Source organism: Crocodylus siamensis, chromosome 12 (assembly GCF_052110815.1).
Source record: "Crocodylus siamensis isolate JL-2025a chromosome 12, ASM5211081v1, whole genome shotgun sequence".
Lineage (NCBI taxonomy): Eukaryota > Metazoa > Chordata > Crocodylia > Crocodylidae > Crocodylus > Crocodylus siamensis.
The window spans coordinates 18963130-19033751 of NC_143406.1; the positions used below are offsets into that span (position 1 = coordinate 18963130).

Below are 70622 nucleotides of genomic sequence, written 5' to 3' on the forward strand. Positions count from 1 at the left end.
TGAGGACACAAGTTCTATAGCCTTTTGTGGTTCAGTCAGCCTCTCATAGTTGTTAGGAGATGGAAGGGACCTTACAGATAATTGGGTCCAGCCCCCCTGCACATAGGCAGGAAAGACTGCTGGGGTCAGATGACCCCAGAAAGATGGGCATCAAGACACGTTTTGAAGATCACCAGGGTGGGTGACTGTACCACCTCTGGGGGCATCCTGTTCTAAACCCTTGGCATTCGACTTGTAAATAAGTTTTTCCTTATGTCTAGTCTGAAGCAATCTTCAATCAGTTTGTGCCCATTATTTCTTGTCCTCCCCTGGGGGGCCTTGGTGAATAGATGCTCCTCCAGGCCATGATGTATGCCCCTGATATACTTATAGGCTGCCACCAAGTCCCCTCTGAGTCTTCATTTCAGTCTCCAGACTGAACAGTCCCAAGTCTTTCAGCCTCTGCCCATATGACCTGGTCTCTAGACCTCTAATGATGCACGTGGCCCTCCTTTGGACTCTCTCAGGCTCCCTTCACTTTAAACCGGGGCGGCGGTAATTATTTCAGGCAGAGGGCTGCTTACCAAGTTTTGGCAAACCATCGAGGGCCGCATGGGTAGTCCTGTCCCTTGACAGGTGCCCCATCCCCTGGTCACAATCTTGAGACCGGAAGTCCTAGCCCCTGACCTTTTCCACCCTCCCCTTGGCCCACCAGAAGTACTCCTTTCAGCAAGGGTTTGTCATCTCCGAACCAGAAAAATACCAAATCATATTCTAAAAATCAAATATTTATTACAACATTCATTAATTTGCTTAAAAAAATTATTTGTGTCTTGATTTACATGTGTTTGTTGAGTGTACATAGAGGGGATTGCACAATAGCTTAAAATGAAGACTTACCCTTGTATACTGGGGGAGGGTGGGTAGAGGTTTGTGGAGTGTGGGTGTCTGTGTGGGGTTTGTGAGGGTAATGGATAGGTGTGTGGGGTGTGTGTGTGTGTTTGGATATAGGGTTTGTGGGGGGCTGTGTGTGCGGGGGAAGGGTGGCTGGGGAAGGTTGTGGCATGTGTGGAGGGGGAGGTTTTGCCCACAACCCACTGTGGCAGGCAGAGCCCCCCCCCACCAGCACTCCTTCAAGACTGGGCTCTGTGCTTCTGCCACTGGGGCACTGGTGTAACCCTGTGCTCCTGCTCACAGATAGTTCCTTCTCTATCTGCCACTGCTGCCCTTCTGCTGCTTCTCTGTCCTTACCCTGCTTGCCGCTCTGGCACCATGTCCCAGCTACATGACCAAGACCGTGGGACACAGCAGGACTCAGAGCTGGACTGGACCGGCCAGCACTACATGGGGCCAGCTATGAATTGCAGAGGCTGGGTCAGCTGCTGCTGTGTCCGGCAGCCCAACACTGCAGCTGGGAACCGCATGGTGCTGGAGTGACCGGTGGGGGTGGAGGGGAGTGGTGGCAGTGGCAGGGAAATGGCTGCAACATGGGGGGATGAGTGGGAGTGAGTGGGGAGCCAGAGCTCAGCAACAGGTGGGGCAGCATTGGCAGGGTCCAGAGCGGGCAGTGGGAGTGAGGGGCACAGGCTGCCAGGGGCTCTGGAGATGGGCCGGGCTGTGCCAGCAGGGAGAGGGGCTAGCCGGCCTAGCTCCAGAGTCCCTGCCGGCCTGGGCCCCATGCTTCTACCACCCCACTCTGGGTCCCTGCTGGCCCTGGCCCCAGTGCATTGGCACAGGCTGCATGCATGCACTCCATGCTCCCTCTCGCTGCCCCTTCCCCCACACCTGCTTCTGCTTTCCTGCCCATAGCTACTGCTGCTCCAGCACTATGTGGTTCCTGACTACAGCATCAGAACTGCAGCAGCCAGCCCAACCCTGAGGACTGGCGTGATCACCCGTGGTCCTCCCCTCCTCCTGCTTCTTATCTGATTTTCCCTCTGGCACAGGAAGACAGGAACGGCCCCACGGGCCCAGGCCAGAACCCTCTCCTTCGAATGGGGCTTCTGGCTGCAGGGGCAGGGGAGCAGGGGGGCAGGGCCTTGCTTCTGCTGCCACTTGATCTTGCCAGTAGCTTCCCCTGGGTGCTATTGCCCCTGGCTCCTGTCATCTTTGACAGGCAGCCAGGGACTGATAAATATTACTTTTCTAAATTTTTTAGGGTCCCTGCAGGCCAGATGCAGCCTGCAGGCTGTATCTGGCCACCCCTGCTCTAAAACTTAGTTTTCCTGTCTTTAAATACAGTGCAAAATGCAAGTGATAGTTGACCAATTACTACTAGATTAGGTGTTTTCCAATTTTAATTTACCATTTTTAGTTGTTTGGTAATTGCACGTATAGTGAATTAAGTGCTTCTTTGTTTTCCTTTTTTTTTATTAGTGTTTCATGTTAAGGTTGATCTTTCATACTGTAAATTCTGTAATTTCCAAAACTATCTGAAAATGAGCAAAGACACAAGGATATGACACAAGGATGACAGCCACAGGCATAGTGCAAAATACATGTGTGTATGTAAGCATATATGCCAAGGGGCCATATATTGACTTGAAAAATATTTGCTGTAGGTGTCTGAAACATGCCATCTGTGCATCTCTCTCCTGGTTCCTGCTTAGGTATGCGAGTGACATCAGAAAAGTGTTCTACGAAATGGGAATTAATAAGTTCTTGCTAGACCCTTTACCACTAGAGATGGTATATGGCAAAAAGAGTTTTCCCTCTGTCTGTGACTCATGTACCTCCTCATTCTGAGATTGCAGGCAGTAATTAGGTCTGATCTTGATACATGACTTCCCTGTTTAAGTTGATGCTGGGTGCTTGATATAAGCACTTCTCCTTCAATGACCTCTCAATGACAATGGCATCATCAACATTCCCTCAGAATGTCCTGCAAAGAAAGCTAATAAAAGAGGCTCTCTAATGAGCAGCTTGTGTCCTTTGTCTTTCCAAGAGGAAGAGCACAGCCTCTTACAGCAATTATAAAGTGCGTCATGAAGAAGTTGGGCATCTTGCCACAGCTTATTGCCTTCTTTTGCATTTGTCACCTAGAAACTCTCCTCTGTTGGAATGTCAAAGACATTTTCATCAGGAACAAGGCACACGTCATCAGGCAAAGCAAAGAAGCGATTCATCCTGAATAAGGGTGTGTCACGGAGTGGGGCGCAGGAGCAGCCGTGATGCCACTAGCGCCCCCTGCCCTGCCCAATTAGGGCAATCCAGCACCCTCTTTTCTCGCCCGCCACGTCTTGTTGGTATATGGTTCTATAAGGGAGGCTGCCACTTATTGCCCTGAACACTGTCCTATGCTTGTACTATTCCCTGTTCTGCATGGGGTGACCTGGTGCACCCCCAGCCCTATAGGCTATGCGTGCCTCCTACCTCCCCTTTAGTACGCCCCAAGCCTCACTGCTCTTCCGGACGTTATCAGGTCCTTTTCCTTTTCCGCGCCCTGCCCGGCACCCCCTGGCTTGTCACGCAACCAGGGCCCCTTGTCTGGTGCCTCTGGGCTTGTCACGCAACCAGGGCCCCTTGTCTGGTGCCTCTGGGCTTGTCACACAACCAGCGCCCCTTGTCTGGTGCCCCTGGGCTTGTCACACAACCAGCGCCCCTTGTCTGGTGCCCCTGGGCTTGTCACACAACCAGCGCCCCTATATCTATTAGCCCTCTCAGGCTTACTGATCGTACTCTTGCCAGTTGGGCTCAGGCGGCTTGAGCCTTACCTGGCCCCTTGGCCCCTTCGGGGTCCCCACTACTGTGGCGCCCCTCCAGGACCCTTTCCAGTCCGCACCCCTGCTGGGGTTTCTATCAATTCCCAATGGGGCTCAGGCGGCCTAAGCCTTACCTGGCCCCTTTGGCCCTTTGGAGTCCCCACCACTGTGGAGCCCCTCAGGGACCCTTTTCCAGTCCTACCCCTGGTTGGGGCTCAGGTGGCCGTGGCCGTGCCTGGCCCCCTGGAACACCGTCAGGGTCTTTCGCCTTACTGGGGCTTCTCCGTGTATCGCCCCACAGGGCCGGGGTCAACACCCCTCAACACCGCGCCCCACTGGCACAAACAGCTGTGCCCACCTGGCATTGCTCACTGTGCCCCACTGGGCACCAGGAACCCCCAGATTACTGGGGAGCTCCCATGAGGCCTCCTCACACCCCTACAGCCTCACTCGGTCCTCCGGTATAACAGTAACTAGACAGAACCATAAGCCAAACGGCTGAAACACAACAATAAGCCTCCTGGCTACAACGTAAGATCTAAGCCCACCTGGCTCTCTCACAAAGGCCTCCCAGTCAGGGTCCTCTCCACCCTCACCATGCTGTAGCCGCTTGGGTGGTCAGGCTGCAACAATCAGTTCTGCTCTGCTCAGCTCTCCTGCAGAGCTCCTGCACCTCAGGCTGCCAGAAGGAAACTGCTGCTAGGCTTCGGCCTGGGCTGTTTATAAAGGCCTGGCCCTGCCCCCTTCTTGTCACATGACCAACCCGGTTGCCCCAGCAACCGGCACCTGAGCTGCCCCTGGAGATTGGCAGCTGGCCTTCTCCCTTCTTAGGAACAGGGCACCTGAGTGCCCCTGTGACAGGGTGCAAAACACAAATTTGTGAATGAAAATTAGAGGATGGTTTTTAACAGACTTTTAAAACTTGTCCAAAACTATGATTCTGAAATCAGCCCTTAATAAATTGCTTGAGCTTATTTTACTTACACGACATCAGTGTGAGACGATAGCACAATGGGAGTTTGAGTAGATGACTTTTCTTGGGGAATAATGGGGCTGGACTGGCCATATTATCATACTCTATTAATAACAGTATCAACCGAGAGAAACATTTATGAATGAGTGCTCAGCCTGTACTGGTGACCAGGATGGCTCATGTGATGCCTGGGGCCTCACGTGTTGTATGGCTTGTTGAAGGATTAGCCCTGCCCCTCAACTCGCCTGCCACAACTTTGATGTTAAACTATCAAGAGAGGGCGTTCAGTGAAGGTCTTCCTGGGAGGGCCTCCCGACAAACGGCAGTACAAACGATTGTTTGGTGTGCTGTTCCATGGGACTCCACCTCCCCTACACCCCGTCCACTCGCCAACCGGATGTGTGTTCATAGAGTGGGGATTTTGGACCTGTAGAGTTTCCCACAGCTTGCTTTGGGTGGAGTCCCCCATCAGTGTGGATGAAGATGGTTCTCCTGCCTCTGGCCTCGAAGCCTTCTCTAGGCTCTTTGCTTTCCCTTTTTCCTTTTTTTTTTTTTTTTTTAGAAGAAATACTCCCCTGGGGAGGAGAGGGCTGTGAAGATGCCTCCTTGACCCCAGCCTCCTCCAGGGGGCTCAAATGCCTCCTCTGCCCTGTTTTCTACAGGGAGCTCAGATGCTTCCCTTAGCTTGCTTTCTGCGGGGAGCTGGAAGGCTTCCCCTGCTCTGCCTCCTGGAGGGGGTTCAGAAGTTCCCTTGTGTGGTGTGAGGGAGCCACACAGGCTGTGCCGCTCCTCTTGTATGCTGGAGCCTCAGCAGCTCTAGTGTGCTGCCCACTAGCGCTCTCTCTCTCCGGCTCCCTCCCCGCCCTGGTTCTGGCGCAGCTTTTAAACTTTCCCATGGCGGCCTATGTGGCTGCCGCAATTGGTCCGACTGTTCCCTGCGCAGGAAACAACTGATTAAACAGCCGGTGTAACGCCGGCTCATGCAGCTGCAGCTACAGTCCTGGCTCCTGTGCTGGCAGCCTGGCAGGGGGTAAGTCACCCCTGCCGGTGGTCTGTTTCAGGGGTTTGGGGCCCCTGGGGGGTACCCTCTCCCCTTCAGGAGCCTGTGGTGGCACCTCGCTGCCACAGCTCGTAATCTATCATTTATTAATAGTGACAAGGAAATTGCAGAAATGATAGAAAATCCAAGATTGATGATCCATTATGGAAATTATTTTGCCCCTCTTCCAAAACAACTTGTAATCCCTTCAGTTAAATACAGACAGTCAAAAAACCCGAGGCTGAATTGATTCAATCTTTGGAGGTTAGTCTAAGCTGTGCAGATTGAACCAATAAGCAAGTGAAGAGACATTCAATTTGATTCTCGAAATTCAGCCACATGCCTGCAGTGGTTCAGGCCAGAAGCCAGGGAGTGCTAGAGCATGCGTCCTTGCTCAGCTGGAGCAGACAGCTTGGGCTAAAGCTAGCCCACCTACCTTGTGAGGGGGGGGTGTGTGACAAAGGGTCTGACTCATGGTCAGTCACCATACTGGCCACCCCTCTGTCTAGGGCAGTCTCCCCTGCCTTACCTGCCACAACTTGTTGGGATAAACCTGATGTAATAAGTGGGAGGCTGCCCATTTTAATGCCCTGATGCCAAGGGGTTTACATGCCACTCCAACCTTCCCTTACTGTGCCCCATGCCCTGCAGATGACATCCACAGTGCCTCACCATGACCTGTTCTCCAGGGTCTCACCTGGTCTCACTCTCCCCTGGAGTTTGCCATCACTGTGTTGCCACACTATGCACCAAACTACCCATTATGACTTCCCTGGCCCCTTATGGGCCGCTCTCAGCCTTCGGCTCTGCTTTCCCAGGTATCCTCAGTTGTGCACTGCATGGTCTCAGTGATTGAGTAATCAGTCTAAACCTATAACTGTACAGAAGTTCCATGCACACACACCAATCTAAAAGTTGCAGAACCTGGTTTAAGATAAACCTGGATCTATGTAGTTAGTATCAAACTTAAATGATTTAGGTCAAACTGGTGCATGGAATTTCTGTACACTTTTCCTGCACAGCCTGGGGCTAGGAAAACTCAGCCACTGGCCGCAGCCTCAGGGCTGCTCTCCCTACTCCCCACACCAGTCTATTTTTTGTCTCCCCCCTTGACTAGCTAACCCTCTCAACCTCCCACCTGCAAGCTTTTATCAGTGTTTGCTGCTGCCAGAGCCCCAGTGGGGGAAGGGACAGGAGGGATGGGGGTGTAGGTTTGCTGGGGGGAGGGGCCTACCCCTCATGGGTTATGCCTGCCCCCACTATCCCACCTTCTGGTCATGCCTGCTCCCCTAACCCACCTGTAGCAGGGCACTGAGGTGCCTGCTACTTGTGAACTAGTAATGAAGAGGTACAGGTACAGGTTGCTATGGCAACCGGTGGGAGTCAGCTGACTGGAAGGGGCAGGGTTTGGCTCCTATGTAACTCCCAGGCTGAGGCCAGGCAGGCAGTTCCCTGCCAGCGGCCATGGGGGAAGGAGCTCTCCCAGAGCAAGCAGAGGGGAGAGGCCAAACTGCAGGTACAGCTCCGAGACTGGGGGAAGGACAGAGCACCCCTGATGTGGCAAGAATAATGTTATAGCTGAGCAGCTTGAATTTGTTACAGCCCAGGGGCTTGTTTTATTTCTTGTTGTATAAAATACCGGAGGTTTGGGAGAGGCTATTAGGGGTTGGAGGAGGCCTCATAGGGGCCCTTTAGCAGTGTGGGAACCCCAGCCCCAGAGAAGGGGCAGCAAGTAGCCCCGGAGAGGGGGTGCAAACCCCAGCTCCAGCGAGGCGCGATCTTAAAAGCCAGGAAGTTCTGGTACGCCTGTGGTGCAGCTTTATTTTTGTATTTTTTTGTGGCCTGGGAGGCTGCAGGCTCAGGGTCATCCCCTGGTTTTGGGCCTGTGGCCCTCCGGCTGTGGGGTTGGTGCCCGGGCCTCTGGACCAGGCTCCGGATTGGAGCAGGAAAAGGCCTTAAGACCATGGAAAAGCCTAGAGCCTCGGTGTCAAACCCTGTTTAGTGGGTTTAGATGGGGAGGCCTAGCTAGAAAAAATCAGGGGTCAGTTCCACATACGGAAAGCCCCCAACATACCCAATACAATAGGCAGGCTCCCGCTTGCAAGAACATCATCCTAATTTCCATCAAGTCATGGCAGACGAGTGTAGGGTGGGACATAAGAACCCCAAAGAAGGATCCAAGGGCACCCCAAGCAAGGCGCGGAGGACTAGGAAGATGGCGTTGGGAAGGGTGACCTGTGGGTTGTGCCTTTTCCCCCCAACCCTTGTAGGTCATGCCTGCCTCTTCTACTCTACCCACAGGATGTGCTTTCCCTCCCAACACCACCCACAGGTCACATCTGATCCCCCCACCCCTCACAGGTCATGCCTGACCAAGCCCCACTGGTTGCGCCTCCCCAAAGGCAGATTAAGAGTTTTTGGCAAGCGAAACTCGGTGGCATTTGAACCCCAACCCTCACACCCAGCTCAGCATTTATCAGACCAGTTCTAATCTGGATTTACAAAGGCATCTCGGGCCGTACATTCCCCGGTCCCACTATGGGAGGCCTATGTAAACTTAATTGGCTAAAACTTGGTTGCCAGGTTAGGGAATGCTGAGGCAATAGACCGAGTCAGAGGGGGTATGGGCAACATTTAAACAATGGTACAGGGTTCATCACAGCGTCCAGCCTGTTGGAGCCCTGTCCACAAGTGTTGTCATACTTTTCCCGAGATGATTGGTGGAAGTCCTCTCCACAACAGGTTATGAACACTCCAATAATTGCCTTAAGTCTGTTAAAAGACTATAGTAAGATCTGAAAAAGTCATGCCAAGCTGAGGCTTGTTCACAGCAAGTAAAAATCCAAAACCCTGATGCTGCAATCTATTGTTTCTGAAGACACCAAGAGATATCCCATCAAGTATATCTGCTGTCCATAGGAATGTCAAGCTGGCGCCCAAGTAGCTGTTTCCTGAGTATCAATCAAGTTCTTGAGATGTTCCAATCAGATAACCCCTTGTCAATAGAAAGGACAATTTGATTTACACTATTGAGAATGCTTGAAAGAAGCTGAACTGGGGGTATAAAAATCTGTAAAAGAAGCAGCAGTGTGTGTGCTGACACCACTCGCTTTCTTCTGGAGAGGCTGCAGGAGGAAGATCATCTCCCTTCAAGGATCGTGCTAAAAACTTTGACCTGTCAGCTCTGCAACCTGAGTGCCTTGGACTGGTGAGATCCCAGCTCTCTCTCTCTTTTCTCTTCTCTCTCTCTAAGCACAGATTTCTGAACTTGAACTTTATTAGTTAAGCTTGAGCTAAGTTTCCCCAAATACTTAGTGAAACCAGGGTATACTGTGACTGTTTGTGTTTGTTTTTCCTTTGCACGTCTATCACTACTAGTGTCAATATATATTTAATCTACTTAGCAATAAATAACTTTTATAGTCAAACTGGTGGTAATTCGGTATATTTTTCCTTCTTTACTTCTCCTTCCCCACTTGCTCTGCAGCAACGCCCCTCTTACCTAAGCTAACGATCCCTGTGAAGCCCAGAAATACTGTGGGGTCTGCTCATCAAGAGGCTAAAAGATTAGGACGTGCTGAGTTTGAAACACATAAGGGGATCAGCTTGTACAGGCCGATTGACCCAGGTTGGCTCAGACGTGCCCTAATGAACTGAATGCTGGCCCATGAGGGTGTCATCTGGACGCCCGGCCGGATTCAGAGGTATTCTGTTTAACTGTGTTCTTGTGTCTGACTGTAGTTACTCTTGCTCTGATGAACTGATTCTTGGTATATGAGGGTGTCAGCCTGTCCATGCTGATCAACCCGGCCAGGTCAGGTGTGTCACGTTAATCTGTGTGTGTTTGTGTGTATGACTGATTTAGGGACTGGAGGAACCCAGCCCCACTGAACTGAGTCCTTCAAGATGGCTCCACTGGGGGTGAGGGCTTGCAGGGGGAGAGATACAGCTCTGTATAGAAACACAAGTAACACAAGCAGCACATTCATTGAATTACCAAGACCCTAGTCCTAATAAATGAGCACACCCCAAAGTAGCGGGCAAATCTGGTAACACTCCCACCTCCTTGCTCCTACTGGCAGCAGAAGACTAATGGCTGCCCAGAAAGAGGACATGTCTGTGTTTGGGGGGCAGGGGAACTTGCAGCTCTAGCTCTCCCTCTACCCCCTGTAGACCCTCTCCCACCCCTGCCAGAAGATCTGGTATCTGCCTTTCCAACATGCCTATTAACCTTTCTTGTACTGGAAAATTTGTGTGTGTGTGCACGTGCGCGTGTGTGTACAGCTGTAATATCTCTTCTTCTGTGTCTTTCTTCTTCTTCTTTGTTGTGTTTACTGTAATGTGTGTAACTAAAATAATATCTCCTCTTCTCTGATATATGACTGTCTGACTTCTTCTGTGTTGTGTTTAATAACATCTCTTCTTCTACGATGTATGTATCTGATTTCTTCTGTGTGGTGTTTAGTTGGTGTGTGTGTAACTAAAAAAATATTTCTTCTTCTATGGTGTATGGCTCTGTCTGACTTCTTCTGTGTTGTGTGTACTGTATGTGTGTGTGTAATTAAAATAATATCTCGTCTTCTTCTATGATGTATGTGTTTGACTTCTGTGTTGTGTTTAGTCTGTAAATGTACGTAACTATATAATATCTCTTCTTCTCTGTATATGTGTGAGAGTGTGTGTAATGTATGCACTTTCCTGCACAGTGATGGATCACACTGCCAGGGAAAACACAGCTTTCTTTTTAAAAGTGTGTGTGTGTGTGTCGGGGGGGGGGGAGGGCAGAAACAAAGCAAGAACAAATAAAAAGTTTTTTGGGGAAGAATAAGTTGAAAGAAATGGTTGGATAGGGATAAGTAGAGGGATTCTAGTTAGTAAGCTGTATCCAATTCTTTCCAAGAAGAGAAAGTACAAGGAGACTGATGAGGTAGGAATCCAAGCCAGTCCAGTACCTTTCAGAAGCTGTTGCTCAGGCAGAAACAGCTCACAAAAGGGACAGATAGGCTGCAGACAGAGGCTTATATGCTGTTTCTACATCCCTCCCCCCAGAGCACTGTGATTAGAAGGGGACTCAGGGAAAGATCACAGTCACTGACCAGCTACAGATGTCAGTCTTTCCCGCTCTGCTCCGAATCGATTCAGAGGGGTATTTTTTCCTCCTAATTCAATTCAGATTTGGTGATTCAGCCTCCGAATCAGGCTGAATTTTCTCTGAATTGAATTGGTGACGGAAGCTTTGCATACCCCTAATAAGCAGGTACTGTAATGTGGCACACATGCTGTGTGCTGTACACCTAAGAGCAGCTTGGTGCATGTTTGGTTGCACACAGCAGCCATAATACTCCGCCTGAATCCTGCACCACAGTTATTTAAGTTGTAATGCATGAAGCTAAGTTCCCCTCCCCAGTGCTGTGTTGAAAGGCTTTACTGTGTGCAGCACAAGCAGCTGAGGCTGGACCTCTGACAACAGGTCCTGAACCTCTTTGCAGATGTTTTATTTCGCTGATCATGGTCGCTGGGATTCAGGTTTGTATCCAGTTGCAGCTGCCTGAACATGGCTACTTTGTAGTGTTGCTCCCGCCCTGTTTAAGGAAACTCCCTCTGAGTGATCCCTGCTGAGATGGTGCACAATGCTCGGGCTTTATTTTTCCCACATGAAGCATGATGAATTGGCCCTTGCTCCCCTTGTTCATTCAGCATCTGAGGATTAACAACCAGAACTTTCATATGTTTCAACATGAAGGAGTGCAAGTCTGGCATGACTTGTGCCTGGAAACATTACACAGCAGCAGCATGTGGGATGCAGGGTCCATGTTACCAAGCATCTGCTGGAGGGTAGAGACCAGGGCCCAGTCTCCAGACTTTGAACAAAGCCATTTTGGTCTTGTGGAAATGAGACTTGTTCCACCCAAAGTTTTGTGGAGTTGGCTTCAAAACCGTAATTCATTTTTTATAAGTGCAATGGATGCCATGTGTAGAAGGAGTGAGTAAGGAGGGAAGCCTGATCACAGTAAAGAAAGGAATGCCCCCACTTTGTCCAAGCATCCCATAGTCTGCTTTTACTCAGGCTAGTCATGGTCAGATCTGAAAGCAGCAGTGATGTTCAGGAGTATTACAGATAACTGAGGAAAACATCTTGCCTTACAGCTTAATGTCTCCAGAGTATAAGAGAGGGCCATATTTAAGGATTTTCCTTACAGTGCTATTATGTCTTATCACATGCTTCATGGAATGATTGCTTTTTTTTTGTTTTTTACTGAAACACATTTCTGTAGCAGGCTCATCACTGCAGTGCCTAGGCATAAGAGTTTAGAGCGCCCTCTTCAATACTGTTTCTTCAGATAGCACGGTTAGGGACTGGGCACCCTGTCCACATTAACAGGATTAAGGGAATAATGTTTGTCTGACATTAAGAATTGTGTGAATCTGTTGACCAAATTGACCCTCCCTCCCTCCCTGTCTTTCTCAGATTTGGGCACAGGCTGTTAGCAGAGAGGGCTGCTGTTGATGGCTGGTTTTTCTCCCCATTTTTGATTCTGTGGAGGGTGCTGGATTTCCTCCCATTTGCACTGGTGGGGTTGCATTTCTAACATGTGACTACAGAGTCTGGAGCCATGGCAAGGCATGTTGTGAGTTGTATAAGTTCAAATAAGTAAACTCTTCAGTCTATCTCTGGTCTATCTCTGGTCTGTTCCTTAGCAGTGGTTCTTGGTACGTTCTACGGTGTGATAATGGTGCCTTGGCCCCAGCAGGTGGCACCCAGCAACCTCCAGAACCAGCCCTGAGCTTGCAGAAGCCCCACTCTTGCCTCAGTTGCTGCAGGTTTTGAATTCTGGAAACAAGAGGCCACAAACAAGCTCCCAGCTCAGACACTTTGAACACTGGTTGAGTCAAATAGGATTATAGAGCTCTTAATCTGAAATAAACATGCCCACACAGTTGCTCAGATACAGGTGAAATCACGTGTCCACAGGAAGCAGCTCATCAGACAAAGTGCCTGTAGCTTTAGCCAGTGCCTGAAACTGCAGAAAGATGGAAAGCCCTGTCTCCTTCACCCTACCCATGTTCCTCCCTCACTTCTTAGAGAATCCGGCAAGGTCCTGCTCCTCCTTTTTCCTAGTGCTTTCCTGACAGACTTGCAGTGGTGTGGGGGAACCTTTTTCACAGGAGTTGCCTCCCTGGATCCAGCTCAGAGCCCTATCTCTGATAGCAGCCAGGACCAAGTACTTCAGAGGACAGTAATATATTGGCTCTTCTGACCTTGCAGCCTATGAATCTCTGAGCCATTATCTCACTCTGTGCTCTGCCAAGAACGGGGCAAGCTTACAGTTCTGTTATAGCTATTGGTCCTGTATTCACGTAAGGAAGCACAAGTATCTGGTAATGTCTGTAAGATTCATAGATGCTAGAGTTGGAAGGGACCTCAACAGATCATCGAGTCTGACCCCCTGCCTAGGCAGGAAAGGGTGCTGGGGTCAGATGACCCCAGCCAGATATCTATCCAGCCTTCTCTTAAAGACCCCCAGGTAGGGGAGAGCACCACCTCCCTTGGAAGCCTATTCCAATTTTTGGCCACCCTTATTGTGAAGAAATTTTTCTTGATATATAGCCTAAATCTACTCTCTGTCAGTTTGTGACCATTGTTCCTTGTTACCCCAAGAGGTGCCCTGGTGAACAGAGCATCTCTGATCCCTTGCTATGTTTCCCTGATGTATTTGTAGGTGGCCACAAGATCACCTCTCAGCCTTCTCTTGCAGAGGCTGAAGAGGCCCAGGTCCCTCAGTCTCTCATAGGGCTGGTCCTGTAAGCCTCTAACCATATGAGTGACCCTCCTCTGGATCCTCTCAAGTCTATCAACATCCTTCTTGAAGTATGGCGCCCAAAACAGGATGCGGTACTCAAACTGCAGTCTGACCAATGCCGCACAGAGGGGAAGTATCACCTCCTTGGATCTATTTGTCATGCATCTGATGAAGATGTCTGAAGCCAAGAGTTGAGGGTAGTGTTGCACTTCAGATGTGGCAGGGTGAACAGTTCTGTTTATATCACAAAGGACAATACTCCATAGTCTATGTCCTTCGTTCCTAAGCCAGGGGTCATGACCCCAAGTGGGGTCATGGCTTGGTCTCCTCATTGAAATCACAAGCCTTGTGGAAATCCAATTATAGTGTTTGGCTCAATCCAAGAATGGAGGAGCAGAGTCCCTGCAACAGATGATGGGGCAGTAGACACAGGTTCAGTGCCTGATAAGGCCCTGCTTCTTGTGGTGGGGTCAGCCAGGGGTGACTGGTGCCAGTGTCCTGGACTGCATGGCTATTTTTGCACTGACCTCCTTTCCTTTTACTAGCAGCTGGTACCCTTGGTTATGGGTTTCCCCACCTACCCATCACACTTCCCTACTTCAGCGTGATGTTCAAGTGTTGGCTGCACTCACCACAAATGTTTCAGACCAGCTTTCCTTTGAAGAGCTAGGCTAGATGCCACTCTCCACAGCCTGTCTCAAGCTCCATGGTCCACCTTGGCATGATGTGGTTCTGTAAGGTACCAGGGTGAGCACAGAGTGTTGGCCTTATGCTGTATACCTGTGAACAGCCCTCTGCCAATCCTATACCATAGCTCTGTCATGTACTAGTGTACCCCCCTGACCTGGTTGTGATCTTGTTAAAATTGTAGGCAGTCACCTCCTTATTTCATAACGTGTCCATATGTGGACTTTGCAGCCTCCAGTTACCTGCACGTAAGAGCTGTAAAGCTGGGTAGCAGAGCTAAATAGCAGCTTTAAAGGGGAGCATGGGAGATAGATCAGGAATTCAGTGACTGTTGTGGGCAGGGAATGAAAGATAACACTGGCTTGTTTGATCTTCCCTGCAATGTCCTTTCCCCTAATCTCTCTTCCAGCCTAGTTGCCCTGCTATTACTTGGGGTGCTGAGTACAGTTCTAAGGGAGGACTTGAAGGCAGTCAGTGCACTACCAGGAGCAGGGTTTGCACAAGAATGGAGGCTGGAAATAGGCCTATATTTGGAGCTGCTTCCTAAGAATTCTCTGTTACCAGTGATGGAGGATCTCACACACAACTTTTGGGCTCAACTGTCATGATGATTCTGCTGGAGCCTAACTTGGGGTTCAAATTTGGCATTTCTCTCATTCTCTTGGGCTGAGGCAAGGGTTTCTCTGTCTGCCTGTCGGGTATCCAAAATAGACTGTGCTCTGCTTCTAGCATTATTCCTCACCTTTATGTCAGAGCTCCCTGAGCACTGGCTGGCTGTTTTGTCTGCTTCTTGTACTTTTGAGTTTGTTTGTTTGTTTGGGGGGTTTTTGCATTCTTTGACTCCCAGAGAGGTTCTGCCTTCTGATTGGGAGCACTTGTTCTTTCCTGTCTTGTTGAGAAGATGCTGTTTTCAGCCTGCGTAGAAACATGAAGCAGCATTCCCTGGCAGGGGCATTTGCTACATCGGTACAACAAGGAAGCAAGTTGGCATCTGGCAGTTCCTCAAGCTTTGTGATAAGGTATAAAATGAAAGTAAATAAATGAATAAAGGCCTTGTAGGACCCAAACTTTTCTTAATCAGGAAGAGTGTGTAATCAGGTAAGCTTCCCCTTGGCAGTGATTGCCATACTAGCCAAACACTCCGTCATAGAATAAAAATTATGCTCTGCCTTTAAATAATCAATCCAAGTATATTGAGATGGACACAGTGTCTCCGTAACTCCCGACCAAAGCTTTTATCTTCCTGTGAAAATTGCTGCGTTCATGTGATATTCCAGCCTCATGAAGAAATGACTGCAGCAAACTGAGATCACCTGCATGTCTTTGTACATCGCATTAAATATACATATTTAGGTACATCTGAAAGTGCTGTGTGTGCCCTGGACTCTTCCTTTCTTGGTCAGAAGTGCTTATAAACCAGTGTGCAGCACTCAGAGCTGTAAGTGGCAATCCTAGTCTCAGGCTTTAGGGAATGTGTATGATATAGGTTAGGGGAATGCAGCCTCAGTTCTAGTATTTCCTACCTTTTAAGAACAGAGCCAGGCAAGAGGGGACATTCTTCCCATGGAGAATGAAACTGCTTGTGGACTGCCCATTTGTTTGTTTTTAATAAAATAGTGGTGACTCGTCAGCTTCGTACCAGTGGTATTGTGGAGAAGGCAGGGTCGTGACCATTCCATGCATTACCTCTGCCCCAAGTGACACTTTATAAAAATGCAGAACGGATGTGAAGTAAAAGAACTGGGGTAAGCATCTTCCCCCATGACTGCATAGTTTAACTCAGTGAATTAGACCACCCTCTTCCTTAATGGTTTTGTGTGTTTGGTTTAAACCTTTTTTGAGTTGCCTGAGTATTTTCTGTCCTGGCAGACAGATCCTATCTATCCTATCTTGTTCAGGAACAAGAAAATCCATGGCACAACCCATGTTGAGAGGTGGATTGCAGCACTGAAGTTAGCATCTGTGCACATTCATCTTCTGTCCATGGTAAGGAAGAGAAAGAAATCTAGTGACCATTAGGAGGCCTCCTATATTAGGAGTGGCTCTTGTCCAAACTCTTGAGATGCTACAGGACTGCACTGTATTTGCTCTCTCATATCAGTGGTGGAGGGATAACAACCTGATTGTTCTGAAACAGCCCTAGCCATCCAAAGCTCTTCAGCATCAGCAGCAAAAGCAGGCTGGAAATGCATAAGGTGGAACCCAGAAACTTGAGCAGAGGGGGAAAAAGCATGCCAGGAAAGGATATCTCTGGGAAAATGCTTAAGACCGCAAGCTTCGCACAGCCCTACCCAGCCGGGCAGGGCTTGGGGCCTGAGGCCTCAGTGGGGAGCAGGATGGGGATGTGGGTGGCTTGTCTGGGGGAGGGTGAGGGCTGCTGTGCTCCGTATAGGTGAGGAGATCCCCGTGCAGATCTCTGATCCCCGTCATGCCAGGTTGCAGGACAGGGAAGCAGCACGGAGTGGCGAGCACGTCTAGTGGTCCCTAATGCGCAACTTGGCTCTACAGGGAACAGGAACCAGTACTGCCCTGCCACATGACCTGGATCCACAGAGAGCAGAGATCCATGCCGGGGCCTCCTCACTGCTGCTGTCCGCCCTGTGCAGCTCTGGATCCCTGCTCCCTGAAGAGCTAGGTCATGCAGCAGGGACCAGCACTGCTCTGCCAAGCAACCTGGTTCCTCAGGGAGCAGAGATTTGTGCTGGGGTCTCCTCAGGGCCACTGCCCACTCCGTGCAGCCCTGCGTCACTGGGGCAGTGTGGAGCAGGCAGCGGCAGCAAGGAGAGCCCCGCAGCTCTGAAACTCCGAAATTTTCCGAAACATTTCAGATGCCTGTTTCATTTCAGAGATGTTTCTGAGCTTTCCATTTCAATTCAGATTCAGTGTTTCAGGCACTGAAATGACCCAAAACACCTCTGAAATGAAATGGCTGCTGAAATTGCACACAGCCCTAACACTTACAGTTGCTACTCTTCAGTCTGGGGACAGCAAAGGCTCTGCATAGCTGAACTGTGTTCAGAGTGCTACAGATATTCTGGATGTGCACAGGTGCATGTATGTTTAGGTGAGCTGTTGCATACATCTAATAGTTTTTAATCAGTGAGCTGAGGCCTAGAAGATTGTTACATGTGTAACCCTTCTGCTGAGCACCTGTCAGCAGCAACAAGGGCTGGGTTCAATTTTGGGGATACTAAATTTATTTAGTGCCTGGAAAACACTAAATAGATTACTAGTGTAACCTGGGTACACTCAAAGGTGTGCCCTATTTTCAATTGGATGGAATAGGTAGGCAGGAAGGGGGTGCTGTGAGAAGGATGCCAGAATTTCGAGCGGATCCCTCTTTCCACTATAGAGTTAGCCCAAGTCAAAGTTTTTAACTATATACAATGTATTGAGTTACCAACATATATATATAAAACTCTTTAAGATAGATATAATTACAGGTATAAATACAAATATACATATAAAGGTCTGTTAGCTGGAGGAAGTTGGCCCTAGGGAGGTCATTTCGGGTAAGTACCTGTGCCTCAGACCCAGAAGAGGGGTGGATCCCAGGACAGTCAATCCAGCAAGTTTATACCACAAGTGGGTTAGCTAATAAAGACATCCCTACAGAGCCCATTACATAGAATTAATACACCCAACTATTTATAACATCAACAATAACAACAGATACCGAATAGGAAACATAACTGTTGCAAAAGATTGCGGTTTGTTTCTTGGAGGCTCGCAAAGAATCTCAGACACACAGTCATTTAGCAGCACAAAAGGTGTATTTGCAAGTAGGGTCAGAGCAGAGTCAAAAGCTCAGATTACGCTGAATCCACCAAGGAATTTTTGCAGGCTGTATTTATCTTTTTCCTCCTGGGCACGTGTGCAGAAACAGGAACTCTTACAGCTCACTTCCATTTCATACAAGCATACATGTGGTTACATCACTACATCCATCAAATGTACATTATAATTAACTACTTAAGTATGCAGGGCAGAGAGGTAAATATGCATCAGCTAATTGAGCATGCTCAGAGACTATTATAGGTCACCAAGAGTTTAACCCCACCCCCCTTTCAAGGACACAGTCAGTTGAATTCCAGCTTCTGTAATCTGCATGAGAAAGGCTAGGGAGAAGCTGGGGGAGAGTCTGCGATTTAGTATGAGAAGAGCTGTGGCAAGGCTGGGCAAGGAGAAAAGTCCTTGGCAGTGTTTCTTCCTTATCAGGTGCAAGATGCAAGCTGTGCATTTCTAACAATACTCCATTTCTAACATAACTATACCAGATATTAGATGCACCCTATGTGAGTTCCAACAACTTGGTCTCTCAAACGGGATAGGGTCTTCTCCCTCTAGGCCCACTCCCCCCAGGGTCCCTTGCCTGGGGGCGCCTCCCCAGCAGGACCAGGGTTCCCAGTAACTCATGGTCCTTCCTCTGGGGCTGTTGATCTGGCCTCTGGGTCCCCACACCGTCTCAGGCCTCCTGGAGCCATCGGCCTTGAGTTGAGGGTTCTTCCCTCTGGGCCCTGTGCCCTGCATTGGGCACCCAGGGAGCTCCTATGGGAGCTGAGCCCACAGTAGCTCTGGTTCCCCAGCCTCATGCCAGAGGTCTTTCCCCTTTCTGGGCCCTGGGCACCTGGGCTCTTTTAGTTAAATGCTGAGCCACACTGTGGGGCTCTGGTTATCCGGCCTAGAGCTGGGGCTAACTTGAGAAGCCTTGAGCTGCTCTCAGGGTCAGCTCTCCATATGCCAATCTGCACACCATGCAGGGCTCAAGCAGCCTCAAGCTGCTCCCAGGGCCAGCTCTCTGTGTGCTGATCTGCACACAGACTGCCCAGCTGCTTGCTGGGTTCACAGGCTTAAGTTGCCTTGAGCTGCTCCTAAAACTTGATCCCCATGTGCCGATTTACATACCGCTGAAGCTTAAGTAGGGTCCCGAGGATGGTCGTCTCCAGAACTCCTCTCTCCTCATCATGCCTCATTGTCTCTCCCCAGCCTGCTGAGCACGGTCCCCTTTTATACTCTTCCGGTGCTCCGCCCCTGAAGTTCTCCGACCTGGCGGTGCAGTTCTGATTCAGGTACAGCTGCTCCTTGCCCCGTCTCTTCAGAAAAGGGTGGGGCGTTTGTTCCCTTGTGCTGCCTCTGGATTGAAGGGTGGGCTCCACCAATCAAACAGCAGACCTTGATCCTGGGACTCAACCCAAGCTCCAAAAAGGTAGGCCTGCTACAACTAGGGTGTCCAATAAAACCAACAATTCTTTTTCTCACAAAGCTGTGTAAACACAAAAGGCAGATTTATTACAAAGCATAAAGAAAAAACAAAAGTAATCACTAACTGTATTTTTAAAACACTACAAACTACAAAACAAACTCTATAGATGGTGCTCTTTATTGGGGGGGGGGGTCTTTACCCATGCCCAGGTAGTCTGGGACTCGAGACTCCCCAAAGGGTAGCTCTGGGCGCCAGCACCCCTATACCTGCCCTTCAGCAATGGGCTGGAAAAGGGGGCCCACACCAGAGAGTCCAATGAGCTGCTTCATGGGTCCACTGGGCCACAACAAGCTGCTAGAGAGCATAGGTCCTTCTATATTGCAAAGGACCCCTTGTTGCTCTCTGCGAAACTGTAGTGCTGATCCTCACTTCCACATGGTGGATTTGAGGGGTGAACAGCAGTTTTTATCAGCGTATCACACCCCAAAGTTTTTAGTCCTAATCCCAGCTCTGCTGGGGCAGGAAACTCCAAGAGAACTTGGAAAAAAGCCAGCCAAACAGGAAAAGGGCATGACCAGCAACCAGTGCTAAATATGCTACATTGGTCAGGGCACAGAGCCACAAAATCAACATGTGCCAGGCCCAAACGTGCTGAACCCAGACATACAACAAAAAAATGTACAGCAGAGCTCTGCAATACAGCTGTGTTGAGACACAAGTGCAGTAAAACAATAAAAAGGGGACTCCGGCCTGTCTTGCACTCAGGCTCGAATACACAACAAAAGATCACCAGGCCTACTTGGCCTGGACATATAGTCTCAGCCACACTGCTAGGCTGAGACCTAACAGCTAGGAAATAGCAAAAGGGTGCCCATGCTTATTTTGGCTGGGGCTTGAACTAGGACTAGCACCCAACCACAGTACTTGGTTCAGGCATAAACTGCAAAAGGGACAAAAGAAGGCCCAGGCCTATTTCACTGGGCCTGGACTGGGCAGCAAAAAGCTGACCAGGCTTATACAGCACTGAGACCTGAATAAGCCACAAGAAGTGCCAAGGTTTCACCCTAGCCCAAGTCTTCCAGCCAACATATAGCTGGGATTCAACCCCACACTGGTGGGCTGTAAAACAGCAAAATGGGCCCAGGCTTATGGCTGCAGCCTGGACATACAGTCTCAGCTATACCATCGTGCAGACACTATAATCCCTGACACAGTGACTACCAGGACCAGAGCTGCCTCCAGCAGGGTGCAGGGCCTGGGGCCAATCAGCCCATGTGGGGCCCCACCCCTGCTGCAATCCCACGGGCCCCAGACCCAAAGAAGCTGCCACTGCCATTGTCAGCAGCGGCAGAGGTGGGGTAGCGAGTGGCTCGACACGGAGCCACCACTCCACCCAGCTCTGTGCCACTGCTGCTCCGCCCGGCTCCATGGGATCCCTCCAAAGCACGGGGTCTGGGGCAGTTACCCCAATTTGTCCCCCTAGGGATGGCCCTGGTCAGGATCCTGTTCCTGGTCAGTCTCCATTAGGGAATGATACTCTCATGGCATCATCCCATTCAAGGCCTGCAGAGCCAGTAGCTGTCAGGACCCTGTTCCTGGGCAGCCTGCATTAGGGAAAGTTACACTCATGGCATCCTCCCAATCAGGGCCAGACCACTATTTTTTGGGGCCCCCTGCAGGATATAGTTTTGGGGGCCCTGATCCACTGAAAAATCAAAATTGCGGTATACACTCATTGAAATAAAATACGTAGGGCCAGACTGTGCACATGAAGGCTGAGCTGCAGGGGGCTTGGGGTGGGGGCAACACATGCTGAGGACGCCTGGGTTCCCTCCGCGGCACCAGTAATAGGGCCAGGAGTGGAACCAGCAACTCTTCCCCGCTCAGCCAGGAAACGGCTCTCTGCCTGCATTGATCCCTTTAAACATGGCACAGGTGGCGGGGGTGGGGTGGGGGCAGCAAGCAGGGCACAGCACCTTGGTGGTGGGACCCCCTGTGGCTGCAAGTTCTGCAGGATAGGATGGGCCAACCCTGTTCCCACTTAAGGCCTGCATGGCCAAACCAGCCAGTGAGACACATAGCTGAGGTTCAGTGATGCAGTTATGCTGAACCCAAAAGAAGTTGCAACAGCAACTAAAACATGACAGGCTCTCAGCCCTGGCCCAGAGTGTACCAGCAAAACTACCAGGCTTCAACCTTAGCCAGTTTGCCACAGGGACTGATGCCGCCCAAAAACCCAGAAAACAAAAGGAGAAAGGAGTTGGAGAGAACAGAGGTCTCAATCCCTGAGAGACTTTATCTTCCTGCACCTGACGCTTTCCCTTCACATAGCTTCAGTCTGCCTCATCAGGAAAGAGCCCCCCATAAGAAGCAGCCCCCCCAGCTCCCAAATCACCATTCAGGGTCCAGCAGCCCCAGACCAGGTGGCCTCAACATTAAATAACTTTTCTGACCTCATCCAGGGCCCCAGCCAACAAGCAGCCTCATTGGAACACAGTTAATGCAGACCAGTGAATTCAAAGGTGGTCAGCAGTCCAGGATTGGGCCAGTCACTCAATTGTTTTTACAGGTTCTGCTGAGGAATCTTAAAACAAAGGGTTTGGACACAATAAGGAGGGATGGGAGGTGGTCCTCTCCAGTCCTAGAGGAAACAAAATATACAGCACAAACAAGGTTCACAGCAAAATAAAACCAGAACACATTTGACCACACACAGCCCCAAGTGTATGTGGCTGTTACACATGGCTCAGAGCAGCAGGCAGGGGGCAGGGGACAGTTACAGATTTAGTTTGCTAATTAAGCAATTCCTATATCTGAAATTTCTATCCCAAATGAAGACTTGCAGTTAGTGCCAGGCCTGAGCTGCAGCACTCTCATGGCCATCAGGATGAAAGGGCTGTTTAGCATGTCCTTTAAAGGACAAGCACAGCTTTTGCTGTAGTAAACAGCAGTGATGGCAACAGAGCTCATAAAGCTGAAAGCATTTAGGTTCCTTAGCTGCAGCAATTAGCTTACACACTCACTGGCCTGAGCAAGAACACCTCCAGAAGGAAAGATTGCATCACCTACTGCTGGTGGGCAGGCACCTACTAGAGGATCAAACCTGCCACAGTTACAGACCAAAGTTTTAAAGCCTCCTACAGTAATTTCCATTATGCAATCAGCCCCAGAATCAGGACCTAGCAGTAGTTGTGGGTGGAAAAGACACATTACCTGAAGTACAAGTGTAAGTTTTGTTCACTTGAACTCACTTGCAGCCCTGAGCTCAACCCCCAACTTCAAAACCCCTGTAGTGTCACCTACCCAGGAACACGAGACCAGAGCCCTCTTCTAAGTCACCAGTTCCCTTTCCATGAAGGCAACCACATCACATAATTACAGTCAAACAATCCCTTAAGAACCAGCTCCCTCGTCATTCGTCTGAACCGCATGATATTCAGTCTACAGAAAAAAGCCATGAAATACAGAGCTGTTCTTTTTCTTGCTTACCTTAGGATAGGTAGGCAGTTTTCTCTTCTAGTTTGATCAGTTGTCTGATCTCTAGGGACACATTCAGGTACCTAATTGACTTCAGCAGCTAAATTTCTGTTTCTTTCAAATGAATAAATAAAGACTAAGCCAACCCGGTGCAGCACTGGGGATAGAGGCTGTTGGGGGTATAGCTTTGGGCAACTACACAATCTAAACGTAGATAGACAGTGCACAGAAAATAGCAGTGCTAACATCAGAGTCTCAGAGTCCCAGGCATACTGTGCAGCTTTTCACTTTAGAGCAGCACCAGGTTGTGATGCTTTTATTTGAATACTTGTTTTGCCAGCTGCCGGGGTCTTTCGCAACTCCATTGGCAGAGGGAGGAATGTCACATTTTTTATGTACTCCTTTTGTGGAGTGGTCATATAGGGCACTTGTACAAGTGATGATGTCACGATGTACACGTGATGAAAAATTTCCTTTGTGTGGCTTAATAGCATCACACATTACACCTACATGAGTTTTGGGGGTGTTAAATGAGTTTGCATCATTGCAAACTAAACTACACCCTGATGTAATTTAGTTTGGAACTTTGCAGTAATTAGCCAGCTGGCCTCCTGGCCATAGGAAAACCAGGCAGGCCCTGCAGAAAAAAATGGATCAGGCCCCTCACCACTTCTGCCTTCAGCAAGCTCCTGCAGCCACCCAAAAATGGGCTGGCTTGCCTCTGGGGTAGTGCTGGGAGGTGGCAGGAGGGTGGCTGGGTGTGCTGGTGGCCAGAAAAGGTGGCAGGGATAGTGCTTATTCCCTGGTGGCCTCAGGTGTCCTCCTGGCCACAGGAGCTCGCTGAAGGCAGAAGCAGGGAAGGGCCTGATCCTTTTTTTTTTGAGAGGGCCTGCTCGCCTCTCCCACAGCCACAGGGGCCAAGATGACAGATTAATGGCACAGATTAATGGCTCCCCAGAGACGGGAGAGGTGGGCAGCCTCTGGCAAAAAATTAAAAAAGGATTGGACCCCTTGCAACTTCTGCCTTCAGCAGGAGCCTGTGGCTGCTAGGACAATAACATATATACAGTGATGGAAAAAATGAAATTCACTGTTTCAATTTAGGGGGTATAGTATGCAACCCTAAAGACTAAAACCCTCTCACATGTACAAGCACCCTTAAACACCAGTTTTCATTGCTGGAGCCAGAGCCACTACAGGGCACAGAGCAGGGAGACAGAAGGGGAAGACAACTTTCAGCTCCATTCTAGTGCTTCCCCCCCCCTCCACTTTCATACCTGGAGTTCATGCCCACTTTCCCACCTATTATGTCACTATTTGTACCCAAAGCCTCCATTTCCTGGTTTGTGCAACCCTTAATGACACTCCTTTGTCTCGTGGCTTCAACCATATATTGGGAAAGATACATTGCTGGGCACTAAGGTGGCTTCAGTGAGGATGAACTTTGCAAATGCTTCCCTGGCTCTCAACAACTGACTTCTGAGGGAGGTAGCAGTCTCATGAGCTTCCTTCTAGCTCTCTCTCAGCAGCAGACTTACTGCTGTAGCAAATAAGAGCCATCACTGCTTGCTGCAGCTTGCATGTCAAAAAGCACTGGATTGCCAAAGAGCAGGGACCCATGCCCCTTGATATTAACACTGTACAGCAAACAGTGGGGTAATTGACACCTGATTTAAAATAGGTTGCAAGCCATGCAGATAAAATCACTCAGGTTCTACTATATTACCTGTAGACTGACATCTGCTTTGACACCAGAATGGGGTCCCAGCTTCATCGGCATTGAAAACACCTGTTTGAGGAACTCAACCCATGGTACCAAAATAGTTTTCCTTAATTCCAATACCTGGATTTTTACTTTAAATATTTATTCATACACAAATAATTAAATGCTCAACATACATAAAGGATCATGAACGCCTTCTGTGCATGTCCATTAAGGCTCATGTGACTCTCTGAACAATGTACAAATCTTGATAGGACAGTACTTTTATGTCAGGCTTCCACATTCCAGAGATTTGGCTCATTGGACTCCTGGATCAATTAACATACACACTCAGCATGAAGAATCCACTGGGCTAGGTCGCAAATTCTGCTATAAATTAACATTGCTCCAATTAAGTCCATTTGCAGTAATCTAGGAATCACCCCAAAATCTTAACTCTCAGTAGGATTTCAAGTGGTGCCTTGAGTGCTCAACCTAACACAGAGGAAACACATGGTCTGAAAGTTGTAAGTGCTGCCACGTCCCAAATTAGCAGGTTAACTGAAAATAAAAGTCAGTGTGTGGAGATAAAGGGAAAGGGGAATAAGCAATTCCTCACTGTGGGAAACAAATGGTGCTTATATATGTTCAGGGAAAATGCTGCTTCTGAAGTGTTCATTTGCTCACTGGAATACAAAGAAAGTCTTGGAATACAAACTTCTAACAGGCTAAATTATTTCAGCTTCTTATCAGGCAGGCTGAACTGCTCTGGAGTTGGCCGATTCATTCGTAACAGATATAAAAAAATCCCACCATCCTTGCTCATTATGTTTAAAAATGTTGAATAACCTTGTTAGTCACTCTCATGTTTGGAAAAGAAATGCAGAAAGAGGCAAGATGCATAGAAAAGTATTATACAAAAGTATTTTATTTTAGATGCACTTAATTGTAAGAAAAAAAAAGTGCTATTTATTTTCAAGTTATGTACTGTACTTACAAAACCCCCCCCCAAAAAATTTTTAAAAGAATAAGCTAAGAATTTAACATCACAAGAATGATGCAAGCCAGCTGCACCAATTGCCTATTTCTCACAGACCAAACCAACCACAGATTGTCACAGTATTTCCACTACACCTCCCAAATGAGCTAGCATAACAGAGTTCTTCAGACAACATACAAGGGGTGTTATGAGACATTCTGCAACCATGACTTTCCGTACCGCTTTTAGCTACAAACTAAAAGTAGAATAAATAGGAAAGCGTTCTGCAAATCAGGACAGAAGTTAACTGCGAAGGGTGTGCATGCATGCGAGTGGGTGTGTGCGCACATGTGTGAGAGCATGCAAGGGGGGTGTGCACACAAGTGCAAAAGCACAATTCTGCATGTTGCAACAGTATCCATATAGATTCTGGATCACATCCAGCCTTCTGGAGTCTGAGGACCAGATCAGGAGTGAGGTAGTTCCCAGCTGAAGTACACTGGAGAGCAGAAGAATGGGAAGTTTGCACACTGGCAGCCTGCACTATACTTGTAAGAGGCTAGTAGCACTCAGTGCCACTCAACAGTCTTTCTAATGTTAGCAAAACTATGGCTTGGGCATCTCTTATTACAAGATCTCTAGAAAAGCAGTTTGGTCCTTGTATAACTGGTACTGTTTTCTTATTAGAACAAGTCAAAGTACCTTAGAAATAGTATCCCCAGCCTATCAGCAAAGCTAGCAAGTTGCTTTCATTTTTAAGTTACTTCATACAATTCAATTCTATTTCAGTTGGAAAGGTTGGCAAGGACTAATTAAAAAAGGCTCTGTCTGGGTAAGTGAGAGGCCTTAGTGAAAACTACTTTACCCTCTCCATACCCTATCTGTTCAATCTGTAGACTGGGAGGTCACTAACCCTGCTGTCCCACCCTGATGCATAATGAAGTTCTTCTCAGCTGTTCTGAAAGGAAACCCAGATTTTGCTGACCTACACAATCCAGTTTCTAATTCATTAGTGAATCTTTGAATTGTGCCAGTTTGCTGCAATCATCATATTCCCCTTGCTCTTCCTCTGGAAAGCGGCAGCTACAGGCATCCTCCTCTTGAGTTGATTGCTCAGGTGTTATATATACTGTGAAGGAGACAATTAGCATGTTATACGATTATGTCTTTTCAAGCACATATATTCTCACCCTCCCTTTCTGATATCTGACCCATCACATGAAGTGAACTTGGCTTCATGAAAGGTTATGCTTGCTTTATATATTATTTAGTCAGTCTGTAAAGATGCATTATCTACCCTGCCTTATACTAGCAACCAGCCTCTTTGATAAAAAAAAAAAAAAAAAATCTGCAATGCGAATAACAAGTAGAGATTTAAAATTCAGATGTCCAGTGGAAACAGAACAAGGGCACATTTACTTCTACATCAAGGGCAAACTGCTATGGCAGATTTTGTTCTTTTTCAGACAGTTATTTTTATATAGGCCTATCACATGCTAGGAGAGAGAGACATACTTCTCTGAGCTCACAAATCAAGCGAACAACAATGAACCAAGTAACAGGGGACTGAAGCAGAGGAGAAGGGTCTATCCAGCAATTGCACAGGGAGAAGTGGCAATTTGAAGTTTATCACTGACATTCCTTGAATCAGCAGCTTCCTGTGCAATGCATTCACTATCTCTCAGATGGGCAGGAACCTGATTGACTGTCTTTGCAAATCAGTGTTACCACTGAATGGAGGAGACCAGCTTTGAAACATTTCAAGATAGAAGCAAGCCTCCTACTACTTGCCCAATTTTTAAATAATGGATAATCTAGACTTTGATTTTTCTTTTCAGAATGCCAGTGTCTGAGTTTCAAGGAACTTGAATCTGCAGCCGTCTTTTAAGGAAACATGAATCTGGATTCCTGTTCTCTACCCACAGTTAGAAACAGAAAGTTAACAGATTATATCAGTCTTACTTCTCTTGAACATGGCAGGTAGTTTCCTTTTCTTCCAAATGATGAGAAACACCGTCAAAGGAAGCAGGAACACTGTGGCCAGCACCAGGCCCACCCAGAGAACAATGTCCATCTCCAAATTCTTCCCTAGGGATCAAAAATACTCTGTAAAAAAAAAAATCACAAGACAAAAGTCTCCTGCCATCAAAGCAGCTAGATTATTCATTCCTGAACATCTACACCTATTTTGGGTTTTTTTCTTCAGCATATCTTCTGTATATGGCTTCAGGCCAGCAGGCAAATAGAAGGACCTCTAGGTTCACTGTGGGAACAGCAGCAGCTCCACTTTTCTTAGTAACAGATCTATATCAGTCTACTTGGAAAATATTGATCAATAACTCACCTGGCCCAGGGGTAGAAAATGGTATTGTGGGGTAAGTGGTGCTGATGGGTGGAGCCAGATTCCCTGACACATGTTTGCAGATCACATCACTTGTTCTAGTTCCTTGCTTCAGGACATTATCCTCAGAGCATCTTCAATATACATAGATACATACAGGTGGATAAATGCTCGTGGATACATGTACAGGAATAAACAAACAGTGATGAATGAATTGTTTACTCACTTGGTCCATTCCTTGCAGACCCCATCATTCTGATTATTGAAGGTCCCCCAGGGACAAGTCTCACAACCTTTAAACAAAAGCCAGGAGAACAGTGCATTTACATCCCCAATATGAAGCAGAATGCACTAGGCATCGTTGGTTCTCATTTGTAAGGGAATAGCTTAGACCAGTGGTTCGCAACCAGGATGCCACCAGGCCTTTAAGGGGGTTGTGAAGTGTAAGGAGATAAATGAGGTGTTAGGGAGACAAACAGGTAAAGTCCAGGCAGGAGCAAACCTGAGCCTGCACATCTCCCATCCTCACTGCCAGGCCCCTCTGCAAAGAGGCAAGCACTATAATGTGTGTTGGTTTTGAAATTGGATGCCACTTAATTCAGGAAAGCTAGAGGAGTCCAGCAAGGGGTGCCTTGAGTCCCCCCAAAAGTGGGGACCATCAGAGACTTCCACAGACTACGTGCCAGACCTGTGGAGCCCAGGATGCCTCTGCGTGGCATCTCCTTGGGTGCTGCTGCGGAGAAGGTGAGAGCCCCCTTCCCCACTACCTGTCCCGATGAACCGCTCGCCGCTTCCGCAGTTTCGGGCGCACTCGCGGCAGTCCTCCCGCGTGCAGCGGTACCCTGACCTGCACGTGCACCGCGCATCCTCCGACGCAGAGCAGCTCCGGTTGTATGCGAATATCCCTGCAAAACCAAGGCAGCACCGCCTGAACTCGACGGCCGGGAGACCCGCCCGGGAGGCTGTATCCAACCAGCTGAGCCCGACGCCGCGCCGCGCCCCGCCCCGCCCCGCCCCGTCCCGCGCCGCGCCGCGCCAGCTGCGCTCCCGAGCGGTCCCTCGCGGCGCGGATCCCGGCCCGGGCTGCGGGTGCCCGGCTCGACCTTACCTTCGCAGGTGCGGCAGCTGGTGCAGCCCCCGCGGACGCCGGCCTCGCTGGCGAAGGTGCCCGCGGGGCAGGGCTTGCACGCCTTGTCAGCCCTGTCGCAGGTCCGGAGGTCCAAGTAGGTGCCTGGGGGCAGACAGAGACGGAGCGAGTGGCGCTGGCGGCAGCCCCCGGCCCCCCGGCCCGGCCCGGCCCGGCCCGGCCGGCCCGCGCGTCCCCACCTGGCGGGCAGGTCTGGTCGCACCGCGGCGCCGCCCGCACGCTCAGCAGCAGCAGCGCTGCAGTCACCAGGCGCAGGCGGCCCATCCGCTCCGCTCCGCTCCGCTGCACGGCGGCTCCGGGGGCCGACAGCGGCGGTAGCACAGCACTGGGTCAGCGCCTCAGGCCCGGGCCGCACCTCCGGGCACGAGGGTCCTGCCCGGCCGAGGGCTCAGCGCTGTCTGCGCGGGGCCCGGCCGAGCCCCCGGGCCTGAGTCACGCGGCGGGGGTGGCGAGTGGGAAAGCCCCTTGCGCTCGCGGCCCCGCACAAGCCGCCCGGGCGGGGGGAGGGGGCAGGGAGTTCCCCGGTTCTCCCCAGCAAAGGCGCGGGCCGGACTCTCCGCCTCGACTTCAGGTTTAGGTTTGAGCCCCCTGTCCCGCCGGGGTGGTGCCGGTCCCTGCCAGCCGCTGTTTCAAACAGAACCCGGCTCTTATTCGCTGGCCTGGAAGGGAAGTCTGGTTCTCTGTGCTCATAGGTCTCAAAATCACCACGCCAACCCCCCTCCTCATTATGACCCACAAAACTGGGGATAGCAAAGACGTCCTAGAGCCCCTACCAACCAGTGAGCAGGGTCACTGCCCGGGCTATGCCCTGGAGATAGCCAAATCCAGGATGTGCATTCACACCTGTAGCCTGCCAGTCTTTTGGTCTATTGATGCTGCTCAGAATCAGCACCGGTAGTAAAGGCTGCGTGGCATTGGGATGATGGCTAGCTACTCAGTTACAAATCAAAGGCCTTTGCCCCAGTTCTGCATTTATGCATTTGGCTTTGCTTAGGTGCAGCACTTGCCATTGTTTTTACTGTTTTTTTCCCCTCGGTTTTTTTATAACATCATTTCCCTAATTTATCAAGATCCTTGTGAATTTTATTTCTACCCTCCAAAGTGCTTGCAACCCCTTCTCAGTTTTGTATCACCTGCAGATTGTATCACATACTGTATTTCTGTATCCAAGTCATTAAGCAAGCAGACCTAGAATAAGCCCCTTAGAAGCAATTCTTGAAAGTTACTTCCAATCTGACATCTGTCCATTTATAGCAGGGGTGGGCAGTTATTTTGGGCCGAGGGCTGCTTACTGAGTTTTGGCAAGTCATGGAGGGCCGCATGACAGGCAGCCAGGGCAGATGCATATTAATTTTCTAAATGTTTTAGGGGCCCTATGGGCCTGATAGAATGGCCTGGTGGGCTGCATTTTGCCCACCCCTGATTTATAGTTACTCTTGGCCAATATTGTATCCACTAAATGATTATTCTGTCTAGCACGCCTTTCTCCAGCCTGTTTATGGCAGGGCCATGTTAACCTGTGTCAACAGGCGTTACTAAAGTCCAAGACTATTATCTGCCAGACCAGTTACCCATTTAAAGAAAGCTAGCAAATTGTTTTGGTATAATTTGTTTGCTACAAATCCATGCCAGTTACTAGCAATCGTTTCTTAACCTTCCAGATGCTTAGGAACTGAATATTTTATAATTTTTTAACTTCCGAGGTTGAAGTCAGGCTGATTTGTCTGTAATTCACATTAAACACTGGTACTGTGTTGTCTTCCAGTCCTCTGGGATTCATCTGTGAGTTTATATTATTGCTAGTGGTTCAGAGATTTCTTCCCCTAGTTTCTCAAGCACTGGCGGTGTATTCTATCAGGCCCTAATGACTTAAATTAATTCAAATTAGTCAACAGTTCCACAACAGGTTCTTTACTTATTGTCTGTGGTCTCATCCCCACCACCCTCGTCCCTGTATTAATTTTGCTATGTTCTCAGTTATCCTTTATTTTTCATGAAGACTAATTAAATTAAACATTGAGCAGATTTGCTGTCTTTGCAGCTTTCATTAATAGTTCATCTATGTGCAGGGTTAATGCATACGGGATGCATGCGGGTGTACGTGCACCCAGAGCGTGGTGGTGCACTCCTTCCAAAAAGGAGCCGCCAACACTGTTGGTGGTGCCTGCAGGTGGTCGCTGCTTGCCAACCCCCCACTGCTGACAGTGCCAGTGGCACCTGAAGGAGCTCCTGTTTACTGCCGCAGCCCTCTTCCCAACACCACTGTGCCCCCCCCCCAGCCACCAGGGCACACATCATTCATGCCTGCATGTTGGATAAACTAAACAGAAGGAAGCTCCTAATTTAAATCAGAGGTTATTAAATCATGGAAGAGTATTTGGGAAACACAGAGTGGGAATTATTGCTTTTGGTTGTGTTGTAAAGAAAAAAGCAGGAAGAAGCAGGCAACAAGTTGGAAAAAAATCTTTAGTGTGCATGAAGTAAAAAGGAGCAAGGGATTACCTCAGAGCTATTTAGACACCAAACTCCTATTGAATTAACCTGTTTGATTACTTTTGAAAGTGACAATAAGATGGATTATTAGACATCTAACATTTTTTTTAAATCTGTTCCATAGAAACTACAATTTCTAAAGCAGTAGGAGTCTAGAAGCTCTAGATGAGGCCAGGGACACAAAGTGGGAAAATGTGATATGAAAAGCTAGAAAGCAACAGGAGTCTTAACAATCTGGCCTGCTAAATTCTTCAAAGCAGGCACTAACTCCAAATGAAATCAACATATGTGGCTAAGACAAGCTATGCTTCCTTCCTCCTCATTACCCCAAGTTACATATGAGAACACAAGCACAAAGAAAACAAAGCCATAATTCAGCAGCATGTATAATCTCTATGTAACAAATATACATAAGTGCTTTCCTGAATTCAAGTCTATGAGACTTGCTGAAGGTCTATCAGAAACCCTATAGATGTCAAAGTCTCAAATCTTGGCAAAGCTTCAAAGTTTCTTGACTATGCAGTGCGTTAACCAAAACAGTTATCTTCCTCAGCACTTAAATGAGGTGGAAGTGTTTTATGAAAAGAAGTAATATCCATCTGTTGATGTTCTGATAAATGTTTTTTAGTTGAAACACATTTTTTTGCTTTCCATGGTCAGTTTTTTGGCACTTCATGTGCTGTATGCCTAACAAGCATTCAAGTTAATATAAATATAATGAAGGGGAATTACTTTATTTTTAAATTTCCAGATGTCATTTAGTGTGCCCCTCAAATAATGCTGTTATATTAAGAAAGAACAGCTGAACCTTTGATTGCAAAATATCTGTTATTGCTCTGTGCAAGATATCCATTAGTGCTCCACCGAAGCACAACATTGTATTATGAATGTAAATAAACAAATAAATATTTATAGTCAAGCCTGTTTAATTTTAGCTTGTTTTTAAATGGCAAGTCAGGTATAAATGCATAATAGTGAAGTTCATTCCTGAGATTTTTTTAAGGCAGTTTAGGGAATTAGGTAGATGTTCCCACTAATATGAACAGAGTGTTTAATCCTTCAGGCAGTTTCCTGGTATCTGACATCTCTCAAAAACTGACTTCAGGCGAGGAAGGACGTTGCTCACTATTGTACCTGCAATAGTTAAGTTACTCAGGGCAAGACTTGGCTGTGAGTGTTGTAGCTGGACAAGGTAAACTGGGAAGTCCCACAGAACTGTCCCGCTGCAGGAGTAGGGGGAATCAGGCATGGGCAGATCTAAGATTTTTAAAAAGGAAGTGCAGATGGTGAGGTGCACCTTCACATAAGAAGCAACACATTTTTCTTTTATTAAAATAAACCGGAAAGTGTGGAAAACTGGAAATAATATGGAAACAGTGCTGGGGCCTAGGGCTGTATGAAGCAAAAACATGTACAATTTCTTTGGAATGACTTAACAAGAATCTGTAGGGCAGTGAAATAGGAGCTTCAGGAGCAGCTAACATAGCAGAATTGCTTAACAGAGGATAGCTTGGAAAAGAACAGAGAGACATTAACACCTGTGGCATGAAGAGTTTAGAGGGGATCCCATAGAATCAATATATTATAATGGGCCATGGAGTGAGCTGACTGCCTTAGCACAGCCTGACTGGAAATGCTGCTGCCACTGTTGGAACAGTTGGTTTTAAACTGGGTGGAATTAAAAACAAGAAGAAAAAAAAAAGGGGTGGGGGAGGAGTATGCTGCAAGTGCACTAGTGTAAACCTCCTAGATCTGTCTCTGATCAGGATAGAAGTTAACAGTCCCTAACTCTATTTTAAACTTGCCCGTCCTGGGGCTTCGTTTTCCTGCGCAGAAAAGGGCACGCACGTCAGAGCCGGGCTCTGGTTAAGTCAGCGCTGATCGAAATGTCGGAGTGACATTCTGTGGGCCCCAACATAGCCCTCGCGCCGCAGTGACGCACCCGTGCAGGGGACCTCGCTACAGGCCACGTGCCACTCTCACAGACCCAGCCGCCTGCGCGGGCCGCCCGCCCACACCAGGCCTCCGCCCCTCCCCAGCGCTGGAGAGCCGGAGCAGCGCTACCCACAGCCCCCCACGCAGGGGTGGGCGGAACCTTCCCGCACCGCCATTGGCTCTGCGCGCCATGGGCGGGGCCTAGCGGCCCCAGATGTCTCTCTCCGCCCCCGGTCTTCGGAAGTGGCGTTGTGGAAGTACGTCGGCGTTGGGCGTTTCGCCTCCGCGAGCCTCCCCCGCCGCCTCCAGGCGCAGCGCGCTGGGACGCTTGGCGCGCGCCTGCCCCGTGCCGCCCCCCCGCGAGCCCTGCTGACCAGTCAGCGAGGAGACGTGTGGGCGGACTGTGAGCAGCGGACAGAGATCCAGCAGGTCCGCCCTTGGCAGCAGCGCGGCTGGGCCGGGGCCTGCGCGCCCGAGTGAGACCCCTGCGTGGGCGGCGCGGGTAGCGCGCAGCTCTCCCTGCTCCGCAGAACAGGGCGCCGGGGGAGGGAGCGGGCCGTGGGGCCGGCGCCCTGCAGGGCTAGAGCAGGTCGCGGCGGGGTCTGGTTGGGAGGGCGGCGGCAGGCAAGTGCGACCCCGCATGAGTTGTCGCGGGGAGGAGGGGCACCTGCGCTGCCCACGGACGGGCTTGCCGGGGGCTTGCAGCTTGGGCGGGCCTGGAGGCGAGGCGGCGGCGGCGGGCTGGGCTCCGGTCGCGTAGATGCAGGCGCCGAGCCCGCGGGGCGCTGGCCGGTGGCTCCAAGTCTGCCACCTCTCCCGCTCCGCACCAGCTGCGGACCGAGGTGTCGGCCCGCGCAACGCCGCAGGGGCCTCGTGCCGCCCTCTCCCCGCGCTGCTTGGCGAGGGAGAGACTCGGGCGGGCTGCGGGGCCGCGGCTGACCCGCAGCTGGCGCCGCTGCACCCAGGCCGCCGTCGCTGCCGGGGGTGGGGGCGCTCTAGCCTGAGGGAGGGAGGCTGCGCGGGCTGCCGGGGCCGGCGCCTCTTCGGCTGCAGCTCTGGGGCGACCCGTCTGTCGCCGTGGGGCGGGGCGGTGGGCGGGCGTTACAGCTCCTTCAGGCTCTGGCCCTATTGGGTGTCCTGCGCTGCATGGAGTCACGGCCCTGCCACTCAGAGGCTGCTTTAAAAATGCTATGGGACTGGGAGCCTTCATGAAACCTTTGACAGGAAAGGCCTGCCAGTGTCTGTCCAGAGGAGGCACTGAGTCTCAGCTCAATATCCTTGGTAATGGTTTGGAGGATGGGATGCATGCCCGAAGGTGACATCGAGCTGGGTGGAGCTGTGGGTGCTCTTCAGAGCAGGACTAGGATCCAGGGTGACCAGGACAAACTAGAGAAATGTCCTGCAATCAGCTACATGAGAATTGACAAGAAGTGTTAAGTCCTGCACCTGGGATGGAATAACTGCATGCAGAAATATATGCTGGGGAATACCTTCAGAGAAGGAGTTGGGGGTTATAGTAGAGCATGCAGTAGACCATATGCTGCTTTTTGCCCCCCCGCCCCCCCTCAAAAAAGGCCAACAGTATAGGGGTCTGTTATCAACAGAAGTGTTACTTGTAAATCAAGGGAAGTGATTCTTCTGCTCTATTCAGCACTAATGAGTCCTCACTGGGAGTACTGTGTCCAGTTTTGGGCCCCAGACTTCAAGAAGGATGTGGACTGATTGGAAAGTCCAGCACAGGGCAGCAAAAATTATTAGAGGGCTGGAAGCATGACTTATGGGGAAAGGCTGAAAGAGCTAGAGTTACTTAGTCTGGAGAAGAGAAGATGGGGGTGGGGCGGTATTTGATACCAGTCAAATTCCTGAAGGGACAGGATTAGAGGGACAACATTCATAAAATACAGTAGAAGAAATTTAGGTTTGTGATTAGGAAAAACGTTCTGACTACTAGGGTTGTCAAAATTGGAAGAGGCTACCCAGGAAAGTTTAGGAATCTTCATCCCTGGAAATTTTCAGGAGCAGGTTGGACTGATGTTTGCCTGGGATGGTTTAATCAGGGATGATCCTGCCTTGAGCCCTCGTGAGGTCCCTTCTAGCTCACCTTTTCCATGATTCTAATGATGTAAGGTGTATCTTTTTAAAATTAACGGTTTATTGCACGGTAATTTCAGTCCAGGGTAGAGTAGAAAAGGCAGTTGTTCTGGCTGGGAATGAACACACAAGGGAAAAAAATAGCTTGCTTCCTGCTGATTATTTGCCAATGCAGAGCAGAAAGAGAGCAAAGAAGAGTGTATTAAAATTAAACTGAAGGAATCCTATTCTTGATAAAGAACCCCCCCAGTTATGTGCATGTTGGGATGGAAATTCCCTCTACTGGGGGGAAAAAACAAACAACCTCCTGCTAAGAGGTTGTGCAAGTTATGAAATGAGTCCTTATGCATTGGTCATCATTGTTGCCATTTTGAAGTGAGTTTTGTGTGTGTGTGATATTATCAGAAACTTGACCCTACTAAATACTTTTACTACATGCATGTGAGGTGTAAGGTAGGTGCAAGACCAATTGCTCTCAAGAATCTAGCCATCCACTTAGGAGCCTGGTTTTTGTAAAAAATCTTACCCCCAGTTTGTTCTGTTCAGTCACTTTAGGGCAGATATGCACCTTCCCCTCCCCCATTAGACTGGGAAATACCAGAAAATCTATTAATCAAACATTTGGTGACACTTGGTCATGACAACTCACAGGAAACTCCTGCAGACTACTGTCAGGAAATGAAGCTTCAAAGATGAGCTGAACACTCAATGAAACCCACTTAACAGTGTAACTGACCTCAGGTAGGAGTCGTCATCATCAGTCTCTCTCTGTGGGTGTGCAGTCTGATAACCAGCCTTATGTCTATTTAAACATTTATGCTGGTAAATGGCTGTCATGTAAAATTGTGATTAGTCCAAGATTTCTTCCCAGCTCTGCACTGATGCCCTGTGTCCTGCCACGCAAGCTACTTAAGTCCTTGGTGCCTCAACTTTTCCTTTATCAAATTAGGTTATGGTTGCCTAATTAAACACTGTTCTGAATCTTCCCTATCAGCACAGTTTAGAAGCTGTAGTAGATTATATGAAAAATGAGACAGAGATGCCACACTTTGTTACCCTGTGATGCACTTTGTGGTTGGGCTGTCTTATTTGAATAAACTGTAAGGATGATTTGGCTAAGAGAGAACTTTGAACACAAGTGCTGTTAGGAAGGTCCCCTTATTATGTTTCCAGCACAGCAGTCCAGAGCCTTCCTCTACATTTCTTGTGGTACAGCATGGGCAGAGGAACTAGTGCATGTTGTATGGTGATGTCTGAGTTTAGGAGAAATCTATCTGGGCAGTTCAATTTCTAATGGTCTCTCCTTTGTCTTGCCTAAGCAGAGTATCGGTCCTTGCATGCTGGAGGCTTCAGTGCAGCACTGGGACACTGTGGAAAGTAGAGCATCTTAGTGTCAACAAAACATGTCAGCAAAAAGAGCCTTAGTGATTCTGGCTAAAGGAGCGGAGGAGATGGAAACTGTTATCCCCACTGATCTTATGAGAAGGGCTGGAGTGAGTATGCCAACCACTAGAATCCCTTGGGGTCCCTTTGAAATCAAAGCTGTTCTGCTCTTGAATCAGTCTTCAAGCAGCCCATGCAGTGTTCCTTATGTTTGTTACCTGTGAGGTACCATGCATGTCTAGGACACTTTGACAAAGTACCAAAGAGTAAAAAGAAGAAACTGAGTAATGTTCTATATACAGTTAGGGCAAGCATCCAGAAGAACATGAGCAAAGCCTGCCAGTGGATGATGAATCCTTTAACAGATTTACTTAGTCTGACTCTTCTGGAATGTAAAAGGCTCTGGGTTGAAATGGTTCCTGACTAGGTTGTTCAAATGGTGAGTTACTGTTTGACCTTCCACACTATGAAACACAATATCACCACAGATGTTTCTCCCTGAATGTTGCTTTTATTGGAGGGAGACTTCTGGAGTGAGTTTGTCTTCACAGATTCCACTTTCACTTGCTTTAAATGACCTCTTAACTAAAACATACCTGTGAATACTATGTAACTGACCCCTGCGACTTTCTAAAGCAGGCAATTTTCCTGAGTCCTAATGTTGTCTCTATTTCTGATAGATCAAGGTCACAGTTGCAGGCCTAACAGGAAAAGAGCCAGTGCAGTGCAGCCGAGATGTCTTTGTTTGTCCTGACACCAGTCTGGAAGATGCCAGAAAAGAGGTTTGTCCTGTTGATTTGGCATGTTGCTTAACACTGGCCTTTTGTGGTTCACAACAACTTAGAATTATATTTATTTTCCTTCATTAATGTGTTAACTCACTCCTTGCAGCAGCAGCGTCACATGCTGAAAGATGCGTCCTGCAATTTTTGTAGAAATCTGTCTGCCTATATATCTAGATCTATCTATCTATCTGTCTGCCTAGAAAATATATATTTTTTTTTCAAGAAAATACTAAAGTTTTGCACAACTTGTCACACTCCATTCAGACACTTAAAATATTTTACAAAATCAACTCAGACTTTTATTTTAAGGTGTTACCCAGACATTCTGAGAAAATAGGATGACTTATATAAACAGAGAGGCCCTGCTTAGGAAGGAAGCACAGTAACAGGGCTGTGTCAGGAGCTTTTGCAGCACAGCTCTTGTAATCACAGTGAAGCACTGACATTCACACTCTGGGGTACTGAGCTCACCCACACTCAGACTTCTTGTTGGCAGAGGTTGCTTTGGATCAAGTGTCTCTAATACTCTGGTCTTTCTCCTTTCCCAAACCCCAATGAGGCACTTCATTAAGTAAATGTTTTGGAAGTTGCCTAGAGAGATTAGGATTTATCTGTTACTTATTACAGTATATTCTCGCCACTACCAAGGTAGGTCTTTTCCATGAACAATTTTGATCTTACACTAACAGAATGGTGTTTCTGTAGGGGCCTTATGATGTGGTGGTCCTACCAGGAGGTAATCTAGGAGCTCAGAACTTGTCAGAGGTAAAAGACTTCTCTTCAGCAATACCAAGTCTGCCAGAATGCTCTTAATTCTTTCAGTGATGATTATTTTTATCTCCTACTTCTGCAAATTTAGTTAAATATTTTAGAGCAGTAGTGCCCAACCTTTTTGGCAGGTGGGCTGAATCCAGCTGGCGGTCTTGATCTGGCTCCTGGGGCAGGAGTAGCAGACCCCATCTGACTAGGCAGAATGGTTGGGGGCAGGCCAGCCATAACCTGGCCCTGCAAAGGAAAGGAGCCAGACCTGGTCCCATGGGGGTAGGGGGAGGAATGGGGCACGGCCCAGCCCCAACCTGGCCCTGCAGGGGAAGTGAGCACAGCCCAGCTCCAACCTGGCACTGTGGGGGAGGAAAGGAGGCATGGCTTGGCCCCAAACAGGCCCTGCAGGGGGAGAAGACAGTGTGGCCCAGTCCCTAATTCAGAAGTGCGAGGGAGGGGGTGTGGACCTGTCTGAGGGTGTGGGGCACCTTTTGGGCTTGGGAATTTGGTAGGAGGGAGGGTGGTTGCACTGATGACCATTTGTCCTCTGCTGCCAATTTTCTGGACCTGTGAAAGCTAATGAACTCTTAAGCAGCCTGGTCCTAATAACTCTGAAAATAAGGAGGTGCTTTGGATTCTTATGGTATGGAGATGAAATAATTGGTAAACAAAGATTTAATGCAACAAAGTGTAAAGTAGATTGAAGCTGTAAGTACTTGGGAAATAGGTGACTGAATTAAACCTGATGTCCATTCAGTTTGCTATTCTTTCTCTGACAGTGCCTAGTATTAGATTCATTGGGGTAAAGTCTAAGAAACTTGTCTCCTGTCTGGCTTTTTTTAATCTTACCATGGCCTCTGTAGGTTAGTGTCACACCCTGTGTCTTGGAGGAAATAAGGGTAGCTGCTACACTTTAAGGCCGCCCGGGTGCCGGTTGTTGGGGCAACCAGGCAGGTCAGGTGACCTGAAGGGGGCAGGGCCGGGCCTTAATAAACAGCCCAGGCTGGAGCCAGAGTAGCAGTTCCCTTCTGGCCGCCGCAGGAGCTCTGCGGGGAAGCTGAGCAGCCCGAGTCAATGGTTGCGGCCTGACCACCCGGACCGGCTGCAATGATGTGGGCACATGAACCCTATAAGAGACTGTGACTAAGGAGCTGAGTGAGTGTTGTGTTATAAGCTGGTAGGCTTCTTGTTTGTGTTGCAGCCGCTTGGCTCATGATTTTGTTATGGTTATGCCGGTAGACTGGGAGAGGCTATAAGGGGCGGAGGAGGCCTCAGAGGGACCCCGCAGTAGCATGGGAAGGGGTCCTGGCGCCGTAAAGGGCGCAGCTTGGATAGGGGGCAGTGGGAAGCCCCGGAGCGCCGTAGAGGGCGCAGCTTTGATAAGGGGCAGCAGGAAGCCCTGGAGTGTAAAACCGGAGGACCAGGTGAGGCTGTAGGGGTGTGAGGAGGCCTCATGGGAGCTCCCCAATAATCTGGGGGTTCCTGGTGCCCAGCAGGGCACAGCTAGTGGTGCCGGGTGGGCACAGCTGTTTGCGCCAGTGGCGTGCGTGTTGAGGGGTGTTGTCTCGCCCCATAGGGCGGGGGTCGAGAGAGAAGCCCTAGTAGGGCAAGGGACCGAGACGGTGGTCCTGGGGGCCAGGCACAGCTGCGGCCACCTGAGCCCCAACCGGGTGTAGGACTAGGAAAGAGTCCCGGACGGCTCCATAGTGCTGGGGACTCTAGTGCCACAGTGGGCACGGCGAGCGAGCGCCGTAGAGGCGCTCGATGTATAGGGGTTGAGGCCCCAGCTCGAGAGGGCTTGCAGCGCAAGAGGCACGACATAGGCCCCAGAGAGGGGGCGCAAGTAACTGTCAGACACCCAGTGGGGTGTGGACTAGAGAGGACCCCGAAGGGTCAAGGGGGCCAGGTAAGGTTCAGGCGGCCTGAGCCCGACTGGAAGAGTATTGCCAGCGGGCCCGAGAGGGCCAGCAAGCGCAGGGGTGCCAGAGAAGGGGCGCCGGGTGTGAGATAAGCCATGGGGTGCCAGAGAGGGGCACCGAAAGGCAAGGACCCAAGAACATCCGGGAACAGCTGCGAGGCTTGGGGCATGCTGAAGGGGAGGCAGGAGGCACGCGTTGCCCATAAGGCTGGGGGTGAGAGCACCCCACTAGGAACGGAGGTAACATCGGCGCAGTGTCAAAGGTGCAAGTAGGCAGCCTCCCATAACTGAACTCATAAGATCAAAGACGTGGCGGGCCAGTCGAGGGTGCTGGATCACCTTAATTGACACGGCAGGGGGTGCTAGGGAGCTTCACGGCCACTCCCAGGTCCCACTCCGTGACAGTTAGACATTGGTTTCAGCTGTGAAATAGGAAGTAAATATCCCTTCTAATTGTTATCTCATGTTGTTTTTGAAGGTTCTACATTTACAACTTCTTATAACATATAGCAAACGGATTTTAAAAGACAGAAGGACTGAAGTTCCTGATTTTTATTTCTCATTCCTTGACTTAAATTTTCTAGTGTAAAAATATATCTTGACTTGTTATGTTAAAATAAATCATTATGTAAGGTGATTGATACGGTTTCTTTTATGCAGTCTTCTGCTGTTAAAGACATTCTGAAGGACCAGGAGATGAGGAAAGGCTTGATTGCTGCCATTTGTGCAGGTGATGAAATATCTTGCATTGCATTAAAGTGTTGTCTGGACAGGTGCCTCTTACAAATCTCTGTCACTCAGCTACTTAATAATAAAAGAAATTCAAATGCCCACCGATCTAGCAGAAACGAGCAGCTCTGTAAACCACTGTGACACTGATCTTGCAAGGTGTCAGTGGTTTTTATATCTGTGCTGGTCTCTTCAAAATTTAAGCTGCTCTAAAATACAGGGTGTAAATGTAATGTGCTAGGAGGTTCTATAAAGTATCTGCTTATCATAGCATTATCTCTGCCAGGATGCATTCTGCTGGCAGGACATAGTCACAATAGCTTTCTTGGGTATAATGTAAACATGGGGCTCTTGCCCTTTAGCTTCAGAAGGAAGGTTAAATTGTCACAGGAGATTCTCATAAGCAAGCAGAAGAAGAAAAATCTAGACACAAAATCACCATAGTCTGGGTACAAATGAATTCAAGTTAATTTAGATTAGTTATTGATCTCTATCAAAATGAGAGGTCATTTCAAGTGCAGTTTGTCCAGGATCTGGTTCCAGTTCATATTTGTATTAATGCTCAAATAATGAAATGGACATTTTGCCAATAAACAGTACAGGCAGTCCTTAGACTTATGACGCAATTGGTTCCTGAAAACTGTATCTTAAGTCCAAACATTGTAACTTGGAACCAATTTTTTTTCTTGTAAGAAACTATGTTATAAATGGGGGATCGGTTCCTGAGTCAAGGCCCAATACCCTATTTTCACCAAAAATACCCTAGAACTTTTTACTCCGTCAATTTTATCGATGAGTAATATAGCTACATTGATTTGGAAGGATTTCTTTGAGGTGACTTTGCTGGACTTTTAAAAGGCTCTTGGTTGGACTTTTTGAAGAGTTCTTGGCTGGAGTCTTCTCAGGAGTCTTGGCTGCAGGTTTTTCTGGAGTCTTGTCTGCTTTGTTTAAGAAAGTGTCCAAGGAAGTTTGGACAGATGTTCTCCAGGGAGATGAGTGACACAGCAAACCTGTTTGCTGACGTGGCATCACATCAGATTTGTAAAGTTGAAACTGACAACATAAAGTTGAAACAGTGCCAATTTTTAAATGGAAGTGTGAAGTGTTGTAAGTCGAGGACTGCCTGTGTAGCCAACACCAAACTGGGAAGGGGCAGCAGCACTTTGGAAGGCCAGATTAGAATTCAGAATGGCCTGAAATCCAGCAGGATGAATTTCAGGTACTACACTGAGGAGGAAGAAATCAAACAAGGACTAGGATAGTGGGTCACAACTTACATGGAATCAGCTGTGCAGTGCTGTTGCCAGAACGCAAATCTGATCTCGGAATGCATTAACAGGAATATCATGGGTAATACAGGAAGTAGTTACTTTGCTCTGTTTGACACTGGTGAGGCCTAGGAAGTGCTGTTCAGTTTTGGCTCCACACTACAAGACAGATATTGTTCTCCAGTAGACTCTCTCCTGTTTGACTACAACAATAGGAAGTCTAAAAAATGACCTGGGAGAAGGGCTGAAGGAATGGGGTTTGTTTCCCTTACAACTAAGACTGGATGCAGAGGAGTGACCAGGTATCATAAAAAAGATGTGATTAGTTGTTCTATGTGGCTGCTGGGAGAATAACAAAAATTAGCTTGAATTTGCAGCAGGAAGGATTTCGGTTGGTTGTTAGGACAATAGTTACACTAAGGGGTGTGGACCATAAGACCAACCCACCAAGGCATGTGGTGGGACCTCGTTCAGTAGAGGTTTTGATCAGAGTATGTATGACTGGAGCAGTGTGGGAAGGGGGAGCTGATGATCCCCTGAGATCTGTTCGGCCCTCCTTAATGGAAGTCTATATATTAGAATGTCCTTAAGTAAATATACCCAGTAGAGTTTACTTTCACCGTGCCTTTCACTTCTACTTCCAACATGCCTTTTATTTCACTTGGCATGTTGTGGAAAGGCAGGATTTTATTTCCCTGGCTATCACAACATCTGTCAGAGGGCTTAGTCCAATCACCGTGAGGATTTTTTGTGTTGTAGCGAGGAAGATGTGAATTTCTGTTTCTCTTCTTGTTTGTGCTAAAACACAATTAATAATATAAGCTCTGAATAGCCCATATAGAGCAGTGAATTTTGTTTACAAAGAGCCATTTACTTAGTGATTTATTATGCAAATAGTTACAACTAGTAGTAGTGAAACAGAAGTTCTTTCTCTTAGAAGTGACCCATAAATGAGTCTAATAAACAATAAATAGACATTGGTAACCTCAGCAAATTTTGTCTTCAAAAATTTCTGGAATTCCCACAAGGGTTTTTCTGCATTACTTGTTATCACACTTCTTAGAATGCTTCTTCCTCAATTCAGTTCAAGTGGGAAATGCCATCTGTCCACAAAAAGACTTACTACAAATAAAAACTTCCAGTTGCTGGCTCATCATTTGATTTCATAGATTTCATTTCATAGCTTTCATAGACATTAGGGCTGGAAGGGACCTCGGGAGATCGAGTCCAGCCCCCTGCCCAAAGGGCAGGAAGTCAGCTGGGGTCATAGGATCCCAGCAAGATAAGCATCTAATTTACTCTTGAAGGTGTTCAATGTAGGTGCTTGAACCACCTCCGCTGGCAGACTGTTCCAGACCTTGGGGGCTCGGACAGTAAAGAAATTCTTCCTTATATCCAGCCTAAAACAGTCTTGCAGGAGTTTGTGACCGTTCAACCTCGTCATCCCTTGGGGCGCTCTGGTGAACAAACGTTCCCCCAGATCCTGGTGGTCACCCCGATAAACTTCAGATCACCCCTGAGCCTGCACTTTTCCAGGCTAAAGAGCCCCATGGCTCTCAGCCTATCATCGTAAGATCTGTTTTCCTGACCTCTGATCATGCGCGTGGCTCTCCCCTGGACTCTCTCAAGCTTCTCCACATCCTTTTTGAATTGTGGAGCCCAAAACTGGACGCAGTACTCCAGCTGCGGCCTCACCAAGGCCGAGTACAAGGGGAGAATGACGTCCCAGGATTTACTCGAGAAGCATCTATGGATGCACGCCAGCATTTTGGTCGCTTTACTAGCCGCAGCATCGCATTGCAGGCTCATGTTCATCTTGTGGTCAATGATGACCCCCAAGTCTTTTTCTTCTGTAGTGCTAACCAACGTAGCACTGCCGAGCCTATAAGGGTGCTGCAGGTTTTTCCTCCCAAGGTGGAGAACCTTGCATTTATCGGTGTTAAACACCACGAGGTTCTCGTCTGCCCATTTGCTGAGCTTGTCCACGTCAGCCTGGATCACCCGCCTATCTTCTGGCATGGATGCTTTGCCCCAAAAGTTTGGTGTCATCGGCGAACTTGGCCAGTCCACTCCTGACTCCAGTGTCCACATCGTTAATGAAGATGTTGAACAGTATGGGTCCCAGGACAGAGCCTTGAGGGACCCCACTGGTCACGGGGCACCATGATGAGTGACTGCCATCAGTCACAACCCTCTGGGTCTGACCACGAAGCCAATTTCCCAGCTAGTGGATCGTGGTGGAACCAAGGCCACAACTTGCCAGTTTGGCCAAGAGGTGATCATGGGATACCAGATCAAAGGCTTTTTTGAAGTCAAGATATATGACATCAATCTCTTCTCCCTTGTCCAGGTGATAGGTCACCTGGTCATAGAAGGAAATGAGATTGGTCAAACAAGACCTACCTGCAACAAACCCGTGCTGGCTATCCCTTAGAATGTTAGCCTGGGCCAGTCCCTCAAGGATGGCCTCCTTAATAAACTTTTCTAAGATCTTCCCCAGGATAGAAGTCAGGCTAACGGGCCTGTAGTTAGCCAGATCCACTCTCCTCCCTTTCTTGAAGATCGGCACCACATTGGCCTTCTTCCAGTCTTCGGGCACTACACCAGAGCGCCAGGAGTTTTCAAAGATCTGTGCCAGGGGCTGGGCTATGACGCTCGCCAGCTCCTTGAGTACCCTGGGGTGCAGATTATCAGGGCCGGCTGACTTGAAGGTATTTGGTTAAAAGACCATACATTAGTATCCAAATGATTGGCCCTCCTTGGGTACTCTACACTTAAGCGGCTCAAACATGCAAGGTTTTACCTAAAGAATATTTTAAATTATATACTGATAGCAGATCTAGGGTTACCAAGGCAAGAAATATTTACCAAAACCGTGATCAGCTTAATTTTCTGCCTCTCTCTCCGTTCCCATTTTTAAGACAACAGTCTTAACTTCACAGTTGAATACCGTGATCTCTTAATCTGCAAATCATAGACTCTTATTCAGAGAAATCCAGAACTAAAAGACACTTATTAAATCTTCTCTTCTTTAATGGAAGTTTTCCATGTAGGGCCTTGATTTAATGAAATATGGGATACTACAGATATGTAGTAAGACCTTTTTTACTGTCTAGTTTACCCATTTCATAGCAGCAGAATTCAGGTAGAAGTGGAATCCTGGGATCTATGTCTATATTGGATCTTTTTTGAACCCAGTAATGGCCCAGTGCTTGCATGTTTGGGGGTTTTCTTGTTTATTTGTTTTTTAAAGTATTTGTCTGCAGTGGAACTGAATTTATGACTAGTGTAATTCTTGCAGGTCCAACTGCCCTTCTGGCGCATGGAATAGGGTTTGGGAGCAAAGTTACTACACATCCTCTGGCTAAAGATAAAATGATGAATGGAGGTAAGTATAATACAAGGATGAGAATTTCTTCTCCAGATCCCATGGCCAGAAATTCTGTGGGGTACAGTGTGACTTAGTTGTGTTTTTCTTTAAGAAAACAGAGAAACTCCTGTGTGATTACCTAGCAGCTTTGAAGCAGCATAATATATTCTTGCATAGAATGCAAAATTCAGTTGGATGTGCTGAGGAAATGTCTTAAAGCCTTCAGTGACTTCTGCCAGCAGACATTGGGAACTGGTGGGTTCAGGCCTAGTATTGAACTAGCTATAACAAAGGGGAAGAGTCGTATCCAGAGACCACTGTCTGTCCATATTAAAACAATGTCAAGAAAGATTAAATCTCTTGTAAGAGCATTTCCTTCTCCCCGTGCAGCCAGCTGCTGCTTAGCCTTCTAAGTTTTGCCTAAAGGAACCCAGCACAAATAATGATGTCATTTAAGTGGTACCATTCCCAGACACTCAGGGTTTCATATGCCACTACATCTAAAGATTTCTGCAGCCACTGCCCCAGGTTTCTGACATTAGTAGGTCCCAAAGTCTTGCCCAGAGCAGTTAGATCAGCTCCACTAAGGGAAATTGTCACGCATGTCATTTTCCTCTGCATCCTGGGTGACTGAGGTTCATATAATTGTACTCGCCTCTGGCACCAGCATGCTCTCCTTCTGGGACTTGAGGTCTTCAGGGGAAGGATCCATTGTGTCCTTTGGGTCTGCCTATATTTTCCCCACCCCAAATCTCTCCCAGGTTGAAGGGAATGTCTTGATCCCAGGCTTGATGTCCCCAGATGCCAGCTGCTACTTGCAAGCTGTGCTCCTGGAGTTCTCGCTTTAAGCGATTAATGGTGCTCAGACAGGGGCCACGGTTTACTTTGGCTCCTCTTTTGGCTTGATGTTTAGTCATGGTCTTTACCAGTTTTTTTGTAAGGTTTCTCAGCTAGCCTTTTCCTTGCCCAAGGATTCCTGTTGTTGGGTGTTATGTTGATTTACTTTGCTCCAATTTTTCTTTTTCCAAATTCCGAGACAGTCCTTTTAGGGTTTGATTGCTTGTTTCTAACTGAGCACATTTGTCCTTTAGAACTTGGATCTGCTCTTCCTTTTCCTCAGTTTCTGAGGCTTTCTGAGCTTTTTCCTCTGTTGCTATTCTTACAGCATGCCACAGTAGCTAAACCAGAGCACTCTGTTGCCTTTGAGCCAAGGGTTTTTCACAAAGGCCAAAATTTTCAAATTGAACCTTGATGTCCCCTATGGAAAAGCCTGGGGGGCACATATCCTCCCTCCATGGGCTAGGACCACCCCTCAAGCTCTTATGGAGAGGGGAAATTTCCTCCCTCTGTACTCTCTTAACTTCATGGTCCCCATCTCCAAGCTTGGGGGACTTCTTCCTGAGTTAGGACATTTTCCTAAACACGCTCTGAGCCTGTCGGTTTCCAAACCCTCAGCTGGCCGACTGACTGCCCCTGCTCCGCAGGAGTTCTATAACCAAATATCTTCCCTGGGATATGTCTGCCCCCTTGGGTGAGTTCTATATGTTCCTGACTCTAAGCCTGTTGGTTTCCAATCCCTCAGCAGCCCAGCTTTTTGCAGGAATTCTCTAACCAAATCCCACTCTGGATGTGGGTTCTGTAGGGTGACATGGTGTCTAATAAACTAGAATTTATGATGATCCTGTGAGTTGGTCCTTTGTAGCCAACAGCTGCTGCCAGGTGGGCAGGGGACCTGCCTCCCAGGCTGCAGTGGCCCTGGGCGGGGAGGGCAGTGGGACAGTCCTGCAGTGGGGCAGTTTGTACCTGCCCCCCCACCTTGGGCTCTGCTCCAGTCTTGCTGCCTGTGGGGGAGGGGGAGCCAGGCTCTGTGCTCTGCTCTGGCCACAGCAGCCACCGCTGGGCAGCTGGGGCCCCCCTTTGGCAGGGCAGGGGGCTGCAAGTAGGGAGTAAGGGGCATCAGCAGGGCTGGGGAGCTGTGGCTTGGGAGTGAGGGGCAATAGCATAGGCAGGGCACCGACATATCAGGGCTGCTCAGCATTACAAAGTAGGTGTGGGGGGCAGGAAATGACGCACACTTTTTGTGAACTTTCCATTTTTCAAGGACATTGCTCAGCCAGCAGTGGAAATTACTGTGACATGTTTAGCCTTTTATATGGCTGATCTTCAGCAATTTTGAGTGGTGTGGTGCAATACTGCAGAACTTTCACTAGAGGGAGATAGGCTTCAACCACCTGAAGTCGATGAACTATTAGTTGCAGTGCTCTTTTGCCAGCTGTCCAGACCTTTTATTGTGATGTTTTATGGTGTCGCAGGGCACTGAAGTGCCTGCTCCTAAAGAAGGACAGGTGTGGGTTGCTGGGGCAACCACAGGGGTCCCCCGCCCTGTGATTTTTTTTTTTTTTTAAAGCACGAACTACTGTGGGCTGCTGTAGATTAAAAAAGACTCTTGGTCTTCATTAAACAAAACCAAACCAGACCCACATTTCTCTCACTTATGAGAGAGGTGGGGGGAAAAAGGTGAAAACAACTGCACACACTTCAAAAATTTCAAGAAACAGACATTTAAGAAACCCCATTACCAGCCCTTTCTAGAAAGTCTCGTGACTTTCGGGGCCATGACGTGTGACTTTTAAAATGTTTGGGTTGATAGCACCCTAACCCTTATGGTATGTTTGTAAAATGTTTCAAAATTGCTGCATTAGTTCTGTGTGAACCTTTTCTTCCTCTCCAGAACACTACAAGTACTCTGAAAACCGGGTTGAGAAGGATGGGAACATTCTTACCAGTCGTGGTCCAGGCACCAGTTTCGAGTTTGGCTTGGCTATTATTGAAACGCTAATGGGGAAGGAGGTGTCTGACCAAGTGAAGTCTCCTCTTATACTGAAAGATTAATACACAGGTGTAATTGGTGAACAGGAGAAGAAAGTCCTCAGGTACTTACCTCCCTTCCTGGAAACAACCAGAAAGCAAGCTGTATCTTGTATACAATCTCATTGTGAGGCAAATGCCTTTCATAAAGTATTGATGTGAACTGGAGTAATTCATAAACCAATGGGTTTTGTTCATAAGGAAACAGACACAGATGTGTCTGCTAACTCATGACTCCATGAGAAAGAGGTAAATAGCTGTGAATAGGGAAAAAAACAACTTTAACAGAACTTATCCATGTGCTTTGAAGCTTGCTTGTTCAAATAAAAATGTAGTAACCCTGTTCAAGAATGAATTGCTACTTGCATATGCATGTTTCTTCATTGTTTTGATTGTGAACTTTGCAAGAATTTATTTTACCACTTAGATTCAGTTCCAGAACCTAACTTCATAGCAAATAGTTGTGGACAAATTCTTGTGACATCTTGATAAATGCAAATGGAAACATTTATGGCCATGTTTGGACAATGAAATAGTCCAATAGAACTAAGGCTGTGACACTTTTTAAAATGATATTCAGTAACTAAGAAGATGTATTCAAAACAAACAGGGATTTTTTCAGGGGTGTCAAATATACGTCCTGCAGGCCACATCTGGCCTGTGAGAGCCAGGCCACTCAGCCTGCAGAGTTGCCCCAACTCTGCTTCCCATAGCAGCAGCCAAGTGTGTGGGTAAGAACTGCGGTGCTGAAGCCCAACCAGCACCAGGGTGTGTTCCTGCAGTGACAGCCAAGTGCCTGAGTGAGAACTGTGGAGCTGGAACCTCGGCAGTACCATGGGACAAAGCCTAGCACTGTAGCTTGTTCCTGCAGCAGCAGCCAAACTCTTGAGATATTGGGTTTCTTCCTAACGTGCTGCTGGGGCTCCAGTGCTGTAGCTTTCACCCAGAAGCTTGGCTGCTGTTGTAAGAAGAAACCATGATGCTGCCGGGGCTCCAGCACTGCAACTGTCACCCAGCTGCCTGGCTGCAGCTGTGGAAAGAAGCTGCAGTGCTGCTGTGGCTCCAGTGTTGTGACTCTGGTTGGTTTGGCTGCCAAGCACCTGGGCAAGAGTAACGGCACTGGGGCCCAACAAAAATGTAGGAGGCCTAGCACTGTGGCTTGTTCCTATGCTGGCAGTGAAGAGTCTGGGATGCTGGTTAGAGTGGCTGCCACATGTGCTGGATCCAGCATTGGTTGGGAGGGGCTGTGGGCCTAATCTGGCTGGTGGGACCAGCTGGGTTCCATTTACTTGTCCTGTGGACCAGTCCCACACTATGTACCTGTTCTGCAGGGTTAAAGGTTATACAGCAGTAATGCCAATATTTAGCCCTTGGCTTTAAGGGTTTAGATTAGGAGCTGGGTTCTTTCCTGCAACCTTTGAATTGTACTGTCATTGGGATTTGTGGGTGATACAGTTGTAACAGCACAGATGTGGCATTCAAGTCCAAGGGCTTCCCTTACTATCATTCAGACTGAAGGCAAGCATATTCACTCCTTTCCAGTGTTTCAAGAAGGGATTACTGCTCAGGCCACGAACTCACACAAATGCTCTAGCATTAAGAATTATGGTGCCTCTATCCATATTAAAGTCTGCTCCAAGGGATAACATAGTACTTCAGTTGTATGCTATGCCTGCTACTCATGTGACAGTACTCCTGCCCATGAGTGTACCACATCAGTTGCCAGGCAAAAACTAAAATCTTTCCAATGACTGTAAAACTCAGCACACTTGCCCATTAAACCTGTAGGTCTGACACGTGTTGCCATGTGAATGTAAGCCAAACCAGAAAGAAGAGTTTGCCATTCAAAACCAAATTGGAGGGCATCCTCCAGGCCATCACCTGCACTTGATTCACAGGGCATAGAAGAGAACTGCAAATGCTTTCTAACCTTCTACAGAGCTGCTATTTATAAGGCCTTAAGAGGAAAATCAGTTATTTCAGATTATGTTCTGGTGCTTCATTTCAGTAGAATACAAGGTATCTGCAAAGAAACAAAATTCTACTTGGTTTTTATTTATCTTACCAAATTGTGTCACTGGGACAAATAGTTGAAAAAGGAATATAATCAAAGTGTACGTACACTTTCTGTTCATTGACTTCCAGAAGGCCTATGATAGTCTACGCAGAGAAAGTCTGTAGCCCACGTTAGTTGCATTAGGATTTCCCAGGAAACTAGTTGATCTCATTAAAGTTTTCGTGCATGAATCAAGAAACAGAATTAGAACCTACGAAAGCAAATTGGACCCCTTCCCACTTAGAACTGGATTGAAACAGAGAGGATGGTTTGTCTGTGATCCAATTTAACCTGGCACTGGAAAAAGTAACAAGGAGCACAATTTAAGGGAAGGAGTTCACCTGAATGGAGAGTGTAACAGGGTTCCTGACCAGAGCCCTGTTACTTGGGGAAATCCCCGTAGCTGGCAGTCATGATGCCCGGGGGGGAGATTCCCCACGCCCCTGGTGAACCAATGGGGCTCGGCTTCCAGAAATATAAGGAGGACAAGGCCCTGGGAAAAACACCTGTGGGCACTGAGAGGATGGAGAGAGGGATTGCCCAAGACCCCAGGGGAAGGCTACCCCTAAACATGGAGCTGAGATGCAAAGAAGGGACTGTGCAGCTACCAGATGCCAGCAATGAGTTGTAGGTGGGAAGAAGTTGCAGGTCTGGGCAGCAACGGGATGAGGTGTCCCACAATAGGGAGTTGGTCCCCGGTTGGGATCCGGAAGGGAACTTGGCAGTGGCTTCAGAGGAAAAGGGGTACCAAGCCGGTGGCCCTGATCTGACTCCATGACAGACCATCACTGCACCGCCGCGACGTGGAGAGAGCACGCAGAGAGGGATGTGCAGGGTCTTCCCGGGAGCTAACCTGCTACTACTGTGGAGAGAAGGGCCACATGTTCTGGTTCTGCCCTAGGCCATATCCCAGGCCCAAGCCGCTGTGGCCGATGCACACGACAAAAGATGGATTGTAGTTTTGGGTGGCACAGAAGTCCGGGCCAAAAGAGCAAGCCCGTGGTGGCAGTAAGACTAGGTGACACAGTCATACCTGCGATTGTGGACAACAGCTGCTCCCAGTTGATGATACATAAGGAACTGTGTCCCCCACATCTAGGGAGTCCTGGAAGCCCAGTATCCAGAATATGTATATGTGCTGCCTATACATATCAACAGCAGAAGGTAAACCTCTTGGTGCTGGGGTGCACTGAAGAGATTCCTGTGGGGTTGGCTGAGATGTTACCTTGCCCCATACTGTTGAGCATGGATTGGCCACACCTGGAAGAGGTTATTTGCCAGCTGATTATGGAGATGCACAAGGAAGAAGAAAGGAAACCCCAGGCTCTTTGTTTTGGAGATCCGGAGGAAAATGTGGATGTGGACCAAGTTATAGGAAAAGGGGACTTTCATCAGAAGCAATGTCAGGAATGCTTATTCAGGAATATATTGGAATTCCGCCCCACCAGAATCAAGGAAGATCCGCAGAGACACCTCCAAAACCCGTGATATGAGGTAAGAAAAGGCTTTCTTTACCGGGTAGAAGATCAAGAAGAGGGAGGAGAGAGAGCCCAGATCCTGGTGCCCCAGAAATACTGGGAGAGCTTGCTGCGAGTGGCCCACACTCTGCCCATGGGGGGGACACCTAGGAATAGATAAGATGGAGGCCAGGCTAAAGCACAGGGTCTTCTGGCCCTGCATGGGTAAGATGGCAGAGAAGTTCTGTGCATAATGCCCAGAACGTCAAAAAAACGGGAGTAAAGCTGGCAAGGTTTCCGCTGATACCAGTGCCCCTGATTGGGTGGCCAATTGATTGAATTGCACTGGACATAGCTGGGCCCTTTCCATGTAGCAGGACAGGGTATCAATTCATTCTCGTGATCGTTTACTATGCCACCCAATTTCCTGAAGCAGTACCACTGAGGTCAGTGACAGCTTCATCCATAGTAGGCTCTGCTGAGATGGATTGCCTGGGTGGGGATACCCTATGAAATCTTGATGGACCAAGGGAAAAATTTCACGTCAAAGATTTTAAAGGGTTTCCCCCAGGTACTGAAAATTAAACAGCTGCGCACTTTAGTCTATCATCCTCAAACCGATGGCCTAGTGGAGTGGTTTAACCACACCCTCAAAGGAATGATCAGGGCATGCGTTCAGGGGGACCCCTGGGAATGGGATGCCATGCTACCCCCACTACTCTTCATGATAAGGGAAGCCTCTGAGGCTTTGACCAGGTAGGCCCCATTGAAATTAATCTACGGTCACAGCCCTCAAGGACTATTAGACCTAATATGTGAGGAGCAGATGCAAGCTGAGATGGACTCGTTGCAACCACGGGTGGTGGGGGAGTTTAGGGAGCGGCTGCAAAGGGTCCAAGAAATAGCATAAAAAAACCTTAGCCAGTGCCAAGAGAGACAGAAACAAAGGTATGACTTCCGATCCATCGAAAGGGAACTTCAGGCAGAGTACTGGGTAGTGGTATTGCTCCCAGACAACACCCACAAGATCATGGCCTGGTGGCAAGGCTCCTTTTGCGTGACCTGATGCACAGGGCCTGTGAATTACGAGGTTTTGCAAACGACACTGACACGGAGAAAGCAAATATATCACCTCAACCTGCTATGAAAGTGGTGTCAAGGAGATGGGTGGCTAATGAAACTGGTAGATGGGATTGAAAAAGAAAATGGGACAACTGTCCGGGACCTGACACAGGCTTGCGGGGAACCAAAGATAGACAACCAATTAGATCCAAGCCGTCAAGCTGAAATGAGAGCAGTAATTGCCGAATTTCATGATGTATTCAGAGAAGTACCAGGAGAGGCTAGGGGGTCCACCACCATATCGTGACGCCACAGGGACCCATAATTAGAGATCGCTGGAGGAGGCTTGCCACTTGTGGCCGGCCATCACGAAATCGAGTAAATGAATAGACGGGGGATTATTGAAGAGTCTAAAAGCACTTAGAGAAGCCCCATAGTGGTGGTGCCAAAACAGGACGGGTCAATTTGTTTTGCATTGACTACTGGAAACTAAATGAAATCGCCACGTTTGACGCCTTCCTGATGCCCCAAATTGATGACATGTTAGAGAAAGTGGGATGGGCTCAATATATATCCACCCTGGATCTCACCAAAGGGTACGGCAGATCCCACTGGTTGTGGAAGATAAACAAAAAACAGCATTTGGCACACTGTGGGGCCTCTTCCAATTTAAAAGAATGCCATTTGGGCTAAATGGGACTGCCACCTCCTTTCAGCGGTTAATGGAAAGTACATTTGCCCCACACCAGGACTACTCAGCAGCCTACACAGATGATATTATTTTTTCACCCCACTGGGAAGCCCATTGTTGACACCTTCCAATATCTGCCGAAAGTCTCAGGCAGACGGGGCTCACCGCCATTCCCAAAATATGTGCACTAGGAAAAAGGGAGATGCAATACCTGGGATTCTGGGTAGGCCAGAGGGTCATAAAGCTGACGATCGACAAAGTGGCTGCCATAAATCAGCACCCCTTACTGAGAACGTTGAAGCAACTACGGGTTTGTCAACTGCTACCGGCATTTTATCCCCAACTTTTCAGAAAAGGCAGCACCACTGACAGAGTTGACTAAGGGGCAGCACAACCTGTTCCTGTGGGTTTCAAGAGCTCAGGGCCGTCAACCAATTAATAGAAGCCTTGTGCCAGCACCCGGTTCTATATACACCCGATTTCCAGAAAACCTTTTTACAAACAGGCCCTGGGGAGCTATACTATTCCAAAAAGAGCAGGGAGCAGAAAGACCAGTGGCATTTGCCAGTAGAGAGCTCAATCCAACAGAATCCCATTATTCCATGATAGAAAATGGAATGCCTGGTAATATGGTGGGGCGCAGAGCTCTTTCAGTACTATCTGTTGGGCACCGATCACGCTCCCCTGCGATGGTTGCAGACAGCTAGGTGGAATAACGCAAGACTTATGAGATGGTCTCTGGTCTTACAGCCGTTTTGTTTTTCAGTAGAGCAGTGAGCGGGCAGGCGGAACAAGAATGTAGATTTCCTATCCCACCTCAGAGACGACCTTGACAAGGAGACACAACCCAATGAAAATGACATGCAGAAAGATCGGGTACTGAACCCTGACCTTATTACCTTCTAACCCAGGCAGAGGTTTCAGAGGAGAGGTTTTTTCTGTTCTGCCCCCCCACCTCTTTTTTTTGTTGTTCTCTTTTTTTTGCTCCCTCATTTGCTCCCTCCTTTTGGGACTCCTTGGTGACCCCTCCTCCACGCCGAACTATCCGACACCTTCCAAAAGGGGGGGGGGGGTAAACTAAGAGACCAGAGGGGGAGGTGTGTAACAGGGTTCCCAACCGGAGCCCTGTTACTTGGGGAAATCCCCGCAGCTGGCAGTCATGATGCCCAGGCGGGGGCAGGGGGGAAGATTCCCCACGCCACCGGTGCGCCAATGGGGCTTGGCTTCCAAGAATATAAAGAGGACGAGGCCCCAGGAAAAAGGCCTGTGGGCACAGAGGACGGAGAGAGGGATTGCCTGAGACCCCAGGAGAAGACTACCCCTGAACGTGGAGCTGAGACGCAAAGAAGGGACCAGGCCCGTAAAGATGTCTGATACCTGCAACGGGACTCCAGACACCAGTGGTGAGTTGTAGGTGGGAAGAAGTTGCAGGTCCAGGCAGCAATGGGACAAGGTGTCCCACAATAGCGAGTCAGTCCTTGGTTGGGATCTGGAAGGGAACCTGGCAACAGCTCCAGAGGAAAAGGGGTAGACAGCTGGGACCTGCCATGCCGGTGTGAGCAGCAGGGGAGCTCTCAGAGATGAGCCTACACAAACCACCAGGAGGCAGAGAAGAGATGCGGTGAGCCTCTGCCACCAACAAGGCAATTAGCAGGCATTGAGTCAGCCCAGGCAAAGGTGGCTCACACCCAGGGTGGCTAATTCGGCACTTTAAGATTTTATTAGCCACAGCAAACCGATAGCGGGGACTACTCTTTTCGCGGTAATTGGTGCAGGACAAGTCACCATCCGCATGAGTTGCTAGTGAAGCAATTAGCGCTGTGGGACACTGGTCGGTACTTACCTCTAGAACTGCAAAGCTGGCAACCCTCTCAGGAACATAAATCGGACACGCTACTGCCTGTGGGCCAGGCCACTGTAAAAGATAAAAAATAAAAGCACCCAAAAATCACGTGATGGGTCAAGTGTTATTCCTCCACGGGTACCTGCTAATATGTCATCTCTTTCCTCCCTTTAATAAGATCAAAGTCATGGCAGGTATAACCAAGGAACCAGGCGGTATCCCGCAGACCCGGTAACAGAAGAGCATTAAAGTTCTTGCATATGCTGACAATATATCTCTCATAAGTGAACATATGAATGACAGAGAAGCAATGTATACTGAACTAACAAATGAAGTAAAGAAAATCAGACTAGTAGTAAATGTGTATAGAAACATGGTATCTGCAGGTAACTAGGCCAGCAGTAGTAAGTCAGGGACCTCAAGGAAACGAGACAAATTTTAAACAAGTGACCTACTTCAAGTACTTAGGTTCTGTCATAACTGAAGTAAAAAATGGAGCCTACTTTGCATTGCACAACCTCCTGTCATTCAAACTCATCCCAAGGAAAGCTAAATGTCAAGGCTATAAAAAAGGCCTGGCTGGAATGATGTAGTTGGAGATGGTCCTGCTTTGAGTAGGGGGATGGATTAGATGACCTCCTGAGGTCCTTCCAACCCTAATATTCTATGATTTTATGAAAATTATAATCAGGTCACGTATAGACTATGGCAGTCAAACCTGAGTTCTCTCGCAAGCAAACAAGATACTACTAAATTGTTTTGAAAGGAAGACGTTATGGAAAAACCTTTGGTGCACAGTATGCTCCCATAACACAAGAACTGTATGTAAGAACCAATGAGTTATATCAATTGTACTGAGCCCCGACCCTGACATAGGAAATCGGAGTACAATGACTACCATGGTTGAGCCATGTTGAAAGAATGGAAGTGACATGGACACCAAAGAAATTGCTCCTTGGGGTATCAGCAGGGAGAAGGCTGCCTAGACAACCAAGACGAAAATAGCTAGGTGATAGTTTCATATTTGGTAGGGTCAGAAGGGACTATCAAGTCTGACCCCCTGCCATGGGCAGGACAAAATACTGGGGGGGTCAAATGACCCTGGCTAGGTGATTATCTAGCATCCTTTTGAAGACCCCAGGGTAGGAGCAAGCACCACTTCTCTTGAAAGTTGGCTCCAGATCCTAGCCGCCCTGACTGTGAAGTAGTGCTTCCTGATGTCTAGCTTGAACCTACTCTCAATCAACTTGTGGCCGTTATTCCTAGTTACTCCTGGTAGTGCTCAGGGGAATAGGGACTCTCCTGTTCCCTGCAGGTCCCCCTGGTAAGTTTATAGACCGCCACCAGATCCCCTCTCAGCCTTCTCTTATGGAGGCTGAACAGGTTCAGGTCCCGTAGCCTCCCTTCATAGGGCCTGCCCTGCTGTCCCTGGATCATGTGAGTGGCTCTCATCTGGACTCTCTCAATGTTTTCCACATCCCTCCTGAAGTGTGGTACCCAGAACTGGACTCAGTACTCTAACTGTGGCCTGATCAATGGTGCATAGAGGGGGAGGATCACCTCCTTGGACGTGCTCGTGATGCATCTGTGGATGCATGACAATGTGTGGTTAGCTTTACTGACCGCGGCCCTATATTGGTGGCTTATGCTCATCTTGTAATCAATAATGACTGCAGGATCCCTTTCTGTCTCTGTGCTGAGGAAAAGGGAGTTCCCCAGCCTATAGGTATGCTGCTGGCTTTTTCTCCCCAGGTGCAGTACCCTGCACTTATCAGTATTGAATCCCATCTTATTCTCATACACCCTCCCCTGTAACCTGTCCAGATCTAGTTGTAGCCTGTTCCTCTCTTCTGTTGTGCCCACCTCTCCCCACATCTTAGTGTCATCCGCACATTTGAAGAAGGTGCTTTTCACCCCCCTAGTCCAAGTCGCTGATAAAGGTGTTGAATAGTACAGGCCTGAGGACCAAGCCCTGGGGGACTCCACTGCTCACATCTCTCCAGGTTGAAAATGACCAGTCCACCACCACCCTCTGGGTGCGGCCCTCTAGCCAATTTGTGACCCATCTGATTGTGTAGGCATCAACACCAAAGTCGCGTAATTTTTTAATGAGAATGGGGTGAGAGATAGTGTTGAAGGCCTTGCTAAAGTCCAGAAAGACTACGTCTAGCGTGACACCTGCGTCCAAGGATTTTGTGACCTGGCTGTAAAAGGCAACCCGGTGAACCCATGCTGGTTACCACTAAGCATAATCCCCTGTGCTGGTCCCTTGCAGATGTACTCCTGGATAATTTTTTCAAAGAGCTTCCCCAGAACCAAGGTAATAACGGGCCTATAGTTACCTGGGTCCTCCTTCTTCCCTTTTTTGAAAATGAGGACCACATTGGCCCTTTTCCAGTCCTCTGGCACCACACCAGAGCACTATGAGTGCTCATAAAACTGTCAGGGGTCCAGCAATGACTCCTGCCAGTTCCCTCAGCACCCTGGGGTGGAGATCAGCTGGACCTGCTGATTTAAATACAGCCAGCCCCACCAGAAGTTCCCTAACTAGGTCCTGCCTGACCCTAGGCCTGGTGGTGCCTCTCCTGAGTCCGTCTGGAATCCCGCTGGGAGAGATGTCCCAGTCCCTGCTCAGAAAAATGAAGGCAAATAATTTGTTAAAGAAGTCGGCTTTTTCATCTGGTGCAACCACCAGGTTGTCAAGCATGTCCTGCAGGGCCCCCATGTTACCCGCTGCCTTCTTTTTACTCCCTATGTATTTAAAAAATGTCGTCTTGTTATCTTTGATCCTGGTCGTTAGTCCTAGTTCCATCTCTGCTTTAGCCTTCCTAACAGCCCCCTTACAGCAATGGAGGTATAATCCTTCTTGATGATAGCCCCTCCCTTCCACTGGGTGTATGCCTCCTTTTTAGCTTTCAGATGTTCCTGAATGCCTCTGGTGAGCCATGGGGGCTTAACATGATGTAGTGTTAGACCTACAGAAATTAAATGTGAATGACTAGAGAACTAAGGCACACAACAGGTGGGAATGGATTAAGATGGTCGAGGAAGCCAAGAACCTCTAGGGTATAATAATAATAATGTCTTCCCATGGCTGAGAGTCCAGTTTCTAGAATGAATGCTTACATCATGTTTCTTTTTCACTGCTGTTAACAGAAGGAGCAATGACACCACAGTAGGGCCTCCTGAACCTGAGCTTTTAACTTGAGCTGTCTCATCAGTGACTTGGCTGATGAAATGCTAAAAGGAAAGTTAATGGAAACAATCCTATATATGTATGTTTTGGAGCTATTTGCATAAATTATGTCCCAGCAGCAGATATGCGCCTGGATGACATGCTTTACTTTTTGTCCAAGACACCTGTTCAAAGTCTCCCAGAATCTGAGCTGGAGACGGGGCCAACCCTACTTGGATTTGGCTTCTTTTCAGGTTGCAAAAGGTGCAAAGAGGCAATATTTGTTGATATGTTTAAAAAAAGCAAAACAAGTGCCCTTTTCAGCTTGTGGGATGTTTCTTTCTTCTCTGTCCATGTTGTTACTTTATAGCAAATCCTTCCTTAAATTAAGAACCCTTCCTTACAGATAAAAACACAACCCAAGCACCTTGGCTGTTTTTCACGCATGACAGAAAACCAGGGCAAACTTGGCATTCACAGTGAAACTCACCACAAGCAGGGGCTGCTTCATCACATGCATGATCTTTGTTGGTTTTCCAGTGAGTGCGTGTATGATGATGCATAAGACCAGCAACAAGCTCATCAAGAAGAAGCTGCTCTTCCCTCTGGCACGACAACTGTTGCCTGCTGCTCAGTCACAGAGGCCAGTGTGAAGCAAACCAGCAGGACATCTTGATACTAGGATGATGACAAGCCCCATGAGCCTGCTGTCATCAGCAGTAGCAGGCTACGCACTGAGGTGGAAGCACATGCTGCTCATAGGGGGAGACCATGTGTTTATGGGGTAGGGTGGCAGTAGTGGGAATCTGATGGTTCAGCACCAAGTAAAGAGATTTGGAGCCTGAGTGGGGAGAAGGGCAAGTTTCATGTCTCTAAAAAACTACCTTACAACTGTTTAGGACATGGACCATAGTTTGGGGGAGGCAAGGGACCAGCAGTGAGCAGGTCTCTGGGATTGGCTAGCCCTTGGCCATGCTAAGGGTCCCATATTGCTACTCCCACCTGGCTGTGCCCAAGGAATCAGTGCAAGGGACCCTGGGTCATATCCACAAACGCCCAAGTCCTGCCAGGGATCCCACAGAATGAGTCCCTCACACAACCTCAGCCATTGCCTTTGCAATCCAGATATGAATCTGTGTGACTTGGTTTTGTGCATCTGCCCACAACTGAAACCTGGTCCCAGCAAAAGGCCTCTCAGCAGAGGTGGCTCTCAACATTCAGCTCCCACAGAGCAGCCATGGGAGAAGGGGGCATGCTTCCTCATGGCAGAGCTGCTCCACAGCTGATTTGTGTGGGGAAATGAAACAGACCAAGGGGGTCCCAATGCTGGGACCTGTAGGAAGTGCCACTACCATCACCATGTGGATATAGTCATTGCAACCAGCAGAGTTGGAGAGTGAGCCCCCTTGAATGGAGCCTCCCTGGTCATGGTTGGGCATTGTCCCTGTGAAGCAGGCCACTTCAATTCAGGACCAAGCCCAGGGGTCACAGTGCGTAGGAACAGGACTGATCCCCATAGGGGATATTATTATATGATTACATAGCTTGTGACCAACCGGGAGTGCATGGAAACAATACATGTTCCCCTAATCCAGCAAAGGGAATTTACAAGAAAACATCCCTGCGAATAAAGAGTGAGGCTGTCATAGAGGACTTGCAGTTGCATCTCCAAGCCTCAGGTGTTCTGAAAATACCAGCAGTAGTGATGAGTGCCACACGCCGCATACTCTGCTGTGGGATGTGTTCTACAGCAGTGGTTCTCAACATTTTTCCTACCAGGACTCCTTTGCCAAATTGATGGCTTGATCCAACCCACACCCTGGTAGGCCTGCCATTGCATGACCAACAGCCCCCCCGCCCCCGCTGCAGCCTTGGCACCCGGCCACCCTGTCACCTCCCCACACACCCATTGCCTACACACACACACACACACACACACACACACACAGAGCACGCCCCCCCCACCTGATGGTCCCCAAGCCCTGACCCTCCAAACCCAGCCCTGTTCCCCATACACTTACCTTCATTTGGATGCTGGGGCTGCTCCCACAAGCAGCTTGCAGGCTGGAGTGCTGCAAAAACATGGGTTTCCCCTTGCAGGCTGGAATACTGCCAGCCTGCAAGAGGAAACCTGAACTTTCATGCATTTTTTTGGCACAGGCTTGAGACCCTTAGAAATATTCTTGTGACCTGCTTTTGGGTTGCAACTCAGGAGTTGAGAAACACTGCTCTACAGCAATATAGCCTGGGGCTATAGCAGGCAGCAGAGAACCAACACTCCTGGGGTTAAGTCTTCTTGTGCCAGAGAAGCCAGGGGCCCACCACAGTCACTGGCCCCCTTGTATGGTCTGTCCAATGGCAGGACCATGGTCTCCTGGGCAGGTTGTTTTCAGTTTCAAAACACAGGGTAATGTCAGGCAGAAGAATGGAGGAATCCTTGATAGTTTTCACTGATAATCTCGTGCCTTGAACTGAGCCCCAAACATTTCACTTGGGCCAAAGATAAATTCAAAGACTGTTTGATTACAAAAATCCTTCCACAGTTAAAAGGACAAATATCCCTGAGCCACAAACTTTTTCTGATTGCCTACAAGTGCTTGCATGGGCAATGGTTATACTCCTGGGCTGTGTCCAGATGAGTGCAGATGTACAGTATGTGGTGTTGCAGACCTGTCTGCAGAGCTATACACCACACATGCAGGTGTTCCCCACACTGATATCTTGCAGCACAGGGTTGTTGTTTTTTTTGACCCTGGGAGATCTTGGGGTTAAAAAACACATGCCCAAAAAATGCAGGGTAACGCGTGTGGCAGCAGAGTGCTGGCAGGCCAGAGCCACACTCCAGTTGCTGGCTAGGCTCCCAGCTGGCTAGGCTCCCAACTGCAGTTCCTGAAGGCCCCCATGTCCCCAGGTAAGCCTGCTGGGGCCAGCACAGTTGCTGGCCCCAGCCTTCTTCTACCCCACCTCACACCAGAGCACATGTGCCACATGCACCCCCCAGGGACAAGTAGCAGTGGCACAAAGTGTACCACTACTACTTCTCCCTGGGAAAACAGATGTACACACTCATCTAGATGTGGCTCTAATGGCCGGACTGTTGCTTCAGTGCATGGGTGTGTGGCAAACAGCCCAAATCAGTCTGCCTGCACAGACTGCGTAAAGGCATCTTGGGGGCTGCACAGTGGGATGGATGGCAGAATCATTCCACCTGGTGGTAGGTGGTGGTCACAGCACTCACAGTAGATGTATCACACTTGGCATGTGCCTGCATCCTGGCCTCTGGGGCAGTCCTCTGGGCAAGGCCTTGACAGATGTGGCAGAGGCTGCTAGCTTCTCCCTGGGATACAAATCCTGCAGCTGGCTGGGGTTTGGAAGCAAGGACACAGTGATCTCACAGCCATTTCTGCAACTCTGTGGCCCTGTACTGAGACCACATACTTAGCCTGTTTCTGGAGTAGAGCCTGGATGCTGCTGCCCTGGCAATAGTCAAGACCCAACAGTGTCTCTGAGGGCTCATGGATGGCTTCCTTAATCCAGAAAGAAGAGCAATCAGCTCTGTTTAGAACTATCTTTAGGGCACCCTCAGGAGAATGGGAAGGAAGGATGTGCCCCTGGACAAGATGTCCCTGCAGGAGTGAGCCACTGGGTAGCCAAGAAACCAAGATGCCTGGTAAATCACCTGAATGCAGGCCCTCCAGGGCATGTGGGTGCCAGTTCCTGCTTGGCTCCAGGAGTTCATGGGATGTCAGGAACCTCAATGTCCTGGAGGGTCCATGCTCCACCTTCTTGCACCACATTCCCTTCCTGAGCATGTGACCTGAACACATGCCTTTTAGGACTGCCTGAGGCACTGGCAAAGAGATGTTGGACCTAGGGACGGAAGACAACCCTTTTGTGTACTGCCCAGCAGGCAGGCCTCGCCTTCCTTAGGCTGGGGGAGAGTGGAGGAAGTGGCTATCCCCATCCCCTAGGGCAGGGGTGGGCAAAATATGGCTGATGGACTGGATCCAGCCCACCAAGGATTTTTTGTCTAGCCTGCTGCAAGACCCTTGGTCTCGCCCAGCCTAGGCATGGGGGACAGCCTGGGCCATGGCATGTGCGGCTGATCTCACCACCCCTGAACCAGCAGCAGGACTGGGGTGGCACAACTGCCTGACCTGCTTCCTGGTAGCCCTGGGTCCTTTCAGAAACCATCAGTTGTGGCCCAGGCATCCCAGTCCATCTGTCCTGCACTCACTACCAGGGGCGGGACCCATGTGTGCAGGGTACGAAGCCAGGTGGATGGACTGGGGCCCGGGCAGGCAGGAGCACTGTCTGAGAGTGGGATGGGCAGGCGGAGCGGGGATCATGAGGTGGGATTACTGGGTGGTGACAGTGTGGGGCCAGGACCTGGGGCAGAGCTGCAGTCCACTCCCTGCATGCCACTGTGATGAGCGCTAGTTTTGTGGGCAGGTGGATGCAGGGAGCAGATTGCAGCTTTGCCCTGGGCCCAGATCCCATGCAGTCACCACCCCAAGATCCTGGACTAGCCCCACGCAGCTGTCCCGCTCCCAGACACTGCTTCCTGCCTGCCCGTAGCCCTATACCATCTCCTTAGCCGCATGCCCTGGCTGAGGGTTCCTGCAGGTCTCCATGGAGACTCCAGGATAGCAGGGCAATGACAGTGTGGGGCCAGGAGCTGGGGGCTGGGCCCAGGGCAAAGCCATGATCAATTCCCCCCATGTTGTTGCTCACGGAATCAGTGACCACCATTGGGGGTGCGAGGGGTGTGGACTGTGGCTCTGCCCTGAGTCCCAACCCCAGCCCTGCCTTCTCGTCTCGCTTCTGGGTGCTGCTCTCCATGACCTTGTCCCAGCCAAGCAACCACTTGCGGAGTTTTGGTGAGCTGTTGCAGGTTGGGATGTGTTAACCCAGCCCGTGGCAGCTCACCAAAATTCCCTAAGCAGCCCTTGGGTCCAAATAATTGCCCACCCTGCCCTAGGGCAAAGCAGCTCAGTGGGATTTTGGTTTCCTGGGCCAGAGCACCCCAGCACCAAGTCGGCTGGAGGCCTCATGTGTTTGTGGTAAGGGGCCTGGACAGGTGCATCTTATGCCCTGACCGCATCTAGTATGACAGGCAGGTCAGCCTGGGGCAAGCCAACAGCTCACTTGGAGCCAGCAAAACTAGACAGGAGCAGCACCTGCCTAGAGTATTACCCTCTGCTGCCCTCTCAATGCAGAACCAGAAGGGAGCTCAGCTTCAAGTGCTACCAGCTCCCCAGGAACATGTCCATGGTAAGCTCTGGGGTGCTAATACAACTGCTGGTGTCAAGCAGATAAGCTTCTCCCTCCATGAATCATTCAATGTAGACAGAAACAGGCTGGTGCTGCCAGTCACCACCTGCACTATGGAGTGATGGGACTTTTGCAAACCCACCCACAGTTGGAACAAGTGTGTATATCACATGGCAGAGTTGATGAGCAACCTCAGGTGTGGCTTCTCAGTGACTCAGATGTGTTCAGATGAAAATAAGAATTTGGGTAGGAGTTATGCAAGGCCAGAATTACAGAGCAGCTCAGGCTGGGAAACACCTCCCAGCCCATGCAAAGGCTACACACACTGCAACAAGAGCTGCCTGCAAGCACATTATACAAATATGTATAAGTGTGCATGATATAATTAAAGCCATGTGCCCAATTTCCAGGGCAAATGATTCTAAGGACCAGGGGCCAGAAGTCTACTGGCTTTAGTCTCTTGGGAACATTATCTTTAGACAGTCAATCTTGTTTTAGAAAATTAAAGCCTTGGCACCTGCAGGAAATGCAGCTGCTCTGCTGGATGCTCTGGTTGATGCTGGGTCAGGGTGCTGCAGAGGAGCTGGCTGCAGCATTCAAGAATCTGGAGTCATCAGCTGGCTAAGCAGTCCTCTCTCAAAATAGGCTTGTGGAGCACAGGAGATGAGTGCCCCTCATGGCTATGCTGTATCAGCTTGTTGTTATCCTCAAATACTTGACAACTCCTGTTGGACACCACAGGAAGTCACCATTCACAAACACTGCATATTTTCTACAGCATTGGCACTTCTGCCAATCATTCCCAGCCTAAATGGTTCTTCCTTTGTTTCACTGCACCATCTCTTCATATGGAAGTACAACCAGACTGACATCAGAAGAAAACATGACCTTCAAGCATGCAGCCTGTGATGGCCTCACTCCTGTGGGACCAGAACCTGTAGCAGGCTGCAAATCATTGAGGGCACCATATCTGCAGTTTCTAATTATTAGTGCTGCTGTTCATTTTTGTGTAAGTTGTCACAGAAAGCTCAGGAACACTCAACCCATCAGCCTTTCTCCACAGCTAGTTTTATGTTCTCTTTCAATTGTTTTGCGATGTAAAAGGTAAAAAGTCATAGGTTTACTGGTTCCAGATGCTCATCATAGCAGTGCAGGCTAAGTGATGGCTAAGGCTTTGTGGCTTTCTTCTCTGCACAATAGAGGCCTTGCTAGAGGGAACAGGTTCACACACAAGAGGTGCAATTTGCCACCAGGCAGCTTCCCTCTGTCCTTGGGGTGGCACCTGTGACAGGCACTACACAAATATTTGTTGTTCCTTGTTACAAGGGCTTAGGTAGAGGCCCCATTACTAGGGTAATCCCGGGAGCGGGTAACCACAGGGAGCATGCAACACAGGCAAAGGGAGTTTGCACACCCGGGGAAGATCAGGGTAATTAAACCCACCGCTACATACATAAACCCAGCTGTGAGAGACTGCATGGAGAGAGGGAGAGAGAGAGAGCTGGGGCCCACAGAAGAACCACAGCCAGCTGGTAAGGAGCTGGGGTACCTACTTGAAGCCTGTAGATGGCAAGGTCAATCAAGGGAAGACCCTGGGGACTCTGGAGAGCCAAACAGTAAGAAGAACCCTGAGGCAGAGGACCCTGGGTCAATGTATGGAGAGTGAGAGCTGTACGGAGCTGTTCACTCCACCAGGCAGCCAAGGCATACAGTAGGTTCAGCTCTGGGCATGGGGAGACTGCAGCAGAGATGCCTCCCTGCCAGGGAGCTGATTGATATGGCAAAGACACTCCCTGTCAATGAGTTAATTGGAGGTGAGAACGCTGCCCAAGTAGGAATTGAGACTGAGAGACTCACGGGCTGAAGAGTTAATTAGAATGGCCATATGGCTTCCCCTACTAATGAGGCAATTAGTGGAAGCAACAATATAACCCTGATACCAATAGTTAGCACCTGGAAGTTAACCATCTGTGTGGTTTGTGGTGTTTTCTTACTCTCAGGGATTAAGCTGAACATATTTTCTTTTCAATCAAAGTCATGGCAGGCAAGTTCTGAGGGGAACAGCCACCCTCCTATACTCCCCAATGACAACTCATGTCTGGAAATGGGTGAAGGCCCCAGGTGAGCATCTCCCTGGGCTGGGACATGAGAGGGTCCTTGCTTATTTTGGAATCTGTCATGCCCAGGGGCTTTCACTGAGTACTTAGTGCATACCTCAGCTGTGAAAGAGTATCCCAGTGACAGCTCACATTGGCTCCTGCTGCTGCTGACACTCACCACATTTTCAGTCCTCTGTTGTAATTCATGAGCTCTAGGGATTCCCTCTGAGGAACAAATACTTCCTTCCATCCCCAGATGCTATGAAACCTGGTTGTATAGAGTGCATCTCCCACCTGACCCCAGGGCTTCCCCTGGAGCAGCAGCTACCTACCACCCAGTAGCCAGTGGCTCAGCTCAGGGGAGGACAAGCTCTCAGCATTCAAACATATAATTAGAGATTATTGCAAAAGAATATGTGGTATTGACATGTCTTTTCATGTGTCAGTGGATGAGAAGAGGAGCCTCTTCTAGCTGGAACTTGCAGAGCTGTCCCCATTGCTAAAGGGGCAGATTACTCATCTGGGGAACTGGAGATGTGGCTTCTGGTCCATCCGTACTTACCTTTAAAATGCATTGGCGTTAGAAGCCATCTGGGAACATGAATGGCAGATGTCTTAGCTTCTTGGCCACTGACCTCAACACCTTGCCAGAAGGAAGCATAGACTCATGGGAATAGTCCTTGATTAAACTATGTCACTATGGGTATGGACAAACATACATTTCAGCTGCTTAAATAGGTAAAGGAGCAGCTGCTCCAAGTGAGCAATCACTGTTATGTGGTAACTATTACATCTATCGTAGTACAAGCAAGTGAAATTGCCCTCACTTGGATCCTAGATAAAGCAGGATTAGAGATGAATGGTTTTGCTACACTTGTGTCATTAGAGGATCACAGACTTAATCAAACAAACTTGTGATAGCAACAGAATGGTTACATGCACTTAGGGATGTGACAGGGAAACTCTTCAAAGCAGTAGAAAATATACTTGAGAGATTAAACCCGTTCTGTCACATCTGCCCCAAAGACAGCAAAGGCTTGCTCACTCCAGCTTACAGTTTCCATAAGTCCACCCTGTGCTTCAGCTTACATGATAGGAACAGGTGCAACTAAGGGCAGGAAGTGTTTATCCTGTAGGTTGGAAAGACAACACTGATCGTGGATGCTACAGATTTGTTATATATACATCCCATTGAGCTAGGGGACTGCTGAGTAAAAAGCTCCTTGGAGATTCAGAATATCAACAACAACCATCTCAGTAAAGGGATTTATATGCATAGAAGCCAGGCCCGTCCAAAGTTTGTTTTTTGTTTGTTTGTGTAGCCCGGGTGTACATGGGTTTGTATTCCCCTCTCCAATTCAGGGAATTATTGGCAGGGAAGTGTGCTGCGGAGGGATACAGCAGCCCAGTGGCCGCCTCCGTTTCCTGTAGAGTCAGGCCCAGTCAATCAATTACTTAACTATATACAAATTTATTTTTACAACAAAACCATTAAAGGGCAAAGACATAGATTTTATACACACACACAAATTTACAAAACAATAAGCCCTATACCATATATATATATACACACACACACACACATATACACGCACATACACACATATGTACATATACACATATATACATACACCCAATTATTATTAAAAAATAAACATGAGGAATAGAACAACCCAGAACAAATGATAGCGATCGGGCAACCTTATAACTCTATTAATATACAAACTATTATTTCAACTTATTCACATAAACTATAAGGCACAGTTTACAAATATAAGAAGCAATCCTTAGACTACCTGGGTGCCCTGCAAGGAAGGGGCCCCACTCCCGAAGTACCACTACAGGAAAGGAGGTGGGGGGGAAAGAAAAGGAGAGGGAGACCCCAAAGACACCTAAGCCCCCCTTATCACAAAGTAGTGACCCACGTGGTACCGCTTCACAACCCCTGGGGCCCCTCCTTCGTGGGAATCCTCTCTCCAGGGTTACTTACTACTGTCCAGTCCTGGAGGGTTGCCTCCCAGTCTCCAGGTTGAGTTCTGTTCCCTGCCAGGCTTTTCTAATACCTGACTCTGCTGCCACCAGCCTGGCTTAGGGCCACATGCACTGCTGTGCGTAGCAGGCACTTCACCTTGTGCTAGGGGTTGGAGGCCCAGGCAGCCTTGTGCAGCACCGGGGCTTGTTCTCCTCCCAGACCCTCTGTGCAGTGTTGTCTGCACTGAGCTGCTGCCCTGTGCAAGCAGCTGTAGACCCGAGCCACCTCAAGCAGCTCCCAGGGTCTCTCACCCTCCATGCAGTACTTCCTGCACTGAGCTTCCTACCTCCTGCAGAGGATGGGGACCTGAGCTGTTCAAGCAGCTCCAAAGATGCTGCTCCATGCACTGGCCTGTGCACTGTGTCTCTGGCTGCACGACAAATGTTGCAGACCCGAGCCACCTCATGCAGCTCCCAGGGTCTGGATGCTGTGCACCGTGCTGCACACTGAGAGCCTAATTGCTGGAGCCTTCCACAGCTCCCCGCCAATGGAAGTTTTCAGGGATTCTTCTGGGCTACTGCTTTGCCCTGCTTTGCAGCTCTCCTCAGCTCCTCTAAACCTCACTCTTCTCTCTTTTCCATCCCCAACACATCTCCTTCGTGCTGGGCACGCAGCTCCTTTTATACTCTCCAGGGTTCTGGCCTTGAAGTCTTCCAGACCTGACAGTGTTGCAGTCTTCAAATCAGGACTGCGGGAGCTCTTCTCCCCCCCACACACCTCTGTCAGGAAAGCGGTGTGACTTCATTTCTCTTGCTGCTTCCTGATTTGATTATTGGAGCCCATCTACCAAAGAGAAGAATCTCAAGCCTGGGACTTAACCCAAGCTCTGAAAGGTAAGCTTGCTACACTGTTCCCTATGGGACCCTTCACCGTCTCCAAGCACCCTGGGGGCATCATAAGTAAACCACCTCACAGGCCATCGAGGTGCTCCTCGAGGAGTACTGTCTTGCTCGGGGCTCCATAAATGCCCAGGGGGTGTGGGCCTCATCCCACTCCTGGGGTCCTCTCTGCTGGTGGATGGAAGCAGTGAAGCTGTCTCTTTGTGAGAGCAGAAAGGTAAGCTGCCATCTCTGGCAGTCCGTGTGAGTGAAGTTTCATGAACATCAGTTTCCTGATTCGGCTCCCCTTCCAGGGTAGGGTCCCCAAATTGGGGTGGAACTCTGAAGGATACCACCCATCAAAATCTGAATCTGAATCCAACTCTTCCAGGGCTGCCACAGGTATGGGATTCCTCTTAAGTGTCCTCACCCAGCCTTGTGAGCATTCCCTCTCAGGAGGTCAAGGCCCCGCCACCTCCCCCATGGGCAATCATAGTTCCTTTTATGGTGCTGCTGGTTCCTCCCCATGGTCTCAGCAGTCAAATGGTAGGTACACCGCAGACAGTCCTTCAATTGCTGGGCATACTGCCCATGGGTTAGGTGCTGCCCATGAGCTCTCTCCACCCAAAGCACAAGTCAATGGGCAGCCAGGGCTGTCAGCCAAACATTAGGAGATACAGGATGACCCCTGTGGTATTCTTTCAGGTACAGCTATAGGCGTGCACCAAATAAGATATATGCTGGCTCCATGCAGCCTTTTGTTCTTGCTGGAGAGTACCCAGCATATTTAGTAATGTGTGGTTGAACCGCTTGGGCTGAGGATTCCCTTAGGGATGGTACGGGGTGATTCAGGACTTTTGGATCCCTGCAACAGTCAGCACTTCCTGCAATAATTTGCTTTCAAAATCCCACCTCTGGTCAGAATGAATCCATGCTGGCAACCCAAACACTGAAAAATATTTTTCCCAAAGTACTTTGGCTACCATTTGGGTGGTTTGGTCCCAGATGGGAAAAGCCTGTGCTTACTAGGTAAAGTGATCAGTTACTACTAATATATTCCCTTTCTGATTCCCCTCTCCATCAATGGAAAGAAAGTCCATACATACCAGCTCTGTAGGCTGGGAGCTCTGTATAGTATGCAAATAAACAGTTTTTGTAGGCAGAGTCTTCCATTTTACACACCGGTCGCATGTGAGGGCCTTGGTTTTTATGTCCTCAGATGGCCAGAAAAATCTTTCCCAAGCTAAAGCCAATGTATGTTCCACTTCCAGGTGCCCAAAGTTGTCATGTAGGGCCTTAAAAGCCAAGGCCCAATACTGCTGGGAAAGAACCAGCTAACAAACCCTCTTCCCTTTGACATCCTGCACCTCTGTGTAGCGCCCCATTGAGTAGTTGGAGCCTCTCCCACTCCTGCAATAAGAGAGAGCCCAATGGGGTGATGCTGCTGGTGGCTGGGAGGTGGCGAGATCCCGCTCATTGGGCT

At 48.8% G+C, this 70622-nt stretch overlaps 2 protein-coding genes across 4 annotated transcripts; one reads left to right on the forward strand and one right to left on the reverse strand.

Moving 5' to 3' along the window:
- Positions 1–25493: 25493 nt before the first annotated feature.
- Positions 25494–33583, reverse strand: TNFRSF9 (TNF receptor superfamily member 9). The gene is made up of 7 exons (XM_090024514.1): positions 29210–33583; positions 28992–29114; positions 28651–28788; positions 28110–28176; positions 27887–28017; positions 27505–27630; positions 25494–26671 (listed from the first exon to the last, which is right to left on the reverse strand). The coding sequence occupies exons 1-7, from the start codon at positions 29292–29294 to the stop codon at positions 26544–26546; spliced, it is 798 nt and encodes a 265-aa protein (XP_089880640.1). The 5' UTR covers positions 29295–33583; the 3' UTR covers positions 25494–26543.
- A 151-nt stretch (positions 33584–33734) lies between these two features.
- Positions 33735–48987, forward strand: PARK7 (Parkinsonism associated deglycase). Of its 3 annotated transcripts, none has more exons than XM_090024515.1 (7): positions 33735–33887; positions 36872–37042; positions 37613–37714; positions 38423–38482; positions 41058–41127; positions 45696–45782; positions 48496–48987. In XM_090024515.1, the coding sequence occupies exons 2-7, from the start codon at positions 36953–36955 to the stop codon at positions 48654–48656; spliced, it is 570 nt and encodes a 189-aa protein (XP_089880641.1). In that variant the 5' UTR covers positions 33735–33887; positions 36872–36952; the 3' UTR covers positions 48657–48987. The 3 variants fall into 3 exon arrangements, with proteins under 3 accessions (XP_089880641.1, XP_089880642.1, XP_089880643.1); XM_090024516.1 differs by having other exon boundaries at positions 33794–33934; XM_090024517.1 differs by lacking the exon at positions 33735–33887 and adding an exon at positions 36224–36290.
- The last annotated feature ends 21635 nt before the right edge of the window (positions 48988–70622 follow it).

Excerpts from the sequence above, each read along its gene's own strand:
- TNFRSF9 (XM_090024514.1), bottom strand. The coding sequence starts at position 29,294 with ATGGGCCGCCTGCGCCTGGTGACTGCAGCGCTGCTGCTGCTGAGCGTG. Across the intron at positions 28,789-28,991 it reads CAGCTGCCGCACCTGCGAAG|GGATATTCGCATACAACCGG; the intron begins GTAAGGTCGAGC and ends TTGGTTTTGCAG. Across the intron at positions 28,018-28,109 it reads GTCTGCAAGGAATGGACCAA|ATGCTCTGAGGATAATGTCC; the intron begins GTGAGTAAACAA and ends TGTATATTGAAG.
- PARK7 (XM_090024515.1), top strand. The coding sequence starts at position 36,953 with ATGTCAGCAAAAAGAGCCTTAGTGATTCTGGCTAAAGGAGCGGAGGAG. Across the intron at positions 37,043-37,612 it reads ATCTTATGAGAAGGGCTGGA|ATCAAGGTCACAGTTGCAGG; the intron begins GTGAGTATGCCA and ends TATTTCTGATAG. Across the intron at positions 38,483-41,057 it reads GAGCTCAGAACTTGTCAGAG|TCTTCTGCTGTTAAAGACAT; the intron begins GTAAAAGACTTC and ends TCTTTTATGCAG.